General features: G+C 38.4%; 2 protein-coding genes across 2 annotated transcripts; one reads left to right on the forward strand and one right to left on the reverse strand.

Annotated features, from left to right (window-relative positions):
* Nucleotides 1–5,854: 5,854 nt before the first annotated feature.
* LOC143861101 (mitochondrial import inner membrane translocase subunit PAM16 like 2-like) lies at nucleotides 5,855–35,572 on the reverse strand. Its single transcript, XM_077371997.1, has 4 exons — nucleotides 35,442–35,572; nucleotides 28,855–28,942; nucleotides 6,379–6,512; nucleotides 5,855–6,126 (listed from the first exon to the last, which is right to left on the reverse strand). Exons 1-4 carry the CDS (start codon nucleotides 35,442–35,444, stop codon nucleotides 6,001–6,003), a joined length of 351 nt encoding a protein of 116 aa, XP_077228112.1. The 5' UTR covers nucleotides 35,445–35,572; the 3' UTR covers nucleotides 5,855–6,000.
* An 8,097-nt stretch (nucleotides 35,573–43,669) lies between these two features.
* HCF109 (high chlorophyll fluorescent 109) lies at nucleotides 43,670–69,310 on the forward strand. The gene is made up of 7 exons (XM_077371788.1): nucleotides 43,670–43,875; nucleotides 47,299–47,370; nucleotides 59,818–60,038; nucleotides 64,584–64,787; nucleotides 65,818–66,033; nucleotides 67,419–67,605; nucleotides 68,785–69,310. The coding sequence occupies exons 1-7, from the start codon at nucleotides 43,704–43,706 to the stop codon at nucleotides 69,081–69,083; spliced, it is 1,371 nt and encodes a 456-aa protein (XP_077227903.1). The 5' UTR covers nucleotides 43,670–43,703; the 3' UTR covers nucleotides 69,084–69,310.
* The last annotated feature ends 1,966 nt before the right edge of the window (nucleotides 69,311–71,276 follow it).

A 71,276-nucleotide genomic window follows, 5' to 3' on the forward strand; every position in this document is an offset into this window, starting at 1 on the left:
CCTAAGATGTCTCCTCTTACCATTAAAGAGTGAGTTCTTCACAATCGTAATTGTAGCTTGATTATCACAGAAGACACTTAAGGAATGAATTCTTAACCTAGTAAGTGGAATGTCCATAATCAGATTCTTTATCCACTCTGCTTCATCTGCAGCTGAAGCTAGAGCATAAAGTTCTGATTCCATAGACGACAAGGCAATGCAAGTCTGTCTCTTCGACTTCCACGCAACAGCAGCTCCACCTAGGGTAAACATATAACCACTGGTAGACTTACTGTCTCTTAATTCTGAGCCCCATGATGCATCAGAATATCCTTCCAAAACAGGAGGATGGCCACTATAATAAAGAGCATAATTTTGAGTACCCTTAAGGTATCTCATTAGCCTCATAAGGGCATCCCAATGCTCATGACTAGGATTACTAGTAAAACGACTCAGCATGCCAACTGTAAAGGCTATGTCTGGCCTAGTGCAACTCATAGCATACATGAGACTACCAATCAGTCTAGAATAATCTAACTGATTCACACTGTCTCCTTCATTAGAGATCAGCTTCTTGGTATAATCAAATGGTGTCTCAATCGGTTTGCACTCACTGCATCCCCATATAGAAAAAGTAGTTTTTCAATATAATGGGCTTGGCTAAGGTAAATTCCTTGCCTCTCAAAACTTACTTTCATACCAAGAATGGTGTCAACAACACCCAGGTCTTTCATGTCGAATTCTTTACCCAAGATTAGTTTCACGTCACTCACTACAGAGAGATCGGAACAAAGAATCAACATGTCATCTACATACAAGCAAATAATTGCGACCTTATTCGATACAAAACGATAATAAAAGCATTTATCGGAGTAACTTGACAAAAACCCAAAGCTCTTTACTCCTTTGTCAAATTTTTTATACCACAATTTAGGTGCTTGTTTAAGACCGTATAAAGATTTGTTTAATTTACAAACTTTATTCTCAAAACCTTTCATGACAAACCATTCAGGTTGATTCATGTAGATTTTCTCTGACAGTTCTCTATTGAGAAAAGTTGTCTTTACATCCATTTGATGCACAACAAAATGCTCAATAGATGTCAAAGCAAGAAGATTTCTTATCGTAGCCAAATGACAGACCGGTAAGTAGACATCAAAGTAGTCTATCCCACTCACTTAAGTATAGCCCTTAGCTACTAAACGTGCTTTATATCGAGCTATAGATCCGTCAGGATTAAGTTTCTTCTTCAATATTCATCTACAGCCCACAGTCTTGGCCCCTTTTGGCAAATCGACTAGTTGCCAAGTTAGATTTTGTAATAGAGAGCTCATTTCATCATCAATGGCTTCTGCCCACAACAAAGAGTCCCTAGATCGCATCGCTTCCTTATAGGATGATGGATCATTCTCTAAATGGTAGGTCACAAAGTCCTCACCAAAATTTTTGGGTACTCTATCTCTTGTAGAAACTCTTACAGGAACTGACTCAGATATCAATTTGGGACAAGTGTCAGAAGTAACTAGTTCAGACTCAACCGGCAATTCTGTAACCACCTCTATATCGCCTGGTATGGTCAAACCCTGATCTCTGAGAAATTTATTCTCAAAGAAAACTGCATCTCGAGATTCTATAACCATATTGGTTGATAGATCCAAAAACCGATCAGCAGCACTATCTTCTGCACCTCCTAGGTAAACACAAGTGTTTGTTTTAGGTCTCACTTTAGGTCTCCTAAGATCTGGTATCCTTACATAAGCAATACAACCCCAAGTCTTAAGAGTATCATATCTACAAGGATGTCCATGCCATAACTCATAAGGAGTGGAGGAACATTTTGAGTGTGGCAATCTATTCAGGATGTGATTTGCAGTCAAAGCTGCTTCTCCCCAATAGCAATTAGGCATGCCGACTGTCAATAACATGGAGTTTAACATTTCTGTTAACGTCCTGTTCTTACGCTCAGCTACACCATTAGATTGAGGCGAGTAAGGAGTAGTAGTTTCAAGTATTATGCCCTGAGAGGCACAGAATTTCTTGAACTCTATCAAAGTGTATTCTCCTCCTCTATCACTCCTAACTCTCTTAATTTTCAGGTTCAGTTGCAATTCAACTCGATTCTTGAAAACTTTAAACTTAGCAAAAGCTTCATCCTTTGATTTTAACAAATAAATATGACAATATCTGGACATATCGTCTATAAATGTGATCAAATACTTCCGACCACCTCTAGTAGTAAAACTTTTAAAGTCACAGAGGTCAGAATGTATTAATTCAAGAAGTTGTGTGCTCCTAAAAACCTGACGAAAAGGTTTTCTAGTGATCTTAGTTTGAGCACAAACCTCACACTTGTCAAAATCATTTGACATATCTAAAGGTATATCATAAGTTTTAGCAAGTTGGACCATTTTCTTATAGTTCACATGTCCCAGTCTGTTATGTAACAACTTAAGAGCAATCAAAGGTGAACTCACTCGACTAACAATCTCATTTGCTAAACTCAATCTATACATACCATCTATCAAGAAAGCACATCCAAAATAATAAGAGTTAACTGTTAAAGTTATTCTACCACCCAAGAAAGATGTACACATGCCAGCATTGTCAAGCAAACCAATGGAAATTAAATTCTTTTGAATAGTAGGAACTACTTTAACAGCTTTTAAAGTTAGTATTTTACCTGAAGAAAGGGCCAGGTTCGCAGTACCAGTGTGAGTGACCTCTACATCTGCTCCACTAGCCACTGTAACAGTCTCCTTTACTTGAGTAATATCAGTGAGAAGTTTCTTTGAGTTGCAAACATGACAAGTGGCACCTGTATCTAACCACCACTCAGAAGAAGTACTGGCCTTCCCTTTGTCCAACATGGCAACAAAACTTTTAGGCTCAGCCTTATCTACCATCATAGTAGCTTGCTTCTGTGGTGTGTCAGATTTAACCATTTTAGGTTGCCTACAATCTGCAGCAAAGTGACCCCACTTCCCACAGTTGTGGCACTTGCCCTTCTTCTTCTTAAAGATAGGCTTTTTGGCCTCCAACTTAGGAGTATCACTTTTGGTTGACTTGGATGACTAGGGAAATTTCTTGGGATATATCACAGTGTTAGCAGCTGACTGTTGCTGTCTAACAATTTCCAAGTTATTCCTAGCTTTATTCTCATCTTCGATTCGAATGAATCGTTTGAGATCATCCAGTTCCACTTGCACTTTCTTTCTATACATTTCTGTTTTTGAAAGAGTGCCATGCATATGGTAACTTGTATATAATTGCACCCACCAGAAAAGCATCAGGTAAAGGAATGTTCTCATTCGCCAATTTAGATCTCAAAATTTCTAAATCAGATACTTGAGGAGTAATTTTCAAGTTCTCTTGGAACTTGAAATCCATGAATTTGTCCACAAGGTGAGTCTTGGACAATTCCTCCTCTTTTTTTAATTGAGCATCTAAATGATCCCAGATTTCTTTAGCAATGCCAAATTTGCTGTAGGTTTCTGCAAGACGATCTGATAAACAATTCAATAAGAAGTCTTTGGAGAAATCCTCATCCTTTTTCCATTGAGATTCATCAACATCTTCTCCCGTATCAGCAAAGGTACTCAGAACAGTATAGAAAGCATTCACATATTTCAAACCGAACTAAGTCTTTTGCTTCCAGGAACTGAACTCAGATCCTCCAAAGGATTGAAGTTTGACCATCTCAAAGGGAATAGCAGTCTTTTCCATTTTATAATCACAAAAACATAAATTGGAAAGAGTGCACCTGAGCTGAAGAACCAAATCGAGAAAGCCGAATCGCGAAACGATTACCAAAATAATCACTCAACCCGAGAGCCAGCCACAATAAACAGCCACAACCCACGGCCAAATTTGGGAGAAGAGAAACCCACGTTCAAACAACACAATAATCAGCCACAAGAGGGTTCGGCCAACAAAGATGGACCAACAACGATGGCCACGATCAAGAGTCAACCACAAGCACTCAGGCAAAAGACAAAATCCTCCTCCAAAACCTTCAACCCAACAAACCCCTTTTTATTGCCGAGAGTCTCACACCTCTTTGTGTGTGAATGCAACACAAAGGAGTAAGAATTGGATGAGGGACCGTCCACAAGAACCGAATATCAATCTTGAAATTCGTACCCTTCTTCCTTTGTGGCTAGGGCAAGAAATTCCCGTAACTGGTTTTAGGGTTGCTCAAAACCACGAAAAATAAACTCACGTTACAGTTAGAGTCATCCCAATCGACCCTAGTTTCAATTCAAATGATGGGTTTCAGCCACAAAGAAAACAACGTAACTTACTGGTTCTTGTGAGAGTAAAAAAAAAAATGCTTCAAGAAATGTTGGAACGGTGGAGAAGATAACCTGGTTGTGCTTGAAGCATTGCTAACAAGCCATCTGGTGTGGAATAGAATGCCAGCTGCCCCCAGCCCCTATTTAATCAAGTTAAATATTAAAGGGTTTTAAAAGGCTAATGGACTCCAGCCCATATGGGCCCACTACACCTACTGCCCCCAGCCCCTATTTAATCAAGTTAAATATTAAAGGGTTTTAAAAGGCTAATGGGCTCTAGCCCATATGGGCCCACTACACCTAGTCCACTATCTATTGGGCTTTTACTTAGAACATATCCAACAGCAACATCCGGCCATGCCGGGCCCCGCTGCTGGCCCAAAAAGGAAAGCCGTCAAAACCAAAAGTACCTAACCAAATTAACCAATTTGAATAACTTAGAAGTCAATGTTACACGTGAATTTATTCTTTTTTTTAATACAATCGATTGGCTATGATGATTTGACAGTAGAACGGGGAGTAGTTAGAGGAGGACACAGCTCACTGACCTAACCGTTTTCGCTTGTCTGTTGGTGAATCAACTCCACCTCCCAGCCTCATTGACATGAACTGTCCCTCCAACTTTTACGTTACCGTTAGGCCCTGTTTGGATTGCAAGAAAAAACTTTCTTGCAGAATTTTTTATCCTGGGATCCTTTTTGTTTCCACAATTTAGAGTGAAATAATATGGTTATGGGTTATCTAGAGGGATATCATTATAAATTGAAGGTCTGAAACAGATAAAACTGGAACTTTGTTGGTTCAATTTACTCTTTTTTCATTTGTAATCAAACAATGCAAAAGCAACAAATGCTGAAAAGGTTTTTCTTTACCCCAAAAACCATTTCCACATAATGATCCCAACCCTTCTATCTATAGAGGTTCAATAATATGCAGTTCCTCTACAGATCAGAGGGTTGGGATGATCCTATGGAAATGATTTTGGGGGCACAACCTAAATGGACGGTTTGGATCATCCTATGGTGTAAGCCATACAATACTTCTTGAAAAATATTGGACCACATGGGCTTACACCACATCAAATCTCTTTTTCCTTTTTTTTTTTTTTTATAACGTAGGATGTCCCCACCCCCTTCGGGAGTAGGACTGGTCCCTACGGATACACGCAACGACCCACTCACCATGTGTATCAGGTAAGTTGGGGCAGGATTGTTGGGATGATCCTATTGAAATGATTTTGGGGGCACAACCTAAATGGACGGTTTGGATCATCCTGTGGTATAAGCCATACAATACTTTTTGAAAAATATTGGGCTACATGGGCTTACACCATATCAAATCTCTTTTTTTTTCTTTTTTTTTAATAACGTAGGATGTCCCCACCCCCTTCGGGAGTAGGACTAGTCCCTTCGGGAGTAAGACTAGTCCCTACGGATATACGCAACGACCCACTCACCACGTGTATCAGGTAAGTTGGGGCGGGATTCGAACACTCGTCAACAGGGAGCAAACCCGTGACTTTATGCCGAAGAGCCAACGCCTCGGTGGGTTACCATATCAAATCTCCTGATTCAACATACGTGGACAGTAAATCGATCATGTGACGCAAAATACTTTAAACATCAAGCATATTCATATGACAGTTTTTTTTTTCTTTTTATGTTCATTATTGGGATATAGCAGACATTATTCTGGCAAACAAATGTTATTTACTTTTACAATAAATATATCAACTTGTTGGTCCCTCACCTTTCCCTTGGTACACATCTTCTAAGCATTCCTTGGCCCTGTGAACCTTTGATTGAAGGTAGAAACTCCCTTGCTTGGCATTCCTCTCAAACAATGTGTCGTATTTCTGCACAGAAGGCAATTTGAAACATTTTAAATGAATCTAAAGAGGCTTAATATTTCATAATCTCTCGATCAAGGGCAAACCAAATCTGAATTGACTTGAAACGCGTTTGAGTACTCAAGTCATTCTGATTTACACTGTCGTAAATCCATTATAAGAGATTTTAAGTACTCTTGGAAGTAGTCTATGACCAAAGTAGTTACTAATGTTAAGCAAAAAGTGATGTAGAAAAACTAAATACCCAAAGAAACTGACCTGCAATATGTCCTGCCAAGATGCCCCCTCGGGGACCCCTAAAATCTGCCTTGCTTCAGTTTCAGTCATGGTTTTGCTTGCCCTGCGAACGGCATTATTTATCGTCTCTTGAGCAACACCATTTTTTGATGCATCTGCATTCAAAAAATTTGAATCAGATAATGCAGTGTCTACATGTTTAAATGGGCATACTTTTCGACAGACCATCAACACAAGGAGGGTTTAGTCCCAACAAAATAGCTGCAACAGAGCAAGGTATCTATCGGATTAGGTCTTTCCTCTAGCTCATCATGCATTGCTTAATACTTAACCTCAGAAGAAATTACCTTAATCTGATGAAAACTAGAGACCTCATACTACTTTTAACAATGTGCATAGGAAAAACAGTTGGGAATTAGAAATACATGTTTAGTTAGACGCAAGATATGTCCCACTCAAGGAATCAAGCAACCATAAGAAGGCAATTATCCCTCTATCTTTTAGGAGTAAAATGCTTAGGCCCTTCTTCCACGGAAAACTCCCCTTTCTTTTCCACTGTCACCAACCCAAGCCAAAAACCAAGACCTTGAGATTCTTGGATTCCTGGGATTAGTTAAAGCAGAAAAGATCCCAAGCACGTTTGTAGATGGGAGATCTTTAGTTGCACATTTTGGGGGGACTTGAAGTGGGCGATGGTGGGTTGCATGAAGGATTTCTCGGTTTTTAAATGTGGGGTTTAGGGAGGGTTTTATAGAGTGGATAAAGCATTCAAAATGTGGATTCCAATAGTAGAGAGAGAGAGAGAGAGATGGTGGTGACCAAAATTGAGGAAGAAGAGACGGATGCGAGGAAGTATAGAAAGTGTGACCTGTTTGGTTGCTTTTGAAGCTTTACCCCCAACAGGTGTTGCGTCAGTTATTGCAGGTTATATGTCATGGTTCAACTCTAGGCTCTGATAGGAAAACTCATATTATATATATATATATATATATATATATATATATATATATATATGAGAAAACGGTTCCTACACATATGTGTAGAAAGTTCTCTACACACTAGCTTAAAATACAGTGGGGGCCCAATATTGTTTGGGTGATCCAAGCCAATCCATTTTAAAGGCCTTAAAGACATCCATTTTACCTCCGCAAATCGTAGGGTTGGGATAATCCTATGGATCTGATTTTTTGTAGACACCCTATCTATGTGAGGGCCTTTAAAATGGATGGCTTAGATCACCCAAATAATGTGGCCCCCACTGTATTTTAAGCTAGTGTGTAGATAACTTATCTACACATATGTGTAGGAACCGTTCTCTCTCTCTCTCTCTCTCTCTCTCTCTCTCTCTCTCTCTCTCTATATATATATATATATATATATATAGCAGAAGAGAAACTGAGAGAATTATTTGAATTTCTCCCAAAATTCTAATAAAATTAAACATCACTTTTTTTTACTTTTTTTAACAAAGGCACCCATTCAACCCACATATTTTCAATTCTACCCCTCCTTTATGCTTTTTAACAAAGGCACCCATTACAGCCACATAATTTCAATCCTAACCCTCCTTTATGCTATTGTAATAAAAAAAGTGGACAGAGTCAGCATAGTGGCGTTTTTTCTTTGCAAAATTACGGATTGGGTACATATGCTACATAAAACTACGGATTTTTGTGTACATATTACATAATACTACGGATTCAGGACGCCTTTCAAAATATTGACGAATTCCGGGCACCTTAAGAGGTCCGTACAGTTCTTTGTCGGCCCATGCAAAGCACGGGGTTTTTTACTTGTGTGTGTGTGTGTGTATATATCTGTGTGGAAAATTTTCCAAATGGCGTCGGAAAATAGGGAAATATTCATTTGGGGCCACCCAATTCGCACATGTCGATTGGGGTCAAAGCCCAATTCCCGCCTCAAAATATGACTAAAATGCTCCTTGTCAAATCAAGATGCTTTTTACCTACTCCCTTGCATGTAAACCCGGTTTTCATCTTCTTCCTCGTTTCAAGGCATTTTTTGCCGCCATTTTTACAGGCAGCTGAAGGCTTCTTGAACCATCCTTTTTTCCTCTTTTTTCGTTTGCTTCGTTCTCGTCTTCGGGCGACCTAGGCGTTGTTTTCAGCCTGGTACGCGTTGGCTCACTTGTAGAAACTTATTTTAAACCTTATAACCCTTGTTTGTAATTAGTAATCCCTATTTTTATGTCACAATACTTCATGAAATTGTGTTAGTTTACATGTATAGTCTATATAATGGTATCTATACCAGAAAAAGTTGTTAGCTTACATGTTAGTATAAGATAACCCCAGTTTATACTTCATAATCCATCATTAAATGGCCAATTCTTGTTGAAATTATTATTGATTTACACTTGTAATCTTTATAATCCCTTATAGAACTGACAAAGTTTATATGTCATCGATTAATAGCACATAATCCTATCTCCAATCGATAACCCCTATTAATACCAAATAACCCCTCTTTAGATGTACAAATCCTTCATGAAATTGCGATGTTTATATATTTATGTTTCCATAATCCCTTACAGATCTGTCGTAATTGATACGTCAATAATAAATAGCACATAGAACTGGTAAGCAACAGTTAACCCGTTTTTATACCTAACAACCCCTGGTTAGAGCTGTCACTCCTTGAAATTGTGATTGTTGTATATGTCTAGTACTTATAATCTCTTATATACTTTAAAATTTTGATATGTCATTGATAAATAGAAGATAGCCTAGTATCCAATAGATAATCCCTATTTATACCTAATAACCCTTTTTTAATTGACGAAATCCTACTTGAAATTGAATTTCTTTTATTTATAGCTTTTATAATCCCCTATTGGCTTAACATAGGTGATATGACATTGATAAACGAATTAAAGACCTAGTATCCAATATATAACCCCTATTTATACCTAATAACCCTTGCTTAGATGTCCAAATATTACTTGAAATTGTAATGTTTTTACATGTGTTTCAAAACTCCCTTGTACATAATTTATAGTTGCTATCTTAATGATAAATAGCAGATAGACCTTGTATCCAACAGATAACCCCTTTGTGTATTTCATAACCCCTTGGTTAGAGCTGCCAATCTGCTTGCAATTGTGATATTTGTAATGTATAGTCTTTATAATTTCTTCTAGACTTGACATAAGGGATATGACTTTGATAAAATAGATAGGCCAGGTGTCCAATAGATAATCCATTTTTATATTTATTAACCCGGTTTAGATGTCCAGATCCTTCTTGAAATTGTTATTGTTTTACATGAATAGTCTCTAAAATCCCTTATAGACTTGACATAGTTGACAGGACTTTGAAAAATAGCAGCTAGGCCATGTATATAATAGATAAGCCTTATTTCTCCGTTATAACCCCTCTTTATAGCTGGCAATCCTTCTTGAATTTGTGATCTTTACACATGATTGAAATTGTGTTCATTTGGTCTCGTTGCAGGTATTCGTAAATGCCTGAATTTCTTTTACACTATGATGGATATTTGAAGGATGAAGTTTCTTGGGAATATGTGATTTCGGTGAGCCGTCGGATTAGCTTCCTAGATTTTGAAGATGATCTTATTCGCAAAACAATCGGGACTATAGGTAAGGAGGTGTTACTGTCGATTAAATATCGATACGATGTTGATCCGTACATAATCACTTCAGTTGATATTGGTAATGACGGTATCCTCCAGTCTCTGATGAAGATTTTCGATGCGATTAATTCTGTGATGCTGTACATAACCCAAAGCAGAAGCGCCGAGGGTATTAATTCAATGAATACGTCTATGCTTCCCCCGAATAATGTTTGTATGCCCCCGTCTATGCTTCCCCCTAACAATGTGTGTATTTCTTAACCCTCCCATGATCCAGCAATACCTTCTGTTTCGATTCCACCTCAAAGGAATAGAGAACGCCGAAATGCAAACACTCATACTTTGAAGTGGATTTGTAAAAAGACTTCGAAGATGATTTTATTAGTGCTACAGAAGGTGATTCAGCACAACCTAATGACAGTCGATGGTATTGTACTTCTTCAGGAATGTTTCCAGACCTCTTAAACAAAGGATTTACAGATGATCCATGCACGAACCATGTTGAGTTTGTTGTGGACCATGCGAGGGAGTATTTCGATGATAGACAAAATGAGGCAATTCCGAACCATGTGGAGTTTGCTACGATGCGGGGCATTATTTCGATGATAGACAAAATGACGCAGTTTCGGAAGCAGACATCAATGATGAGTTTCAAGATGATTTTTATGTGAAGGATGGTCTGGTCGGATATGATATTGAACAAGGCAAAGATGATGATGATGATGATCACGTCGACAACGACGATGATGATGATCACGTCGACAACGACGATGATTATGATCTTGAAGAAGACGACGATGATGATGCCGACGCCGTTGATGATAATCATCATGATGATGGTCGGAATGATGATGATGTTGTCCATTATAGAAACGTTGGTGTAAGTCCGAGCGCAGAACCTATAGCAGTGAGTTCTCCTCGCTCTAGTCGGCTAATGGAAGCGGACGACATGTATGTTGGGGCCCATGATGGAGATGTCGATAATGTTGAATTTAATCAGTTAAAGGTTAGGGCAATCTTTCCGAATATTAAGCAGTCCAAGAAGACAGTTCGAGAGTATGCAATCCGGCAAAGGTTTATATTCGTGAGTATATTCCACCCCCAGGAAGTATGCCGTTCGATGTAAAGTACGCAATTGCATATGGCGTATAACGGACAGTAATCATTTGAGTTATGTGGTGGTTAAGACTTTTGTACCAGACAATACGTGTACATCGACGATAAGTGGCAATGATCACCCTCATGGTATATCAGCTTGGGTCGCAGAGGAATGCCTACGTTTATTCGCTCGTCCGGAAGATACGGCGACAAGGGTCATAATAAAATATATCAAGATGCACTGGGGTGTGATTATAAGCTGTCGGAAAGCGTACCACGCGATGAACATCATCAATGAAATTAAGTGCGGGAGCGTAGAGGACTCTTAACGCATATTGCTTGCACTCTCGGTTGAGGTGGAGAGAACAAATCCCAGCAGCTTTGTTCGTGTATTTCGAGCGAGAGATTTGCGTCCAAAGGGAGACGATACGTTCGTTCGTATGTTTTGGACATTTGGCCCCTGTATACATTCTTTCAATCGAACTCTCAGACCTCTAGTTTTGGTTGATGGAACTCATCTGCGTGGAAAGTATTATGGAGTCTTACTGATTGCGTGTGGGGTTGATGGCAACAACGGATTATTTCCTTTGGCATTTGCAATTGTTGAGAACAAAAACGAAGATAGTTGGAGCTGGTTTCTGATTTTGTTCAGCCAGAAAGTAATGGCTTCGGAGTCATACGTAATCACCATATGCTCTGATCATCAGAAGGGGTTGATGCAGGCGGTACCTGCAGTCATACCACGAGCTCATCATAATTACAGCATGTGTCACCTCGCCGCCAATTTCTACTCCGAGTTCAAAGATGTCCGACTTAAGAGGTTATTCTAGAGAGCTGCCCGGACTCTAAGGGAGAGTGTTTGTATAGATAAGCGCAATTCCGAAGGAAAGCTGGACTAGTTTATATTTTAAGGGAGATAGATATGATGTCCTTACAACCAACAGATCGGAGTGTTTCAATGCATTATAGAAGAATGCGAGAAACTTGCCGATTGCAACATTGGTAGAGCACACTAGATGAAAGACTTCTGACTTCTTTCAGAAACGTTGGGTATATGGTGATGAGTGACGGACAGAGTTGATCAATTATGCAGAAAAACGCATGAGACTGGCAAAGGAAGAAAGCCTGCAGTACGTGACATATCAAGTTGGTTTACATGTTTTGAAGTACGGGCCATTGAAACTCAAGATTTTGTAAACTTGCAGCTTCGAACGTGTAGTTGTCGTGTGTTCCAAACGATCGGACTACCATGCAGACATGCCATGGCAGGGACTGCGATCACAAAACAAAAAAAATGTATTCCTACTGTAAGCCTTGGTTCCTAGTGGACCGATATCGGTAAACGTATGATGAGGTGTTGTACCCCACATTAGATCGTACCCAATGGCAGGTCCCTCCCGAACCTTTGATGTAAGTATTACTGCCACGTCCAAGACGACCACCTGGAAGGCCGCGAACGAGAAGAACGAATCGCGAATTGCAGAGTGGATTTCATTACAAGTGCACCAAATGTGGGGAGCTTGGTCACAACAAAAAAACTTGAAAAGAAACTCCTACTGTAGCGCAGCTTGCTAACCAGAGTGCTATTGGGGCTTCTGCACCTATTTTCAATAGGTCGGGTGTATCTTGTCAAGCTCCGTTCTTCTTGTAAGGGCTTGATGTAATCATTTCTTTTGTGGATGAATTGAATATTTGTATACTCATTTTTTGATGTAATCATGTGGATGAATTAAATATATGTGTAGTCACTTTTTGATGTAATCATGTGGATGAATTGTGTTCATTTTTTGTAGGGGCTTGATGTAATCATTTCTTTCGGTTTGAGAGATGCCATCGCTGTATGTTGGATGGCAGGACATGAAAATTTTATTTTGTTAATGTGTGGACACAACTCATTGCTATGTTTATGGACAAGAAAATCAATAGATCAGTTTCTGTATGTGCAAATTTTCATCTTTAATTTACAAATGATACAAAAAAAAGGATTCAAGATCTGTGCATCACCTGTTGCAAACCTGTTTATGTACAACAACTCAAGTGCATGGGAAATTTCTCAATCAATTAACAACAACCAACAATATAAGAAGGGTGAGAGAACGGGCAGGCAAAGCCCAGCTATTTAGAAGCTGCTAGAGTATGATAAAAGTACGTAAATCTGAGTTTCTAGTACATAGATTAATTTCTCACGGTAATGCGAGTGTATTATAATTTTAACGGCTCTATGATTATGCAGCTTGGAAGTCATTACCTGCGACAGTGGCAGTAGGGTAATGGCGGAGGACTTGTACGAACTCTGGAGCATGAGAGGGTACATTGCACTCATCTCTTCAAATTTGGTTCGCATTAGCACCAATAGTAGTTTTGAATTTAATTTGAATCCTTTTTTTTAACAGATAGTAGACATATGCGCGAAGGCCATTCACTCCAACTACAGTTGAACCGTTCAGAACCGAATTGCAGTTGTCAGTTCGTCACTCCAAGTAGGAGGGTTTCTCTACCTATGCATGTTACATAATACCTTTATTTATTACTGTTCACTTCTTTGCAAGTTAATATCTGCATACACAGTTGTTCAGGGGTTTCTAACGGTTGGCCGTGAACGGATGGATATAAAAAGAAAGCTCAAGGTTTGGGCGGACGGGAAGAAGGTGTTGGCCGATGTTCTTCGGGATGAAGATCTGATCTAGTTGGATATGATCTTATTCCCGTTATGTCAAAACATGCACTGGGTTCTTCTCGGGATTGACATGGTCAAAAAAGCCTTCGTCGAGTTCAATTCAATAAGGGCGAGAAATTTGAGAAACTTGCAGCACCGACCGTAAGTAAAATACCTTCTGTATAACACCGTTTGATTGACTCCCTAATTTATTTGTATAACACCGTATGTATGACACCTTAATTTCTTTTTCAGAGAGACTGCATAAAACAGTATTTCAAGGATCGTGGTATGAATATAGATCACTTTCCGTATGAACAGAGTGACTGCCCACAGCAAGACAATGGGTTAGTCAGAATAGAAAGTTTGTTGTAAAGTTGTTTAATTGTAAATTTAGTAAAAGTTTTCTCACTGCTTTTTCCATGATTTATTATGCAGGTTTGACTGTGGTTTGTTTGTTCTAAAATTCATCGATTATCTTTATCGCGGTGCCCCATTGGGATTTTGGCCCGGAAGACATCCCCCACATGCGTCAGGCACTCAGGCTCTTTGTGAAAGATTTCTACAGGGGGAGTTTGGAGAGTGTAAAGTTACCAAAGATGATCGTGTGAAGAAAGATGTTGTAGGTTGAATTGTGTTTTGAGTTGTTGTGAACATTTTTTTTTTTTTGTAAAGGATCGAGTCCTTGTAAACATTGATCTACGGATCTTGAATTGAGTTTTTGTCATCCTCAATTGATTGAGTTGTTGTAAATGCAGAAATCTTGAATCCTTTTCTTATATTGTCGGTTGTTACTAATTGATTGAGATTTTGCCCATGCACTTGAGTTGTTATACATATACAGGTTTGAAACAGGTTTGAACTGCAGGGATCTTGAATCATTTTCTTATATTGTCGGTTGTTGTTAATTGATTGAGAATTTTCCCATGCACTTGAGTTGTTGTACATAAACAAGTTTTAAACAGGTGATGCACAGATCTTGAATCCTTTTTTTTGTATCATTTGTAAATTAAAGATGAAAATTTGCACATACAGAAACTGATCTATTGATTTTCATGTCCATAAACATAGCAATGAGTTGTGTCCACACATTAACAAAATAAGATTTTCATGTCCTGCCATCCAACATACACCGATGGCATCTCTCAAACCGAAAGAAATGATTACATCAAGCGCCTACAAAAAATGAACACAATTCATCCGCATGATTACATCAAAAAGTGACCACATATATTCAATTCATCCACATGATTACATCAAAAAATGAGTATACAAATATTCAATTCATCCACAAAAGAAATGATTACATCAAGCCCCTATAAGAAGAACGGAGCTTGACAAGATATACCCGACCTATGTAAAATAGGTTCAGAAGCCCCAATAGCACTCTGGTCAGCAAGCTGCGCTACGGTAGGAGTTTCTTTGCAAGTTTTTTGTTGTGACCAAGCTGCCCACATTTGGTGCACTTGTAATGTAATCCACTCTGCAATTCGCGATCCATTCTTCTCGTTCGCGGCTTTCCAAGTGGTCGTCTTGGACGTGGCGGTAATACTTATATCAAAGGTTCGGGAAGGACCTGTCATTGGGTGCGATCTAATGTGGGGTACAACACCTCATCATACGTCTGCCGATATTAGTCCACTAGGGACCAAGGCTGACAGTAGGAATACACATTTTTTTGTTTTGTGATGGCAATCGCTGCCATGGCATGTCTGCACGGTAGTCCGATCGTTTGGAACACACGACAACTACACGTTCGAAGCTGCAAGTTTACAGAATCTTGAGTTTCAATGGACGGTACTTCAAAAAAATGTAAACCAGCTCGATATGCCACGTACTGCAGGCTTTCTTTCTTTGCCAGTCTCATACATTTTTCGGCATAATTGGTTAACTCTGTCCGTCACTCATCACCAAATACCCAACGTTTCTGAAAGAAATCAGAAGTCTTTCATCCAATGTGCTCTACAAATGATGCAATCGGTAATTTCCTCGCATTCTTCTGCATTGAAACACTCCGATCTGTTGGTTGTAAGGACATCATATCTATCTGCCTTAAAATATAAACTAGCCCAGCTTTCCTTCGGAATTGCGCTTATCCAGTTGTAAGCATTTTCATTCCTTGCCTTAATATTTTCAACGGTATCTATACAAACACTCTCCCTTAGAGTCCGGGCAGCTCTCCAGAATAACCTCTTAAGTAGGACATCTTTGAAGTCGGAGTAGAAATTAGCGGCGAGGTGACGCATGTAGTAACTATGATGAGCTTGTGGTATGACTGCAAGTACCGCCTGCATCAACCCCTTCTGGCGATCAGAGCATATGGTGATTACGTATGACTCCGAAGCCATTACTTTCTGGCTGAACAAAATCAGAAACCAGCTCCAACTATCTTTGTTTTCGTTCTCGACAATTGCAAATGCCAAGGGAAATAATCTGTTGTTGCCATTGACCCCACACGCAATCAGTAAGACTCTATGATACTTTCCATGCAAATGAGTTCCATCAACCAAAATTAGAGGTCTGAGAGTTCGATTGAAAAAACGTATACAAGGGCCAAATGTCCAAAACATGTGAACGAACGTATCGTCTCCCTTTGGACACAAATCTCTCGCTCGAAACACACGAACAAAGCTGCCGGGATTTGTTCTCTCCAGCTTAACCGAGAGCGCAGGCAATGTGCGGTAGAAGTCCTCCATGTTCCCACACTTAATTTCATTGATGATGTTCATCGCGTGGTACGCTTTCCGATAGCTTATAGTCACACCCCAGTGCATCTTGATATATTCTATTATGACCCTTGTCGCCGTGTCTTCCAGACGAGCGAATAAACGTAGGCATTCCCCTACGACCCAAGCAGTTGTAGCATGAGGGTGATCATCGGGTACAAAAGTCTTAACCACCACATAACTCAAATGATTAATGTCGTTATACGACATATGCAATCACGTACTTTACATCGAACAACATACTTCCTGGGGGTGGAATTTATTCTCACGAATATAAATCTATCGGATTGCATACTCTCGAACCGCATTTTTAAACTGCTTAATATTAGAAAGATTGCCCCAACCTTTAACTGGTCAAATTCAACATTATCGACATCTCCATCATGGGCCCCAACATACATGTCGTCCGCTCCCATTAGCCGACTAGAGCGAGGAGAACCCACTAAGATAGGTTCTGCGCTCGGACTTACACCAACGTTTCCACAATGGACATCATCATCATCATTCCGACCATCATCATGATGATTATCATCAATGCCGTAGGCATCATCATCGTCGTCTTCTTTAAGATCATAATCGTCGTCGTCGTCTTCATGATCATCATCATCTTTGCCTTGTTCAATATCACATCCGACCGGACCATCCGTTACATAAAAATCATCTTGAAACTCATCATTGATGTCTGCTTCCGGAACTGCCTCATTTTGTCTATCATCGAAATATTCCCCCGCATGGTCCACAACAAACTCTACATGGTTCGTACACGGATTATCGGTAAATCCTTTGTTTAAGAGGTCTGGAAACATTCCTGAAGAAGTACAATACCATCAACTGTCATTAGGTTGGGATGAATCACCTCCTGTAACACTAACAAATTCATTTTTGAAGTCTTTTTACAAATCTACTTCAAAGTATGGGCGTTTGACATTTCGGTGTTCTCTATCCCTTTGAGGTGGAATCGAAACAGCAGGTATTGCTGGATCATGGTAGGGTTCAGAAAAACGCACATTGTTCGGAGGAAGCATAGACGAGGGCAAACAATTGTTCGGGGGAAGCATAGACGTATTCATTGAATTAATACCCTCGGCGCTTCTGCTTTGGGTTATGTACGGCATCACAAAATTGATCGCATCTTTGTTAAAAATCTTCATCAGAGACTGGAGGATATCGTCATTACCAACATGAACTAAAGTGGTTATGTACAGATCAACAACGTATCGACATTTTATTGATAGTAACACCTCCCTACCTACTTATAGTCCTGATTGTTTTGCGAATAAGATCTTCAAAATCTAGGAAGCCAATCCGACGGCTCACCGAAATCAACGAATTCCTCCCTCCGACATATTCCAAAGAAACTTCATCCTTCAAATATCCATCATAGTGTAAAAGAAATTCAAGCATTTACGAATACCTGCAACGAGACCAAATGAACACAATTTCAATCATGTGTAAAGATCACAAATTCAAGAAGGATTGCAGCTATAAAGAGGGGGTTATAAAGGAGAGATAGGGCTTATCTATTGCATACATGGCCTAGCTGCTATTTGTCAAAGTCCTATCAACTATGTCAAGTCTATAAGGGATTTTAGAGACTATTCATGTAAAGCAATAACAATTTCAAGAAGGATCTGGACATCTAAACCGGGTTAATAAGCATAAAAAGGGGTTATCTATTTGACACCTGGCCTATCTATTATTTATCAAAGTCATGTCCCTTATGTCAAGTCTAGAAGAAATTATAAAGATTATACATTACAAATATCACAATTGCAAGTAGATTGGCAGCTTTAACCAAGGGGTTATGAAATACACAAAGGGGTTATCTATTGGATACAAGGTTTATCTGCTATTTATCATTGAGATAGTAATTATGAATTGAGTACAAGGGAGTTTTGAAACGCATATGTAAAAACATTACAATTTCAAGTAATATTTGGACATCTAAGCAAGGGTTATTAGGTATAAATAGGGGTTATATATTGGATATTAGGTCTTTAATTAATTTATCAAAGTCATATCAACTATGTTAAGCAAATAGGGGATTATAAAAGCTATAAATAAAAGAAATTCCAATTTCAAGTAGGATTTCGTCATCTAAGAAAGGGTTATTAGGTATAAATAGGGATTATTTATTGGAAACTACGCCTATCTTATATTTATCAATGACATAAAATTTTTAAAGTCTATAAGAGATTATAAGTACTAAACATATATAACAATCACAATTTCAAGGAGAGGCAGCTCTAACCAGGGGTTATTAGGTATAAATAGGTGTTATATATTGGATATTAGGTCTTTATGTAATTTAACAAAGTCATATCAACTATGTTAAGCCAATAGGGGATTATAAAAACTATAAATAAAAGAAATTCAAATTTCAAGTAGGATTTCGTCATCTAAGAAAGGGTTATTAGGCATGAATAGGGATTATCTATTGGATACTAGGCTTATCTTCTATTTATCAATGACATATCAAAATTTTAAAGTCTATAAGAGATTATAAGTACTAGACATATACAACAATCACAATTTCAAGAATGAGTGGCAGCTCTAACCGGTGGTTATTAGGTATAAAAACATGTTATTTGTTGCTTCCCAGTTCTATGTGCTATTTATTATTGACATATCAATTACGACAGGTCCATAAGGGATTATGGAAACATACATATATAAACATCGCAATTTCATGAAGGATTTGGACATCTAAAGAGGGGTTATTTGGTATTAATAGGGGTTATCGATTGGAGACAAGACTATGTGCTATTTATCGATGACATAAAAACTTTGTCAGTTCTATAAGGGATTATAAAGATTACAAGTGTAAATTAATAATAATTTCAACAAGGATTTGGCCATTTAATGATGGGTTATGAAGTATAAACTAGGGTTATCTTAAACTAACATGTAAGCTAACAACTTTTTCAGGTATAGATAGGACTATAAAGACTATACATGTAAACTAACACAATTTCAGGAAGTATTGTGACATATAAACAGGGATTATTAAATACAAACAAGGGTTATAAGGTTTAAAATGGGTTTCTACAAGTGAGCCGACGCTTACCCAAGCAGAAAATAACGCCTAGGTCGCCGGAAGACGAGAAAGAAGCAAACGAAAAAAGAGGAAAAAAAGATGGTTCAAGAAACCTTCAACTGTCTGTAAAAATGGCGGTAAAAAGTTCCTTGGAACGAGGAAGAAGATGAAAACCGGGTTTACATGCAAGGGAGTAGGTTAAAAGCATCTTGATTTGACAAGGGGCATTTAGTCATATTTTGAGGCGGGAATTGGGCTTCGACCCCAATTCGACATGTGGGTGGCCCCAAACGAATATTTCCCTATTTTCACGGCGACATTTGGATATTTTTCCAAAATAAAACGTGAGAAAAAAAATAAACAAACCCATTTTGAAACGCATAAGGGAATTTGTGTCTTTTTTCCGAGCGGGAATTAAATGTCGACCCCAATTCGACATGTGCGAATTGGGTGGCCCCAAACGAATATTTCCTTTTATATATATATATATATATATATATATATATATAGAGAGAGAGAGAGAGAGAGAGAGAGAGAGAGAAAGAGAGAGAGAGAGAGGAAAGTGTTCCTAAGCTATAGCTTAGGAACACATGTGGCCCCACATTTTTTGGGGGATCCAAAGCATTCATTTGGAAGGCCCTTCCATAGATAAGGTGTGTACCAAAAAATCAGCCCTATAGAATCATCCTAACCCCGCCATCTATTGAGGGAAAAAATGGGCAGAAACATGGACACACATTGTTTGTCCATTTTCCACTCCACCTTTGATTGGGTTAGGATGAACCTAGAGGGCTGATTTTTGGTACACACACTATCCATGGAAGGGCCTTCCAAATGAATGCTTTGGATCCCCCAAAAAATGTGGGGCCACATGTGTTTTTGAGCTATAGCTTAGGAACACTTTCCTCATATATATATATATATATATATATAGCAGAAGAGAAAAGGAGAGAATTATTTGAATTTCTCCTATGAGAATTACACATCACTTTTTTTTACTTTTTCAAACAAAGGCACCCATTCAACCCACATATTTTCAATCCTACCCCCTCCTTTACGTTTTTTAACAAAGGCAGCCATTAAAGCAACATAATTTCAATCCTACCCCCTCCTTTATGGCTTTTTAATTATGAAAACCTCTATAGATTGGAGGGCTAGGATCAGCCTATGGAAATGATTTTACGGGCACAACCTATTGATGTTGTGTTCCATCACATGGACGCTTTGGATCAACCTATGATGTGGTCCGTACAGTTCTTTGTCGGCCAGTGCATCGCACGGGGTTTTTTACTAGTGTGTGTGTGTGTGTGTGTGTGTGTGTGTGTGTGTGTGTGTGTGTATATATAAGGGAGCCCTTGCATAAAGAGCCAAAAAAGGGCTCTGGATTGGATCCACATCATCAAATGTAACTGATTTTACTTTTTCAACCAATTTTTAATTGTAACTGAAAATGACGTGGATCCAATCCAGAGCCTTTTTTCGGCTCTTTATGCAAGGGCTCCGTTGTATCTATCATTGCTTATATATATATATATATAAAGAGAGAGAGAGAGAGGGAGGAAAGGGTTCCTGCTAACGTTAGCATCTAGCTTAGCTACTAACGTTAGAGTAAAACAAGGGTGGGCCACACTGTTGGGCTGATCCTAAGCATTCATTTGAAAGGCCTCATCATGGATGGGGTGTGTACCAAAAATCAGCTTCATTGGATCATCATAGGATATCCATTTGTGGGGGTGAAAATGGACAGATACTGTTTGTCCACTAATCTGCCCATTTTTTCACGCCACAAATGGACACCCTAAGACGATCCAATGGATATGATTTTTTGTGGACACCCTATCCATGAAAGGGCCTTCCAAATGAATGCTTTGGATCCCCCCAACCATGTGGGCCCACTTTGTTTTACGCTAACGTTAGCAGGTAAGCTTACCTACTAACGTTAGCAGCAACCCTTTCCTCATATATATATATATATATATATATATATATATATATATATACTAGTAAAAAAACCCGTGCAATGCACGTGCCGACAAAGAACTACACGGATCACATCATAGGTTGATCCGAAACCGTCCATGTGATGGAACACAACATCAATAGGTTGTGCCCGTAAAATCATTTCCATAAGCTGATCCTAGCCCTCCAATCTATAGAGGTTTCCATAATTAAAAAAGCATAAAGGAAGGGGGTAGGATTGAAATTATGTGGCTTTAATGGGTGCCTTTGTTAAAAAGCATAAAGGAGGGGGTAGGATTGAAAATATGTGGGTTGAACGGGTGCTTTATTTAAAAAAAGTCAAAAAAAGTGATGTGTAATTCTCATAGAATTTTGGGAGAAATTCAAATAATTCTCTTATTTTCTCTTCTGCTATATAGTATGTAAAAAATCTCGTGCGATGCACGGGCTGACAAAGAACTGTACGGACCACATCATAGGTTGATCCAAACCGTCCATGTGATGGAACACAACATCAATACGTTGTACCCGTAAAATCATTTCCATAGGTTGATCCTAGCCCTCCAATCTATAGTTGTTTCCATAATATGATGTTCCTCTTAAGGTGCCCGGAATTCGTAAATATTTTTAAAGGTGTGCCGCATTCGTAATATCCTCAAAAAAAAAAAATTTTGAGACGGATAATATCCTCAAAAAATTTCTAAGGAAAAGTAGTTTTTTCGTACTTGTCATATTTCGATACCTCTTCTTTGTAGTTTTTTCTGTAATTGTCATATACAGGTACCCGTTGTCCGTAATTTCCCTCCAAAACTTTACTACTAATGATTATTATTTCTAGCTTCTTTGGGTACTTATTATTGCTAGCCACCTTTGCAGAAATAGGACAGTTTTTCACCACGTCTAATAAGACAAATCTCTGAACACATACAATTGCAAAGGATTGGCGAGACGTAGCCTTTGGAGAAGGTGGCTAGCAAATAACGATTTATTTTTTCAAATAATTCTAAAAATGGGTGGGATTGAAATTATGTGGCTTTAATGGGTGTCTTTGTTAAAAAGCGTAAAGGAGGGGGTAGGGTTGAAAATATGTGGGTTGAATGGGTGCATTTGTTAAAAAAAGTTAAAAAAAAGTCAAAAAAATGATGTGTAATTCTCATAGAATTTTGGAAGAAATTCAAATAATTCTCTCCTTCTCTCTTCTGCTATATGTGTGTGTGTGTGTGGGGGGGGGGGGGGGGGGGGGGGGGGGGAGGCTAACATATCCACATTCACAGGCACATTAGTAGGAAGCCCTAATGTTTTGACAAAATTACCCCTATTTATATGCTCTACATAAATTAAAATGCCTAGGTGCATGTCATTTCATTATTTTTCTCAGCTTCCTTTTCTCGTCCCTACAACCATTGCTTTCCTCATGTTCTCCTCCCCATACTCACCGTCTTCATCATTCTTTGTGTCCTCTACAACTACACCTCTCCAGAGGTTTACAACCAAGAGATAGTATTTTCATGCCATCCATTATCCTACTGTACCAAAGTTCCTATTTCTAAGCTCACCACCCACACACCCCCCCCCCCCCCCCACCCCCCCCCCAGTTCAAGATCACCGACAGTTTCTTTCTTCGCAAGTTCTTGCCACTAGTTCTCCGCTTAAGAAGAAAACATAGCCAGTGAAATGGAACATATGTATTATTTTATACTTCATGGAAACTCAATGAAGAACATGAGAGAACACGGAGAAACTACATTTGGGGGTGGATTTGAATTTCAGATTTAACTGACTAGGAACTGTCACTACGTTAGGGGTTTCCCCTTACACATCAGGTAGACAAGTAGACGATTACATGAAAACCTATAATTTCTCCTTTTTCACATAAACGACAACTAAACCAAACAAGAAGGTCAAAAAGACATCAAAAACTGCCACTACTACCCAAAACTCTAACAAAGATATTTCCAAAAGAAAAAAAAAGCATGAAAAAAAAGGGGGGTAATAATAAAGGGACCTGCTAAACAATGACGAGAAGGTAGCTTGAAAGGGCAAGCAAACAAACAAAAGTAAGAGATGGGATGTGATTTTATGAGTGCCCCGGAAATAATTTTTAAAGCAACAACAACTGGTAATTGGGCCTCTCCTTTGAGGAGGGGAGGCTTCTTTTCTTTTTTTTATCACTGTTCGTTTTTCCTTGCCCTTTTTCCTTTTTTTGATTTCTTGGGGAATTGAACTGGCAACAAAATCAACCATGTACGGGGTTTCAATAACGAGAGTTGGAGAACTACAGTGCTCAATTGGTAGAAGTCATGGAGCACACCCAAGTTTATGACAACGGCGGGCCCCAACACTGTAGAAGAGGCTCGATCTTCTTGTCTATGAAAATAGACATAAACAACCATGTAGGCCACCAACCTATACAAAGGAGCCAATGACATAGAACTTGAAGATGTCAATCATAGAGAGTGAGAGTGAGACGGTGTTAATAAAGATCGGGACTCCAGAAATTACAATGAGAGTTGATTTCCCAAACTCTAATGGCCAACTCCGCATCAAGGCTTTCGTTGACCAGCTTTCGAAGTTTGAGAGATTTTTAGATCACATGGAGATTTGGAAGGGGAAGTCAAGTTAGTAGCAAACAAGCTTAATTGTGAAGCTTTGGCCTGGTGGGAGTAGCTACAAATCTCTAGGATCCGCCAAGGCACCCATTTGAGCATGGCAAAGAATGAAGTAGTTGATGTGTGGGAATTTCTACCACCCGATTAGTTAAGAAAACCAGTATCGTAGACAAGGGAGTCGATCAATGAGAGAGTATGTCATCTACCAAAAATAACTCATGCCCTACCCATCCAAGCAACTGATACAGGCGTGGAGAACCTGGACATAAGCCTAACCAGTGCCCTATGAGGAAGATAAATCTAACAGAGACAGAAGATTCAAAGGGTGACAACGAAGGAGACTCTCTGGTATGGCAAAGGAGATGAGGAGCTGACTACGAAGATTAAGAAATTGCCCTCGTTCTAAGACGGTTGATGTACGCGCCAAAACAAGTTGACACATTGTGTCAAGACCAAATATACGGTCAATCAAAGTGTTTATGATTTTATCATAGACAGTGGCAGCAGAGCAAGTATCGTGTCCCAGACCATGCTGGGCCTGCTACATACTATTTGGGAGGTCGAGCAATATAATTTTGATATCACTCATAGAGGTAGTTCTCATGTATACTTTGTTAGAAACAGAAGAAACTTGACGCCAGTGAGGGGAGAACCAACCAATGCTTCTAAAGCAGAGGGGCAGTCCTTCCTAAAAACATGTAATTTTGTAAAAGAAACAAAGGAGACGGGAAGGAATTTGTCATAATGACTAAAGGTGAGTTAACATGGTATCAAAGCCAAAGGTCTCGAGTTCAAACCTCCAGGATAGCAAAATTCACATGCGATGGTCGGCCCAAAGTGGGACCACATGTGCCATGTGTTTGCCAAGTGGGCCACACGTGCGGGGGAGTGTTAAAATCCACGTGCAGGGGAGTGTTAAAGTATAAAAGATTAATAACGCATTTCTCCAATAGCTTAAGCTTTTGGAGAAGTTGGTAAGTTAACACCCACGTTTGAAAATTTTATTTGCAATGGAGTGTGGTGCTCCATATGTCGGCGTAAGAAGTGTGTTAGGCAACTCAGCCCGACATGGTCGAGTACTTGGTTGATGAGGCTGAGTACTCAGTTGACGGGTCATAATTCGGGAGAGTTAAAAGGAGTTTTTGTTGACTCTATAGGGCAAAACAAGGAACATGGCAGCAAAACGTGGAACGTGGCCAAGCTAAAAGGGAGTCAACTAGGGTGGAGTCCACGATGACGCAGAGGAGTTTTAAAACTATGCCTTTTATAGCGAGAGGTTGAGTGATGCCTGCAAGGAACGATCGACTTACAAGTGAGAGCTTTATGCAGTGTTTTGGGCCTTACAGCACTAGAAGCGCTATCTAATCCAAAGGAAATTTGTTCTATGCACAGACCATCAAGCTTTGAAATTCATTCAGATTCAGGCTAATGTGAATTGGATGCATGCTAGACGGATTTTTTCTCTATAGGAATTTACCTTTCTGTTGAAGCATAGTCCAGTCAAAGGCTTTGCCGACCCCAACTAGTTTGGGACAAAGGCTTTGTTGAGTTGAGTTGAGTTGAAGCATAGTCCAGTCAACAGAAAAAGTGGTTGATGCATTGAATAGATAGGCCACCTTATTAGTCACCTTGAAGTTGTGGGCTTCGAATATTGGAACAAACTATGTGCTGAAGACAAAGATTTCAAAGGCTCTTGGGCTAGGTGTCAGATGGAGCAACAAGCAAAATTGCACTTTCAAGATTGAGGTGGAACATCTTAGATCCCATATTCTAATTTTTAGTGTCCTTTGGGTGACTCTTAAGACTCTTAAGTTATAAGAGGTGTATCACAATCTTTTCCCACCAATATCACTTTATTTTTTGAAGTTGTAGGTGTTTAAAACGGGGACCACATGTCTATTAGGAAACTCTTAAGTTATAGGGGCATTTAAGTCATTTTATCAATCGCCTAAGTTATTAAGTGACCACAAGGGCTCACATTGCAACATAAGGGAGTCCTATTTGTGGGACTTGAAATATGTTACTTTCCACGATGAGTTAGGACTTGTATTGAGTTTTAAGAGTCCTAATTTACTTTTAGGCTATAGCAAAGAGAGTCAGTTAGTAGTTTAAAATATAATAGGGGTCAAAATAGACTACGAGTTATTTTCATTAAAGATTAGGAGTCCTTTTTTTATATGGCTTGCATAGCCTGTAAATATGAAAGGCCTATTGGCCCTAAAACAATTGATTATGAATGAAATTTTCTTATATTGATTGAGTGTGATGCCTTTTTTGAAGTGTAGTTTTTCTATCCCTAAACTCTTATTTTTCTTTCTTCCTTTCTCTCTTTTGTCCCCTCACATCCCTCACCTCTTCCTATCCTTCTCCCTTCTCACATTTTTTCATTTCTCTCGTCTCGTCATAGAAAAGTAATCTACGAACTCCGAATTCAGATCAAAGACGGTTCACTTCAAGGGGAATTGATTATGCATCCCAATGTGTCCATTGAGAGAGCTAATAAACGAGGAACTGAAAACACGCGGCTCAGGAAAGCACTTTAGACGCGATAAGAGCATTGCCCTTTTAGAGGTGGGATATTGTTCTGGTTGAAAAGAACATGGGAAGGTTTGTGCAGATGTTTCATGTCCATTTACTAAAGGTCGAGCCCAAAATACTAGTCTTTAGAGGTGTAAAGAGTCTTTACACCTCTACATGTCTTAGAAGTCATATGCGAAAATCTATCCATGGACTTTGTGTTGGGTCTTTCGAAAACTCTATGAGGTGTGGATTTTTTGTTTGTGGTGGGCAACATGTTTTCAAGATGGCCCATTTCATTCCATGCAAGAAGATGATGTGAGCCATGTGAGTAACCTATTCTTCTAAGAAGTTGATAGATTACATGGGATGTCGATGAGTATACTTTCATATTGTGACACCAAGTTCCTTATTCACTTCTGGAGGTTATTGTGGAGAAGATTTGACACATCTTAATAGTACAATAGTGCATATCATCCACAAACGAAATGACAAATTGAAGTTATCAATAAAACACTCAAGAGCCTCATGAGGGGCCTTGCTAGTGATAAGCCTAAGCAGTGAGAATTTTAGCTTGCTCAATCAGAGCTTACTTTCAACAAGAACATGAGCATGCCTGCATGGAAGTCTCATTTCGAGATCGTTTATGGTGACGTGCCGAGATATACACTAGACTTGGTGGAGTTGTCAAAGCTTCTAAGTATGAGCATCGCAAAAAAGAACATGGCTGATAGAATCAAAGTTGTACGTGCAGAGGTCAATAAACAACTTGAAGAATCTAGCATCAAATATATGGTACATATTACAAACTGAATAACCGAAAGTCTTGATCTTTTCAGATAATCAAGAAAATCAATAACAATGCCTATGTCGTTGAACTTCCTAAAGGCTGGTCATTTGTCCAACATTCAAGTTGTTGACTGTGTTCGAGTACCATCCACCAGAAGAACCAACTTATCAATAGGTTTACTAGAGGTCAAGTTTTTTTCAAATGGGGGAGACTGATGTAGAACAGGTAGCAGAACAATTCCTAAACGGTCAAGACCAAGAGAAGGCAATCAGAGGATCAAAGTGTCAAAAACCACAACTGTTCATCCGATCGTCGAATCGGGGCTTATGAATACTCATTGGAATAATCTCGGCAAGCACTATAGGAGCCGAACTGACAGTTAAGGTCCCAAAAGATCACGAAAAACGGATCGTTTTGAGAGTCAAATTTAAGTTGTTACATCCAACTCACTTTTTTTAGTAAAATTTTTAGGGATTTGCTAGCGTCCATCGCATAGTGTCCATCACAGATGGTCTGTTGCACGTCAGACCAGCCACACAGGCTCACTTTACAGCAGCTTTTGTCTTCATTCATGATGTGGCTGATCTGACATACAACAGACCATCTGCGATGGACGCTAGAAAATCCCAAATGTTTATCTAGTCAAATTTGAGGCTTTTGAGTCCAATTTTATTTAAGTCATGTTTAAGGAATTAAGAACAAAAAATAAGTTTGAAGTGTGTTAAGCTATTCTTTCTAGTTTTCGTAATTTGACTATTTCAGGCAAGTTAAGGTTTTGAGACTTTGGGACTCAAATGTATTGCATTGTAACAAGAATGGAGTCAGTTTTCCTAGATTTATAGTTCGATTATGCGCTAAAATTTCCCTTGTCGGTTCAAGGTTTTCCTTGAGATTCAAGACATGATCTACTTCGACAAGACTTAGACTGAAATTTTGAAATTTGACACTTGAGACAACCTTTTGTCGCGATCTTTCAAGATCTGAACCAACGGAGTTGGTTCCGCTCCTCGTAGTACTCATTTAGATAATTCCAACGAGTAGTCATAACTCATAAGCTCTGATCCGATAATCGGATCAAAGTTATGGCCGTTTGAAGTTTTAATGCTTTGACTTCTTTTGATTTGGCAATTTAGGAATTGCATCGCAACCTGCTCTCTTTCACCTACCCATACCGCACTCAATGCCAACATAATTTAGGCATCTACATGCCATTTTATCCAAGATGTAGAACCAATAACTTCTCTATAAATGATTTCAAATTGTACACAATAACTTCTCTTTAAAAGATTTAAATTGTATACAATAACTTATCTATAAAAAAATTAAATTGTACCATAGAAACTCGGTCATGAGTTTATATCGATGGCCTTCATACAGTCCATAAATTAAAAATCAAGATCAAAAGGAATAGTGATGATAAAGAATGATTTCGTAACCTTTTTCCCCATTGCACAGACAATCATTATATAAAGAACTAGGACTGTGAGGCTTACTTTGAATTGCTTGACGGTATGCTTGAACTAAAGCCCTAGCCATTATTCCAGAGCCCATTATAATCAAGTTGGCAAGAATCTTTGCAGCCTGAGCCAAAAAGAAACATAGATCATCTACGCAACCAAATATTCTTTGAAGAATAAATGTTGTCAAGGCAGAGTTCATGAAAATAAGAAAGAATAAACAAAGATGTGATGAAGGGAAAAACAAGAAACAAATATGTAATGAAGGGAAAAAGCAAACAAACACATTTCATAATAAATTATTTATTGAATAATTACTAACTCGTGTAGCCCAGGCCTAGTCTACAAATAGTGCATATAGGCGAGTTCAAACCCCCAATCAAATCATAAATGGAAATAACATAAGGTACATAATAGGAGTTTTATGCTTTAGCAAGCAACATTTTCATTTTTTTGTCTTAGATATTGGTTGCTTGTAAAAAAAAGATTTAAATATTGGTTCCTAGTTATTTGAAGATGACATTATGATAGTTGTATATTGATTGTAGGAATGATATATGTACACAAGGTTTGTACAAATATGGTATTATTGATATAATAACAAAGGACGAAAGTTGTAGAAGGATAACTAATAAGAACAAGTGATCATTGCCCCACTTGACTACTAGGATTGAATCCTGGCCGTAAACCACATTCCCACACTGGATGCATGACGTCAAAACCGTTGATCAGGAAGCACCCTAAACGATGCCTTACAAATCAAAGAGTTGGTATCATCTGATCAATGGTGGGACCAATAAAAAGATCTTGTCATTGTTCAACTAATCAACAAAACCATTTGGCAGTTGTAGGGCCACAGTGATCAATAGAAATATAATATATAATATACACATATAAGATTGCTAACAAGAGGAGATAGTGATCAGTGCCTTCTCGATTGCTGGACTATTCTTGCTTGTGTGCTTTCCCGATGGCGATCGGTAATAGTTGCGCTTGGTAAAACATATCTGCATGCTTACTACCTGGTTGCTATTTTTCCTATAATGCCTTCGGTTGCTGTCATGTTCTGATTCATACTATCCACTAGTAGAGTTATATACTTATATGTAATTTTTCCTATTCCTTGGAAGGGTGGAACAAACCTTTTGTTTTGTTCGATCTATTTCTTTATCTCCCCATGAATCGTATGCTTGTAACAATAAGGACAGAATTTCTTTCTAGTCGATTCTTTTAAGTAATATATCTGGAAATGCTAGGTGTATTGCGTCGATTCTTTTGAGAAATATATTTGGAAATGCCCCACGATTCTTAATTTTACCTCCTTGCTTTCTTACTATCCCCAATGTCCGCTTTTCCTCCAAGGTTTATCCAAGAAGAATCCCGAGCTGTTTTATATGAGCTAGACATTACATTTGAAGGCTGACTGGCAACAGAAAGAGAGGCTGCTTCCCTTTAATTAATAGTTGGAAGGCCTCGACACCCTCCTGCACTCATAAAGACGCAAGTAGAGACAGCGATCCCTCGTCTCCCAGCTACAACACGGATCTACTGATGAACAGTGTACTCACACACTTAAGTTCTTGGTAGCATATGCTTGTTCTCCATCTTGCATGTCCTAATTCCATCCACTTCATCTTGTCATGACGTCATCTTAATGTCAGGAATTGCCGTCGAATTCCAAAGCTATTTGCAACTGATAACCTCCTTTAGCTGCTGAATGGAGTTTATGATCTACTTCAGCAGGACCGATTCTCTTATCTGAGAGGCCAGCCTTGGTTTCTAACTAGATTGGAATGATTTATTAGTTCTTAATTTATCAATGATCGAAGAAAGCCATTCAAAAAAATCAATGATTGACGAAATGAATTGGAAACCTATTCCAAGTCTTCAATGAAATGAGTGGACTGGATTGAATCAACGGTATATAGATCCCAATACAATAGAGAGTATGGTAGAAAGAACTAGATACACCTTTCCACCATCTATTTATGAAGCTATGAGATTGATATCGATCAGTCTACAATATGTATCTAAATATGTTCATAGGTAAATTACATATATGTACATGTATACGACAAAGTGACTGTCTTTCACCTCTATGCCCCAAGTGAAAAGAGATGAATGAATGGAGGAGAATGTCCTCGACGGTGAATTGTATTCGTTTAGCTAAGGGTACAGCGCTTTAGTGGACTAGCTGGCATCTGTGATTTGCCAATTTGCATCACGAGTCCAAGCTGGAGTAACTGACTGACCGGAAGAGAGTAACTAGCTGAGCAGAGCAACTTGAGATCCTAATACAAAAAGCTACTAACTCCAGTTATAACCTCGAACTACAGCTTGAGCTCGCCCTAGGTGGCACCACGGATATCATAAGTAACCATGATTTGTCATGTCATATGGTAGTCATCATCAATCCCCCTTTTTATGATCTGTTTATTTAGGGAACCTTTTTGGGGGTGGGAGTGAGAGAAAGAAAGGACGAGGGGTGTTGTTCTTTGGAAAAGCCCGGTTCTCTGTCTTCAATCTTCCATTCCTCAATCCATTTATTTGTTCGTTCATATATCTCCCCACCAATAGATAGAGAAAAACGGGAATACCCAAACCACGACAGAGGAGCAGAAAGAGCCAGAGACCAAGTGGAGGGGGCAACATCAAGGCAAGCCTACCAAAGAATCGCCTTCAGCCATTCCGATGAAGAGTAGAATAGAAACAAGAAAAACCACAGGCATGCGAACTGTGGGAAACAAACCAGCAATGAAATTAGCACTATTTCCCTGGCTCCTCAAGGAGGATTTCATCTCAATCTCCATCGCCTGTATTGTGCAGCAATAGCATAAAGGACTTTCTATAGTTATGAGAACAAAAATGGGAGCAAGTAAGACGGGATGACATTAAGCAAGAGGAAATAATTGCGAGAATTTAAAAAATAAAGTGATATTTTCATTTACCGCGATAATATCATGATATTTTTCATTTAAGTGATTTTAAATTGGCGTGGATCCAATAGTGTCGCCCTTGCAACCAGTTTCTACAAGGGCGCCGGTCAGTTTAGAATCCCTCTTTTCATTTTATATTTTTTCAAATTTTATTTATTTTAAATAATTTTATTTTAATTGTTTTTTCTAGATATAAACTAGAAATATATATATATATATATATATATATATATATATATATAGAGAGAGAGAGAGAGAGGGGGGGGAAAAGGATTGTGCGCTCGAGCGCACCTACGCTTAGGTGCGCTTGAGTGCCAAATCACATGGGTCCCACATTTTTTGTGCTGATCCAAACCATTCATTTGCAAGGCTCCATCGTAGATAGGGTGTGTACCAAAAATCAGGTCCATTGAATCATCCTAACCCCTCCAAAAGTGGAGGGCAAAGATGGGCAGATTTGTGGACAGACAGAGTCTGTCCATTTTGACCTCCACAAATGGATGGTTTAGGATGATCCTATGGAGCTATTTTTTGGACATACCCCATCTATGTAAGGGCCTTTCAAATGAATGCTTTAGATCATCCTAACAAAATGGGCCCACATGAGTTTGGGGCACTCGAGAACACCTAGGTGCGCTCGAGCGCACAATCCTTTTCCTCATATATATATATACATCCTGGGATTAATTCCGAGAATGATATTTGTGACATAGATCTCTGTCAAATTTGTCCTAAAAATTAGATCTCTGAAGAAAATAACTAAGGCTTAAACAATATTAGTTGGGCTCATTGTGGTCATGTATTGAGAACGAGAGCTGAACTCTATGAGTTTTGAGTTTGCTTCCGGGGGCTTCGTCAAAATAATGACCTTCAAGCTAGGGTTTTCTCGAGATATATATATATATATATATATATATATATATATATATATATATATAGGTTGTTTTGGGGGGCAAGAGTTGAATGATTGTTTGAAGCCGCTAACAATGAGGTTTTAGTTTGGAAATTCTACACAAGCATTTTAAGTAGAGCTATTTAAAAAAGGGTTCCAAGTTTTGAGGTTTGACAACTTCAATATATGGTGGTCTCTTTCAATAACTGAATTTAAATATCTTAAATGGAAATTTTACCACAAGATGTACAAAAAGGGGTTTGGGGGCTAGGGTCCTGAATTGTCAATTTGTGTTAGGGTTAGAATTAGGGTTGGCTGGATATGAATCAAAAGCACTTAAATTCTCGATGTTTTGTACGAACAATTTACCACTGGTTTGGAAAAGCGTATTGAATTACATGTTATTTATAGATCCATAGATGTGCTTAAAATAAAATTATGTTGTTGAGTTATAACTCTATTTGTTTAGAGAGATGAGGTTGAATCTTACAATAATCCCTTTTTGTTTTCTCGATAGCATCAATTTTCGAGTGGTAGAGGATGCCCCACCTCACCTTATAATGGATGTAAGAGGCTATAGTCCCTATGTTAGCATGCTTCGATTTACCTCAACCAACTTATTATAGCCCCTTCACCCACCAAAAAAAGGAATTAAAAAGAAAAAAGAAAGGGCGCACACACACATTTATCAATTAGTACTATGTTTTAAGTCATATATTATCAAATGATGGGATCTATACTCTACAACAATGTATGTTGGCCAATTCATCCCATTGGCCATTAAAGCAACTAGGACTCAAAGTTGAAATTTGAAGCCCTCCCAGATTTGTGCCCTAGAATTGCTAATATTCAATGTTCTAGCCATTTATCCAATGAACTTTTTATATTATTAGATATTTGTGAAAATTTTGTGCATTAATTTTGGTCACTGCCCTATTTGCCGTTATTTTTGAATAGCTAGAAAAAGATTGGGCTGAGTGGTTTTCGGGGAGGGATCCATGGAGGAAGTTAGATTGGCACAGCAGGATATCTTCTGGGATTTCCCATCTTTGCTTCTTATAATCGATTATCCGCAATCTCAACCGCTCGTTGGTTTCAAAGATGCAAGCAAAAACAGACAGAAATGGTAATTATTTAACCGGACGATCGTGGAAACATCTTAATTGGGTGTATGGACATCTATGCACCGGGTTTTGGTGTATAGCTCTTAGTGTGCACCATGGTACTAAACAAGTTGACTCAACTCGCAAATAGAATGAGTTATAAACTTCCCAACAACTCGCCATTGCCGTATTCTAAAATTAATCTGCCTCCCCCCCGCCCTTTCTCTTTCATCTTTTGGTAGTTTTTAAACGGAACCATCTTTTTAAACTCTGGCGACGATGACTCTCCGCTTCGAAGCTCCAACCAAACTTCGATTTTTCCTCCTATCTCTCTATGTCCCCACAGTCTCTTACCCTTTCATAATTATCTATTTCCATGTTCTTCCTTTTCATCTCTTTTCTATTATTCCAAGATGGCAGAAAAATCTAGTCGACCATAGAGCTCCTCCGGCGCCAGCGACTGTACTGGAAACTGGAGGTACCTCGCATAGAGGTAGAGGAGGATCGTCCTCACAAAGAGGAAGCAGAGAACGTCATCCGAGTGAAATGTGCAGTGGAGGTACCTCGCATAGAGAAGGAGGATCGTCCTCACAAAAATGAGGTAGAGAACGTCATCCTAGTGAAATGCAGAATGATCCAACATCGGAAATTGAAGGTACCTCGGGAGGAGGCAGAGAACGGATTATTTACTTCAGGGAGTTAGGTCACTGCATTATATGCTATAGTGGTCGCCAAAGAGGTGTTCCTAAAGGAGTGCTTATATGATTCAACCTCACCTCTCTAAATAAATAGGGTCCTAACTTAACAACATAATTTTATTATGAGCATATCTATATATCTATGGATCTATAGATAACCTATAATTCAATATGCTTATCCAAACCGGTGGATAAAATGTCCGTACAAAACATCGAAAATTTAAGAGCTTTTGATTCATATCCAGCAAACACCAGTTCCAAGCCCAACACCAATTGAACAATTCAGGACCCTAGCCCCAAAACCCCTTTCTATATATCTTCAAATGAAATTAAATATAAGATATCTAAATACAGTAAGTGAAAGAGAGAGCCATATATTAAAATTGTCAAAACTCAAAACTTAGAAACCTTTTTTTAGAAATAACTACTTAAAATGGTCATCTGGAATTCCCCGAATTAAAACCTCATTATCACCAGCTTCAAACAAATATTCTACTCTTACCCACAAAACTACCTAGACATACGCAAACTCACTCATTAGGGGCTGTTTGAAAGCCATGGTAGTCCTCTGCACTCTTAGTTTCACTTCTCTTTAGAATCCTGCATTTAAAGTAAGAAATCTCTCTCCCATCCTGAGATTTCTAAAACCTGGAAACACGGAACGATGTCCTAAGGTGAGAAATCAGAAAACGACAGACGATCTCCTTCTTCTCTTGTCTCCCATATAGGATTTTGAAGAAATCCAAGATTCTAAAATCCGTGTATCCAAACGGCCATAGAGTTCAACTCTCGTTCTCAATCCTTGACCAAAATGAGCCCAAAGCTCTTCCTAGCCTAATCATAACGCCATACCTCTCACCAAACCAAAGAGCATACAGAAAATCTACATAAAATAAACTAAAATCGAAAGAGGATGACTTGAAAAATCAAAATATCAGATGTATCAAAGGTAAACCATTTTAGCAAAGAGAAGATCTGATTTGAAAGATCGTACCATTTTTTAAAGATCCTATACGAGTTCTAGTCTTCTGCAGATTAACCCTGAGCCCTCCCACCGGGCGATGAAAGCTTTTTCCCGTCCAAGAATTTATACTGGACCAACAAAAAGAGAAAGTGGGACCCACAGTATTTGCTTTATCCATCATGTAATTTCTCGAGATTTTATAGGGTGTGTGGCCGTATAGTCCAGTATTTTGCATAAAAGGACTTGTAGAACCCACTCCATGGGATGATCCCAACCATCTATTTGTTTTGCTAAACAGGTTATACGCCAGAAATCTTTACATGAGGATGATCCTAACCCTCCGATCTAAAGAGGAAGACTGCAGAGTATGAAAACATCAATGTTAGGGTTAGGATCATCATATGTGACTCCTTAGCCCAAACAAAAAAAAAGGTTTTATTTGGTTTTGTGTGATTTGGTAGGGGTCCACTAGTTGTGGACTCTGGCCATGTTCCTCAAACACTTTCATAACCCATCAATTTTAGGTTTCTTGGAAGAGGGGCCATAGTCTCCGGAACTGATTAGGGTTCCTGTCTTTCCACCTAAAAATGTAAAATTTGTTGAGGAAAAATAGAATGAAGGGCGCCCTTGCAAAAATCAACTTCAATTGGCCCCTATTGGTTGATTTCTGCACGCTCACCAGGGGTTCTACTTTTGAAGGCATCATCCACTTTCTTAGGCACCACCATAGATGGTCTAGGCAGAAAAATCAACCATTAGGGGCGCGCCCTTGAAGGTGGTTGTTTGCCCTTCATTCTTGCTTAGCATAAAACAAATTTTATGTTCATTTTTACGTCGAAAGAAACAGATCCTTAGGAGCAATATAAACTTCATTGACATAGTTTGGCAATGTCAGACTAGTCTGATTTGATACACGGTATCTAGTGACTACACCTGTAACTACAGGATGTGTCATTGCAAAAGAAATCTTCTACTTTGTTTTATTTGCGGAAAGAGTCTTTTAGTTTGATAATTTACAAAAGGAGTCATCAAGTTTGAGTGAATTTTGCAAATCAAGTCGTGCCATTAATTTGTGACCAGAATACCTGTAGTAGATTTTTTTTTTTTTTTTTGTGACTCGTTGGAAAATACGCAAATATCCTTATACTTGAAAAGGCAAAAATTTCCTTGTAAAAAACCAAAATACTCACGACAGTTATGATAAGTTTTGAATCAAGGGTTTGGGAATATCATTTCAGTATATACTAGCTTTCTTATGCATATGTGTAAAAAATGGGCCCACCCCATCAAAACATGACGTGTAAAATTGTGGGCCCAGCATACACCCTACGATACACATGGGCTCCAGTTGAGATCGTGGGATTTACCCCATCAAAAGATGAGACAACATGCTGGGCCTCACCCAATGCATGGGTTTGAATTGAGTTGGTGGGCCTTACCCCTTCATAATATATCAATTAGGCTCGAGGGCAGTTTTCATATTTTCACATATAAGGACATTTTGGTCTTTTACAGGTCAAAAAATCTACATGGGTAATCTAGTCTCGTATTGATGGCATGACCTGGTTTGCAAAATTCTCTCAAACATGTTGACTCTATTTACAAATTATCAGACTAGAAGACTATTTTTGCAAATAACCCAAAGTAGATGACTTCTCTGGCAAAAAAAAAGCTAAAAAACTGACTACTGATTCCAGATCTACATATTGGCTCTGACAATGACACCAAGTGTAATACTTGATGTTAAGAGGAAAAAAACATGCTGAACAAGGATATATTCTTAATATTACTATATAAAACTTTTCCCCAAACCTATTATCTAGTTATGTGTGCGTATATACAAGTCTATAATATAGTCTTATATATATGATATCAATAGACAAAATAAAGGGATCATATGTCACCTTATCAAGATAAAAAATATGATCACTCAGCTCGATATACTCCTTGAACTGATCCATATCTTTTGAAGATTGAACTCTCAAGATCTGGAGTTGTGGCTCCCTTGAATGCTGATGATAGAATGGATTGATGAAGCCCCTCTGCAAAACTCTTTTCGTTTAGAGCAGAGAGCGAGATGCCGATTGAGATGGGAAAAGGAGAGACAGAGAGAGGAGGAGACCGATTTCCAAAAGAGGGGATCCTCTCTTCTCTGCCCTATTTCGCTTTATATAGGAAAAAAAAAAAAGAAGAGTCAGTCTTGTCGACACAGGGGGGATGATCCCTCACCCCACATTAATTAGCCGGATTCCACATATCAAATCCCCCCCTATATTTTCAAGGCGAGTAAATGGAAAAATCTCTTTTTTATTTTTCCTTTTTAACCAAAGGAGGGGGGATTCCCCTATTAAATAGTGGCAACACTAAGTGGGTGGGTTCCCTCTCCTTTATGAAATTAGTGAGGAGTCCAAATGGAACTCCCTTTATCTATCTTCATTTTTGGTTTTATCATCCCACTTTAACGAGGAACTAAGGTGCCGTAGTCTCACTACACTTCCTCTTCAAGTTACATCCCAATTTTTTTTTTCAAATATTTTTTCAAAGGCTCTGTTCACTTGTTTTCCCGTGAAAAGGAAAAGAAAATGTTTCCTAGGAATCTGACGTGGCATTAGGAAAGGAAATCCAAGGAATCTGTGCAAGAAAAGGTTTCCCTGGACTGTTTCTGGACTGTTCACTTGCGCAGGAAAAGGTTTTTAGGGAAACTGCTTGCCCTTCTTTTTGCACTAGTTTCCCAGGGAAATGAAATCCGTGTGTTTTTGGTCGGAAATGAAATCCCTAAAGCTGCGGAAATGGGCTTTTCCATGTCATTTTTTGACTTATTATAGAAATTCCACATGTGTAATTCTATTTTCACTGGAAAGCAAGTGAACACCAGAATTCTGTCTTGTCAAGGTCTTGTCAAGGAAAAAAGAGGCTGTTTTCCAGGGATTTGCTTTCCAGGGAACGGAAGTGAACAGAGCCAAAGGGAAAGGAGGTTGTGCCACACACAACTAACAATCTTTATTACATCCAATAGATACCGTTAATTAAGATTTAATTAATGTTAGTACATATGTATAACACACTTATAAGCTGATATTGTTCATAGGTTATTCCAGGATAATATAATCTTGCTCAACGAGTAAGTCTTTTTCAATACATATTCTGCCAGCTTAAGGACTCTACCCAATGGCTGAGACAAAGTCACTCTATTGCGTGTGTAGGGGCAGACCACCCTGTTGACAATTGTGTAAGATAAGACATGTCTAGTCTCAACTCGAACTGTGATCTCTGCATAGAGGCTAGATCTCCTTCAGTACTATGCGAGTAACTATGCACGGTGAGAGTTGTGGGGATCAATGCCTTAAATAAAAGACCCATGATGGGCAGTAAAGGACCAAGTGATCATACATTACAAGGTTCAAGTCTGTCAGATAAGCATCTTGACATGATGTGGCTGACCTTCACTGATCATCCATATCTAATTAATTAGATGCACAAATTCTCTCTTATACCCGCATAATCACTTTCTTCTATGGGATTACATTGTAATTTTGTTGGATCGTATGGCCATCAACCCTCGATTGGGGATCCATGATGGCGTTGATCATTACGTGACGATTCTTAAACACGTATTGCACACACCAAGGAGTTAATATCGGTCCTTGATATAATAATGAATGGACTTAAAGGATAGGCCATGCTGGAGATGGAAAGGTCTTTCCAAAAAGAAGATGGAAAAGTCTCTCCAAGGATGTGATGTGTATAAGCAACGTTCCACCAAGAAAGTATACATCCTTGAAATTAAGAAAAGTTTTCCAGCCAGACAGTTTTCTTACCGTGAACATCGTCGATTGCATGTTTCTCTCTCTTCATTTGGTAGTTTGTCAGCAATTGACCTTTTTTCTGACAGCTAACAACACCATCGGTCGTCCCCTTTGGACTATCACCGACTGAATCCAGGTTGAAAGTTGGATTTTCATCCAGTAAGAAAATTAACACCTGTAGCCCATCTCTACCAGCCCTTTTATCACAGTCGACATTGCTAGCTGAATTCTAAGATGATACTGATGCTCAACCCTTCAACCACTTGACAACGATCCGAACCAATTAGATCATGAACATGGAACATCCCAACAACACCAACCACTTGTCTGAAGATGCGAGTCCACAATGGCCAAAGCTAAACTGGTCCCCGTACAGCTACTGTCAAAACTGACAGTTAGGCTCTGACCCTACCGGCCAAAGCCCAATCGTTCCATCACCAGTGAGTGTCCCATGAACAAGGTAGCACCGTCGGCACCCTCCTCTCCAACATTTACTCGTCGTTTTCACCAGGACGTGAATCTGTCCAAGCACAACTGAGATCTATTGTTTACAATCGACTATTCCAGAACCTCCTTGGTACTATTCTCCATCACAGGCGATTTGTTCCCAACTGAACCCAGCCAGATAGTGCTCTTCGTAGTCACCGCTGCCTCGCAATCAGTTCTTTGTGCCCTTTTTTCGGACAAACCAGGTGCATCAAACTCACCGTTTTTTGTTGAAATTGTCACCCCTAAGAGAAGATCACAACAACCCCATTTCCGGATCGTTTTCGAAACGATCGAAGGAAAGGTAGTGTGGAACCACCTTATCCATTTAAGACTGACTCCCAAGTCATGAGCAATTGGTGCTCCATTAGTTTCAAGCATTCACATGGTACAACAGTACCGAAAACAATGACCCATGAGTAGCTTTAAATGGTACTTGGCGTGGACAACTAATTCGCATGGCTGCATTCATGAGAGGAGCTTACATTTGGAGGGTTTATAGTCAGAATTTGGCTTCGTCTTAAAATGATGCAATCAGTCTGGTGATGACATCCATCCAGTACTAAGCAAACTACAATGAGCAGAAGGATAAATCTCATATCAATTTCAACCGTCGATCGTGATCGAATCATTAATTGACGCTTCTAGTTGGAATTGGACCCAGTCTCTCCAACATAAGAGTTGATGAAAATGCCTTGAAGGTCAAACCCAACCAGTAATCAACATTTAACTTTAACTAATTAGATTTATCGTGGATCAATCTCAGCCGTCAATTAAATCAGATATCTGAATGTGATTTGGATTATAATACGTCTTACCATTAAGATACACTATGAAAAGTCCTTAGATGACATACATGACGAAAGAACATGCAGTCGTAGGATACCAGATTAATTGAAAGTTTTCCTTGTCCTTTACACTCCCACTGTTATGGGAAACTATAGCTATAGCAATCAACTTTTTAGGGCGAGGGCGAGAAGTTATGTGAGACCTTCCTTTTGCTGCTTAGTGTTGAGGATGAGCAAAGATTGAGAAGGAACACCATCTCGTCTTTAAAAGAAAGCGTCAACTGAAAATAAATTATTTAATAAAGCGTTGGGGGTCCCGAGGCCTTGGCTACTGGAAGCCACTTTGACGCACAAGTCAGAAATCGATACCACAAGAAAAAACCAAGCAATTAGAATGATGATCGAGCAAGAGAGAAAGGCTTTTCTTTGGACTTTTTGAGCTTTTAGATGTGCTCTTTTGGGGGAGAAAAGATTCATCATGTATCCTTGAGCGTGGTGGCTTTTACAGGAGAAGGAGCTTTTACACCGTGGTTTGGTGTGAGCGCCACATGTCAGAATTCAATTAATGGCAAGGGTTGTGATTGTACAACATGCGCACAATTAATGCATAGAGGGGCTGGTTGATCCTCTAGGAGGTGGGGTACGCTCCCTGGTGTCACATGTGCGAAAGGAGGGCTTGCTTGCGTCGGATAGAAAACGGGGCAGAGATTGGTAAAGGTGCTTTTGTTAGTCTAGGCCACATGTCATGAGACGGTGTTTTCATTCCCAACAGTGAGGGGCCGTTTGGATACGCGGATTTTAGAATCCAAGTTTTTAGTTTGAAAACAGTGTAAAGGAGGGTTCATGATCAAGCTGCTGCCGCTGTCCTGGCAACGTTTCTTGGATTTTAAGTATGAAAATCAGGTTGTAGAAATCTCTCAGGCATCCTGAGATTTCTAAAACCTGAAAAAATAGGAGGATCTGCTACTCTCTTGCTGTCAGAAAGAAGGGCGAGAAGTAAAAAACGAGTCAAAAATGTACAACCTTAGCTACAATTTTGAAGAAATCCCGAATTCTAAAATCTGCGTAGAGTTTTCAACGTATCTCATAAATGTACCGTTGACAGTCTTATCATAAAGGTCATCACTAGTCTGACCATGTGTCCATACACGAGCAGCCAATAAACTATCTTTATTAACCGAAAAGAAGTTTATATTAAGGCGAGGCAATCCATTAGCCTTATGTCCCAAAGCAGAATATGGTCATTTTTTTTTCCGTTGGAAACCTTTTCCAAAAATAAAAGGACCTTAAATCCATGTTCAATGAGGTGAGACACCGAGAGTAGATTGTGCTTCACAGTCTGTGCATCCAACGCATCTATCAGTAGGAGATTCTTATCACGGGCCATTTCAACTCAGAGTATACCGGCTCCCACAGCATCGCAGTATGTGTTATGTCCCACATACACAAGACCACCTGACTTCATCTCCTTCATGTCCATGAGACTCTCACAGGATATGGCCACATGGTGGGTTGAGCCAGAATTAACCAGCTAAAAACGACCATCATTGTCTGCAATTAGAGACTTGAAACCCCACATAGACATCGTCCTTCGATCTCTTGATCTGATCATTTTTGTTATGTTCATTTTTCAGGACGTATACACTCAATAAGCCTCAATCTCCGGCGCTTGTAACAAATCTCTTTAAAGTTATTCTTGCTGGGTTTGAACTTTTTAAAACACTCAGGAGCCGTTTGATACGTGGATTTTATAGAATCCAGGTTTTTAGTTTGAAAACAGTGTTAAAGACAGCGTTTCTTGGATTTTAAGTAAGAAAATCAGGTTTTAAAAATCTCTCCTACATCCTATGATTTCTAAAATCTGAAAATATGGGAGGATATGCTACTCTCTTGCTGATGGAAAGAAGGGAGAGAAGTAAAAAATGAGTCAAAAACGACGGCTGGTCCTCTTCTTCTCTTGTCTCTAACCCTTTTCTACACTTTTTTCAAACTAAAAAGATTCTAAAATCCGCGTATCCAAACGGCCCCTAAGGCAAGATGTGGTATGCAGTACGCTCACTACAACTTTGGAGCTCTAACCTTTGAATGATATGAACTGTCAAAATGATAGCCCCCGATTTGGAACCCTTATAACTACAAGATCATGCCAATTATGCAATCCTAATGACAATAACAGGAGTGTTTTTTTTTTCTTTTGAAAGAAAAATTGTATATTATTGGTATCACGAACTAGAGGGCGAGCCTTGGCGTGACGATAAGGTTGCTCCATTGTAACTTGGTGGTCACGGATTCGAGTCACGAAAACAGCCTCTCTGCAAAGCAGTAGGAGATTTAAAGCCAGATCTATCAAATGGACGGTTCATATCTATCATTTGTTAAAGCTCTTGCCCATTGGTATTAGTTATTTGTAACATGAAAATTACCCTATAAAATTCAACTGAAAAGACTGAAGTTACAATCTACTAAGGGTGTCAATTTTGGCTTGGGCTCGGAAGCTCGCTCGAGCTCGGCTCGAATCCTTAACGAGTTGAGCCGAGCCAAGCGAGCCGGCTTGCCAGGCTCGTGAAGGATTTAATATATTTAAATATATATATTATATATTAATATATACACTAAAAGGGATGTCTATGGAGTGAAAGGGGGAGGCAAAATATGTCACTTCTTTTTTGGAACCCCATTTGTTACTTGGACCACCCTCGTGGTGTAAAAAAAGTACCAAATTACACTAGATAGGGCTGTCCAGGGAAGATGAGGGGTGTGAATATATCATTGCCCGTAATATAAGCCAAGCTCGGTAAGGCTCACGAGCCTAGCCGAGCTCGAGCCGAGCTTTTGAGCTTAACGAGTCGGGCCAAGCTCGGCTCGGCTCGTTTACACTCCTAGAATCTACCATTCAAAAAAAAAGAAAAAAAAGTCACAATCTACCATTGGTGCAATGATGGGACCCACCAAAACCTACAAATGTCACAGATTGCTCAATGGGTCCCACTATTTTGCACCTATAAAAGGGCCATGATATATTATTCCCCTTTTCTTCCCCGGGCCACCCCCTAGTAGTGTAAAAAGACAAGTCATAATTCATAAATACACTAGAGGGGGTGACCTGGGGAAGAAAAGGAGGAAATATTTGTCCCATGGAACTTCTATGGTCTTGAGGATTAGCCTGTACTTATCCTATGTGACGTTTTCTTTTCTCTGTCCCTGAGCTCGCAATGGAGTCTCTGCAAATATTCACAACGACCCTTAACCTGCGCCACTCCCCTTTAACCTTCACCCTTAGCACTAGAAACCAACGACTCTCAATCAACACCCTCAAATCAAGGGCATGGCCTTCCTTCTTTATCTCGAGAAATCCTTCAAACCCACGACCATTTTCTTGTTCTGGTGAGCAAAAATTGTCTTCTTATTTTATGCCAAATTCTCATTCTCTTTTTTTTTTTTTTTTTGGGTTTTATTGTTGTTGTAATCAGTATTGCTTTTTAATTTTGGAAGTGGCTTGTTTCTCACAAGTAATCTCTCTTCTGTCTCTGTATTGCTATGGTTTTCTTTTGTGACTTTAGTATTATCATGGGGTTTCTGTGATTTTTTCAGTTCTAATTTTTTTTAGTTTGTAGCATAGTTTCCGGAAGCTAGTGTAGAAAATGATCCATGTAGACCAACCCAACTAGTGTGAGGATTAGACTTATTGTTAAAGTATAAAAGATAAATAACGCCTTTCTCCAACAGCTTAAGCTTTTGGAGAAGTTGGTAAGTTAACCTGGTATCAGAGCCAAAGGTCTCGAGTTCAAGCCACCCGGATAGCAAAAAAAATCCACATGCGATGGTCGGCCCAAAGTGGGACCACATGTGCCACGTGTTTGCCAAGTGGACCACACGTGAGGGGGAGTGTTAAAGTATAAAAGATAAATAACGCCTTTCTCCAACAGCTTAAGCTTTTGGAGAAGTTGGTAAGTTAACACTTAGTCACTTTGAGCTGGGTAGATTCTCTCACCTTCTTCACGAAAATTTTCTAAAGGATTCATTAGCCGACCCCAACTAGTTTGGGACAAAGGCTTAGTTGAGTTGAGCATAGTTTCCGGAAACTTTCTAGTTGATGGGAAGCTTGTTTCCCCATAAACTGGCTTAGGAAGCTAAGTTGTTCTTGCTTCTCAAAATTAGGAAAAGCACATTTCCCATTCACTTCCTATGCGTTTCCTCTTAATTAAGAGTACGCTTCCCATGTGGGTGATTATTTTTTCCTAAAATAGTGTTCCGGGCCTTTAATAACACCAACAAAGCACATTTAAAATAATAGTACTTTTAAAACTTACAAACTCATATTAAGTTTCAAACAAAACACATGTGGATCTTTTTTCAAAAACCTAACATTTTTTGTTTGTTTGAATGATCGCCAATTTTATTAGAATAAGAGGGGATTGAGATGGTCAAAGTACAACCAAAGAGAGATACTAGAAGCCTAGAAAAAAAAGAGAAAAAAAAAGAGCTTATGGGTGAAGAGAATAAAAAATATCCAACCCTTCTTTCGAAACTCCCTGTCTCGCCAAACTATCGGCCAACTCGTTAGCCGACCGACGAACATGCTTGAAGGATAGAGTCATAGGTCTTATCTAATCTGAGATCTCGTAAAAAAAACTATCAAACCTCCAAGGGTATTGTTGGGATCCTTTAAGCCACTTAATGACATTTAAGGAATCCCCCTCAACCACTGCATTCTCCAAACGGTTTGATGATAAGAGTTTGATGCCTTGATGGGCAGCCCGGACCTCTGCTTCCGATGCATCAGTAACCCCAATAGGACCTACAAAATCCCAAACAATCCCTCATGATCATTTCTGAACACCCCCTATTCCGGCCAGGCCCAGATGTCCAAAGCTAGATCTATCAAAGTTTAGCTTGAAGAAACCTACAGGCTATGAAGCACGGGTACGGGTACGGGGTGTGGGTACGACACGACACGGGTACGTGGGTACGTGATTTGCCAAAAAAACCGGGTGCGGGTACGTTCGGGTACGCTGAATATAATAATATATTTTAATATTTTATTATATATTTATAAAAATTAAAAAATAATAATTGTAGAGCAATTAAATAACAATAACATCACCAAAATGGAAAATTCTAATATTACTCTTCTTTCCATAAGTGATTAAGTTCCATATTTCATAACATGAGGCATCAATACATTATTCATTAGAAAAAAAAGTCGTCACCAGTGTGTTAACCAGTGCCTGGCAAGATGAATAATTTTTAAAGACCAAATTATGAGATTTTTTTACCGGAGTTTTGGGATTTAATAATGTTTGGACACGATAGATTTTATGAATTTTTAAAATTTGAAAAATATTCCACCGTTTGGAAGTTAAGAAAGTTAAAATTTTGACCCGACCCTTTTTCTTTGAATTTTGTACTAGAACTGGAGAGTTGACTTTTTTTCCTTTTAGATTTGGGTGTTGAAACTATTTTTAATAAATCCAAAAGGGGGGTATTCCGTTATTTACATGTAAATCTTAAGTAAATGGACAAACTTAAATGGTTTACATGTAAATACAGAGTACAGGAAAGTAGAGAAAAAGTACAGGAGAGGAAAGAGAAGCAGGACGTGTCGGGTACGCATGGTGCACACCTGACACGCACCCAACCACCAAAACTAGTTTTTTTTTTTATAAAAAAAATGGGGTATGCACCCCGGACGTACCCGCACCCCATACGTGTCGGGTGCCGGTGCGGGTGCGGGAGCCCCGGGAGAGTACCCGTGCTTCCTAGCCTACAGGTGGAGGTTCCCATTTTTAATCCACCACTTGCTTCTTCTCCTTAATCATACACACTTCCTTCCATCCTTCCCACAGGTCATATGCTAATACAAATGCAAAAGCTGGGAGAGATTTCACGCACGATATAGTAAGGGCTATCACTTTGATGAATAAAGGTCGAGATTTCTTGCATAACCCTTGAAAAGTCTCGCATTTTTTTCCTTCTATAGGACCCACATTGTAGCTAAGAGGGTGATATTCCACAACATCTTCCCTTTTTTCTTCCAAGGTACCGAAGACCAACCTTGTAGAGGCTCCTTAATTGATTCAGGGAAGACCCAATGGATGCCAAACCAGTGAAGTAACTTGCCCCACACCACCCACGCCACTTTACAATGAAGCAGAAGATGGCTAGCTGTTTCTCTTGCCTCAATACATAAAGCACAATGATCTGCAATTATCATCTTCCTTTTCCTCAAGAAGTCGTCTGTCTGGAGGTAAGCCGCCCATTCAAAAACCTAACATTAAAACTACATGAATAAAACATGTGAAACTATAAATCCCTAAAACTTGTAATTTTAATCACTTGCGAAGTATTCTTTACTACTTGTAATCCTTGCCTTCATTAACTCTTCCTCCCTAACCTATCGCAACCTTACTCTTTCTATACACTTCTTGATTGCTTTCATGAGTCTTATTACGTGTTTCATGTTAACTTTCAACAGCACTTCCCACAATTTTTTTCTTTACTGGCTCTATAGCTCTTCGTTTCCCACATTTTCTCTTTTCCAAACTCCTCGCTTCCCGCATCGCTTATTGCACATGCTTCCCACTCTGGCAACTCTGGTGTGTAGTCAGAACTACCTTTGTTATGGGCTTTCAAGGGTTCCTCTCTCTCTCTCTCTCTCTCTCTCTCTCACACACACACACACACACACACACACACACACGCACACACACACGCACACACACACTATTATATATATATTGTAACTTCCCATTTCTTCAAGGTTTGCATTGTTTTTTCACTTAACTATTGTGTTTTTTTTTGGCCCAGCTCACCCTGCAAATTCCAAGAGCCAACCGAGTATAGTAACAGGCACTGAAACAACTGAATGGGCAATGCAAGGTATGCTTTACAGTGCTGGAGTGTTTTTATTCGTCTCTGCTGAGTGTTGTAGATATTTTTTACAGGGAAACAAAAATGTTGTAGATATTTTATACAAGGCAACAAATGCATATATTTTGATAATTTATTAATTTGATTTTAATTATTAATATCATAGGAGTTCTCTGCAAAGGAAAAGGGGCATAACAAAGTCATTTCTTTTTAGGATGTATGAGTTTGAAATATTTTTGCAAAATGCGGGTTTACGTGCTTTCTAAAATGGTGTTTTAGAATATTAGCCAGGATGCTCTCTTTGATTGATGTGAGCTCATCGTCTATTTTGATAAAACATTTAGGATCTTGATGGAGGTACCAAAATGATACATGGAGCTCTTCTTATTGTGAAGCTTCTTTTCCTACTTGCCCAAGATCGTACCCTTGAAAATGTCACCGATCCCGGGGCATCCGCCCCATCTTTTGATATCACTGTGATGTGCACGGGCTCAATACATGAAATCTTCTGATTGGCGGATGAGGGTTAGGCATGGTCGGGCATGCAAACTCTCAGATGCAGCATTGTTTGTTGCAATACTGTTTTAGGATATGCAAATGTGTTTGCCTTTCTATTAGAACTTTCTAAGTTTAGGTAGTTGTGTTCAATGATAGCATCTATCTAAAACACAATGTCTTATTGATACAAAAACGACATGCCGAGATAGCATAATGTGGGGTATATTAGCCCCACACCTGCGATTAGTAGAGAGAGTAGGGGAGTTCAAATTCCTTAACCCCAATGAGATAAGGGGTCAAGGAGGCGTCAAGCCCTACTTGCATAAGAGAGGGAGAGGGAGGCTAAACTCTTGTACCGACTATAGGAGGGGCATGAGCATTCATTATGAAGAGTGAGGATTGAAGTTGTTCAACTCCACACCCCTAATAATTGTGGAGAGTGAGATTGGGGATGCCAAGCCTCCACTTGCATACTTGCCGAGAGGAAATATTATGGAGGGGCTTCCCTTTCTCCAGCAATAATGGGATGACCATCCATGCTCCAAAAATGGTCTCTCCAAGGGGATGTGCACTCTAATAGGATGTTTCCACCTCCTAGCACAAGGTAGAGAAGGTGTATGTCCCTATTGCTCAAGACAGTTGGACAACACCTCATAACAGTGGGTTGTGGAGACTTCTTGAAGGGTTGCAAGATAGCTCTTTCAAGCCATTACTCTTAAGACAGGGCTTTCAACTTGTTAATGTATTGGAATATGTTTTAAGTGTGATGAAGGTCATTATTCAACGTTCTTTTATTAATGATTTAGAAGAGAGGTTCAATAGAGGCTAACACAACTTCTCTTTTCCCTTCCCTAATGACGCCCACTCATTCTCCATCTTCTCCTTCTCCTTCTCCTTCTCCTTCTTTCCTCCTTTCGCTCTCTTCTTCAACTATTGTGACACGGTATCAAAGCATCATTGATTCCTAGGGATCCTCCTGGATATTTTTCTATTTTTCTTATTTTCTTTAAAACTAAGAGGAAACAAGTAGTCTCACATGCTGATCGAAAGTTCGAAACTACATAGATTCCTTATTTTTTGCGATGATGTGGTGATAGAAGCCTCGTTTCTAACCTATTAAATGAGGATGATCTAAGTGTTCTTGGTGGTGACATTTATATGTGATGTGGTGATCTCAAGCATTGATAGTGGTGTCGAGTTGGTTCATATTGTAATTTCAAGAGGGGCACACCAATTTTTTCCTCAAGCTTGATCATGGTGGTATAATATTTTTCTTAGCCATGTCCGCTGAAAATTTCAGATCTAGGTGTGCTTTGGTTAGGTTTGCGTAGTGTAGTTGAAATTCCGGCGTGGTTTGGTTAATTCCGATCATGATTTTAGATCTAGCCAACGGTTTGGTTAGTTCCGATCATGATTTTAGATCTAGACACGGTTTGGCTTGATCTGCTCGTGCTTGTAGATTGTAGTTTGGTTAGATCTGGAAGTGCCAACAGATTTTTTGGTGGATCATGATCTTGATGTTCCCCTAATATTCTTCAAACTTAGATGACTTCTATTAACCTTTATGCTCTTTGGGCCAAATTAGTGGATGTTTTCCTTACTGCTAAAGGAAAACTCAAATATCTAACCGTTGATAAGCCTTCTAGCGACGTCGGTAATTATGATATTTTGATCCAAGAAAATGCCAAAATTATGTCACGAATATTATTCAGCTTGCCAAGACATTAGGAATGAATTAAATCTTTTTTAGCCACTTACCATAGATCTAGTTCTACAACAAACACAACATGATGAGTTTGATGTTGTCAGATTTGAACCAGTCCGTTCTCAGATTTTGGGAAGTACAAAACTATGCTGGAGCATCACCTTGGTACACATCATCTCCTACATGACCCTCAGTCTATGTGTCTTTGCTTGTTCATGTGATGTCTTGTTTAGTCATTTTACTTGTTATAATTGCCCTTAATGATCGTTTTTTCTTTCATTAGGAGTATTTTAGAATAAGAGCAGGCTGGTTGAAGTGGAAGCTTGCCTCAGGAGTTTTATGCGACCGTAAAATCCCTACCAAGTTGAAGGGAAAGTTTTATAAGACAGCTGTGAGGCCAGCCATGCTGTACGGCTCAGAATGTTGGGCCACCAAGAAGTAGCATGTGCATAAGATGAGTGTATCGGAGATTCGAATGCTTAGATGGATGTGCGGCCACACAAGGTTAGATAGAATTAAAAATGAAGACATTGATAATAAGGTGGGCTTGGCACCAATTGAGGAGAAGATGAGACAACACCGCTTAAGATGGTTTGGACATATCCAACGTAGGCCTTTGGATGCTCCGGTGAGAAGAGGTGAGTCGTGCCAAATTGATGGAATAAAAAGTGGTAGGGGCAGACCGAAAATAGCTTGGGTAGAAACAGTGAGGAATGACTTGATAGCTAGGAACGTAACAGAGAACATGACCTTGGATAGGATGGAATGGAAGAAAATGATCCACGTAGAAGAACCCAACTTGAACTAGGATTAGAGCCGGGTAGATTCCTTTCACCTTCTTCATGAATTTTTTCTAAAAGATTCATTTAGCCGACCCCAACTAGTTAGGGACAAAGGCTTTGTTGAGTTGAGTTGAGTTGAGTATTAGGGGTATTTTAGACCATTTATGTTGTATTAGGGGCTGCATATACAAAGCCTCTTTCCTCTCATTTGTAGAAGTTTTGGAATTGAAATTTTTGAAGAGATTCTCATTAGAGAGAAATTTGAGATAGAATTTTGGCTCTTCTCCTTATCCTTCATCTTTTATCTTATGATTATGGAATTTGAAGATTAGAGTGCTAATCTTTCTTCCATGTCTCTCATCTCTTATCATTACTTGTTGGATGCAAGAATCATCCGTCGATTCCGCGTTTGATTGAGCTCGTGTGTCCCCTCGCTCGTGGCGTAGATCAAATCATCTGTCGATTTCATGCTTGATCGAGCTCGTGCGTCCCCTCGCTCGTAGTGTGGCCAAGATATACCCATTTTCTACAAAAAATAAAAATAAAATAAGGGCAAGAATTTCCAGATCTGTCCGATCTTCAAGATTGCCGAAGAATGCTTCCGGATATCGAATGCAGGTTTGGTGCAGGAAATTATTGCGACATCAGTGCACGGACAGAGGGGAAATCATCATTACTTCTTGAATTTGAACAAAAACATCACCTATCTCTGAGACTCGGCTTCTCTAGTTCATATTCATGAAAACTCAATTTCTTCCATCATCAAATAAACAAGGAATTCCACGACAGGACCTTCCAAGAAGATGATCTTCCCTAGGAGAATAGCATTCAACAAAAGAATGAGCAGACATTTACACGTTGTTCGAGAGCTGTTAGATCCACATGTAATCAATTTTCTTCATTTTTTTTTCAAAAAATTGCCGCAGGCCTCCAATTCGCCTTAATTTCTGAACTCAAAACTGGAGATCGTGTATTTAATTCAACCAACAACCAAAGACAGTATTCAAGACTTGCTTGGATTCGGTGATTTCGATTTAACTCAACACAAATAATGAAATTCACTCTAATCAATAGAGCTTTTATGATTGTACGTCCAGATCTTAAAGTGCAGCACTGGAAATTCAGATCGGCTTCAATTAATAAAACGTGAGCATATATCTGCTACAATTTTCCACCATTCGACTAGCTTTTACTTGGATTTTCTGATCAAAATGAAATTGAAACATGCAGAGATGAAGAGCACTTACAGATCTGGAGTTTCTATAGAAAATTCAACCATAAATCACCTTGGAATTCTTATCTCTGCTGCAGAAAACAAACAGGGCAGATCTATGGCTCTTGCAGTTCATAGGTTTTATTAACCGAGGATAGTAATTCACTTGAATCTTCAACAACTCTCCCAATCACGAACAGATCTGATTAAGTCAGCTCCTTCCTAAATTTTTTTGTTTTCTCCTCCAAGATCCGCTGAAATTATGAAATTCTAGCGCCATAGGCTCTGATATCAATTGACGCAGTTGGATCTGGAAGCGTTCTTTGGCAATCTTGAAGATCGGACAGATCTGGAAATTCTTGCTCTTATTTTTTGTAGAAAATTGATAGATCTTAATCACACTATGAACGAGGGGACGCACGAGCTTAATCAAGCATGAAATCAACGGATGATTTGATCTACACCACGAGCAAGGGGACGCACGAGCTCAATCAAACGCGGAATCAACGAATGATTCTTGCATTCAACAAGTAATGACAAGAGATGAAAGACATGGAAGAAAGATTATCACTCTAATCTTCAAATTCCACAATCCTAAGATAAAAGATGAAGGATAAAGAGAAGAGCCAAAACTCTATATCAAATTTTTCTCAAAAGAAAATCTCTCCAAAAATTTCAATTTCAAAACTTCTACAAATGAGAGGGAAGAGGCTTTATATAGGCAACCCCTAATACAACACAAATGGTCTAAAATATCCCTAATAAAAGAAAAAAAAGATCATTAAGGACAATTATAACAAGTAAAATGACTAAACAAGACATCACATGAACAAGCAAAGACACAGAGACTAAGGGTCATGTAGGAGATGATGTGTCCCAAGGTGATGCTCCTGCATCAACTTCCTACTATGGATGAGGTCATTGCTCGTCTTCAACGTGCCTCTTTATTTGATTCTTAGCCTACGACTACTCTAGATCATTTTGCTTTGGCAGCCTTGGGTCATGGCGGTAATGGCTATGGAGGCCATGGATGTGGTGGTTGTGTGAGTCATGGTGGTGGTGGTAGAGTTGGTGATTTTAGACTTTTTAGTGGTCATGGTAGAGCTAGAGAATCTATTGCAGGATGCGGGCCTTGCTGGGGTCCTCATAAGTGTACCCATTATGGTCTTAGAGTGACACATAGTAAACTTTTGTTGGGAAAAATATGGTTTTGGTTCCAGCCATGCCTTTTTCTGAGACAATGACAATTTCACATGAAGGGTATGCCAAATTTCTTCAAGCTTGTCGCCAGTGCGTCCTCTGCCAACACTGCCACTATGGCGCAAATAGGTTTTTCTTGCCTTGTATCTTAATCCGTCCTACTCTTCTCCTCGGTTCATTGATAATGGTGCCTCATCACATGACCAAGAATTCAGGTGTGTTCTCAGACCTCCATTCACCTATATCTAGTTTTGTTACTCTCATTGATGGAACTACATCCCTACTTTCCGGATTTGAGAATGTTTGCCCTACTTCATCTGTATAGTTATCTTATGTTGTATATGTTCCTAAGTTTCATGTAAATCTCATGTCTGTTACTAAGTTAACTAAGACCCATTGCTCAATTACATTTTACCCTTCCTTTTGTATTTTCTAGGATCTCAAAACACGGAGGATGATTGGTGGTGGCATGAATCTAGAGGAATATATTATTTAAATAGTGGTGGCAAGTCTACAACACTACATTTTGCTCTCAATCAGCACCAGTGGAATTGTTCGACTTGGTCATCCCTCCTTGTGGTCGTTGAAATTATTAGTTCCGCCTTTGAGTTCTCTTTTTCTTTACATGTGAGTCATTGGAGTTGAGTAAACATCATAGGGTGTCCTTCCCGTCTCGGATTGATAGTCAAGTCATGAGACCTTTTTCTCTAATTCATTCTGATGCATGGGAACCTCCTAGGGTTCCCTCACGGACTGGTTTAAGTATTTTATTACATTTTTGTGATGATTACTCAAGATTGACTTGGTTTTGTTTAATAAAAGATCCAACTGAAGTATTTTCTGCCTTTCAGTTATTCTATACTGAAATTCAGAACAAGTTTGGTGCTTCTATTAATGTGTTTCGATCTGATAATACTAAAGAATATATCTGTGCTTCATTTCAAATTTTTTTAGGTGCTCATGGTATACTTCATCAGCCATCATGTCCTCAACACACCTCAACAAAACAGTGTGACTGAACGTAAAAATAGACATTTACTTGAAGTTGCACATGTCATCTTGTTTCAGATGAATGCTCCCAAACTTTATTGGAGTGATGCTGTTGTCATTGGGTGTTATCTTATTAATAGAATACCAATATCAATTCTTAATAATCAGTCTCCCTTCTCACTTATTTCCAAACTCACATTTGTTTTCTATTCCTCCCCACGCTTTTGGTTGTGTGCTTTGTTTAGAGTTCAGGTCCAGGGTCATAAACTAGATCCCCGTGTTTCTTAATATGCTCAAAAGGGATACAAATGCTACAGCATCTTGTGGCATCTGGTGTTACCTTCTTTTAGACCATTCCCGTTTTATGATAAATGTTCTCCTTTTGAGTGTGATGAAGACTCTTTCTCACATGTTCTTCTTCCAGTGGACGATTAGTCTGTTGTCTCTCCGCCACCCCTACAGGTATATGTTCGCTGCCGTCAACATGCTTCTCACCCCACAGAGGTTCAACCTCGATAGTTGGCTCGCCTGCCATCACCTCTGTTGCCTCAGGATCCTTCTCCATTGTTACCTACAGCATTCTTGTTTTGCTCATCTTATTTTTGGTTCTGTTTCTCTTACACATTTATCCTCTTCGCATCGTAGTTTTGTTTCCTCCCTTGCATCTGTTTTCGTTTCCAAGTTAGTACAGGAAACCTTATCTCATCCTGGTTAGCAGACGACTGCGGAGGAAAAAAAATGAAAGCTCCACTCCAATGTTACGTGGGAGCTGACTCCACTACCACTCAATAAACAGGCTGCGATCTGTCGTTGGATTTTCACCTTGAAGTTTTTAGCCGATGGCTCTCTTGAGTAGCTGAATGCTTGTCTTGTTGCAACTTGCAAGGGGATTTACACAGACTTATGGCATTGATTATTCTGAGTCATATTCCCCTATTACTAAGCTTATGTCCGATCGCGTGGTGCGCTCATGGCTTGCCCCTTTTTCAGCTTGATGTGAAGAATGCCTTCCTGCATGGCACTCTTCATGCGAAGGTGTATATGGAGCAACTTCCTGGGTTTGTTGGTCAGGGGGAGTATTGTGATAAGAGGTTCTGGATCAATCTCGCAAGACAGACTTACTTGGGCCTGTAATGACAACAGAGGAATAGAAGACATGTAAAAGGTTTTATGGTGACACTTTCAGACTGAAGGTAACCTGAAATACTTCCTAGGAATTGAGGTTGCAAGGTCAAAGTTTGGAATTAGTCTTTCAAAGAGAAAGTTTGTCAGGGTCTACTTGGTGAGACAGACAGACTTAGGATCTAAACCAGTTGACACACCTATGGACCCCGATGTCAAACCTACAATTGATCAGGGAGAAGTGGAGAACAGTTTGATGATCCAGGCGGGTAGAGACGTCTAGTGGGAAAATTGAATTGTCTCACTATTACTTGGCCAAATATCTCTTTCGTAGTCAGTGTGGAGAGTGATGAGGTATTTAAAGTAGTGTTTAAAAACTCGTTGACTCGACTCGGAACTCTCCCGAGTCGACTCCCTTTTACTTTGTCTGCATTCCGTGTTGCACCGCATCTGCATTTTGCCCTACAAAGTCAATAAAAACTTCTTTGACTCTCCCGAGTTATGATCACTTCAACCGAGTATTCAGCCATGTCAACCGCGTTCTTGGCCGCGTCTGCGCCAAGTCGACAAGGATATTTCTTGCCCGCGTTCCGCGTCACATCCGTGTTTTTAAACACTGATTTAAAGGGTTCTCTATATTGTGGTTTGGTTGTATAAGCCAATATCCTTAGAGTTGGGGGGTTATATAGATGCTGACTGGCCTTGTTCACCATTTGACAGATGGTCAACCACATGTTATCGTATAATACTACGAGAGGATCTTGTAGCATGGTAGAGTAAGAAGCAAAGTGTAGCCGCGAGATCCAGCGCTGAAGCTTAGTACATAGTAATGGTCCTCACGTTCTGAGTTAACTTGGTTAAATTTCTACTTAAAAGAGTTGGGTTATTGGTTGATCTTCCAGTGCAGATGTTTTGTGACAATCAAACTGTTGTTTATATTGCTTCAAACATTCTTTCATCAAAGAACAAAATACATTGAGGTTGATGACATTTTACTCGAGAAAAGGTCTTAACTGGTTAGATTGCTATTCCATTTGTGAAGATAAAAGACCAGTTAGAAGATCTTTTCACCATGGTACTTATTAGAAAATAGAGTATATTTGTTCCAACTTCCAAGATGGAGTTGTTTCATATATATGCTCTAGCTTAAGGGGGAGTGTCAATGTATTAGAATATGTTTAACTGTAATGAGGGGCATTATTGTTCTTAACTGTAACGATCCGGATTTGGGGCAAATTTTTAGACAATTTTTTCTTTCAAAATCCCAAAATCCGAATCGCTACCCCAAGAAGGGAAACAAAAACTAAACAATTCTATTCCATTAACTGAATGTCTATTATATGATTTATCTAAACTGCTAATATCAAACTATGAACTGAAATAAAATAATAACTGAATCCATGATTAAACCTCAATATCTAAAATGAATAAAAACAACTAAACTTCCATTGGGCAGGACAACAAGTCATGCCCTAGAAGAAATCCTATGAGTGCTCTCTCCCATCCTAAGTGCCACCTAGACCTGTTCATCGGTGAAGACTCCTAAATTTTCTCACCTACAAAGTCTGGAAAATAATCTAAGTCAAACAACATGCTCATGTGTCTGGCTTGAATAATAAAAGTGACAAGAATGAAAATCTGCATTATAAAGATGTTTCTCTTGACATTCACATGTGATAAGGAAAATCAATAAGAATTATAAGATTTGTTGCCAAGGATAAAGAATTTCAATAAGCATGTGAGAATGTCAAAGAAATATACTAAAGATGGCAAATCATGGAAGCATATAAGAGAGCGTCTCATACAGAGTACATATAGAGATAGGTAAACTACGAGAATTATCATGTCATCTCGATGAGGTATATGGGTCATATCTATCTCCTCATAAGTATATACACGATGAAAATCATCATAAAACCGTCGGTAGGTGGCTACACGTAGTTCCATGACCTTTTCGTATTTTAGTACAAGGCCAATACAAAAACATCGTGTATATAGATTATGGCCTAAAAAATAAAAAGTACCACAGAAAATTCTACAGGGATAATCAGTTAATTCAATGACATAGGTGCAAAAAGAATGCGAATAATCATAAACAGAAATATAATCACAGAAATCATAATTGTAACTAATATTATAAAAGTTAGTCATCACTTGTCTTCGGTTTCTCGAGTGAAAGGAGTCCAAATACCATGCTCTAGGTGTCACTCGGAAGAAAGCCTGTAATCATGACATGTCGCATGGGTGTCAATCCAAATATATTTGATGTTTCAAATACTTCTTTCTTTTCTTTGCTCCCCATTAACCTATTTGTTTCCCCTAGTATTTTCACTTACCTAATTTATTCCTATGTCATTCTTTTCATCCAAAAAATTCCTTCTTCTTTTTTCCAATTCTTATGTAACATTTATGATTTAAATTTGGTAAGATGTTAGTACTTTAACCCACTAACCATGGCATACACTAGTCATTCCCAAAAGCCTTAATTTAAGCCATATGATTTCTACTTAAAGGATTATTTTTACTGAGTAGTTACCCCAACACATCCATTTAAGTTTAAAAAACACTTTTTCCCATCGCCTAAATCCAATAATTATTATTTAACTCATATAGGGGCTGTTCTTACCAAAAAAGTCCCCAAAACATGATTAAAACACATACTCGATTGTCGTTTTATCTTTAACTAATTCATATTTGTTGTTATTCCATACTTGTACATCAAACACATCCAAAAACAACATTTTTAATAAATTTTCAGTTACTTTTAGGTGCTAATTTTGATCGAAAACCCCTCTTAAATACCTATATATTGTATATACATATCACCAATTTCATATAGAATCTTATACATACATTATATGCTATTTCTACAAAAAGGTAACAGCCCCTATTTACTACCGTTTTGTGCTGATTTTGTTGAAAAAAAACTCGTGAAATATTGCAAAACCTATTATCATGATGTATTCACCATTAAAACCCATTTATTATCACTCTAGGTTGAAAATCCTAACCTATTTTCTTGAAAAAAGTCCCTTTAAGTGATATTTTTTTAATTAAAATCGTTGAATCTCTTAAAGATTATATGAATAGCCTTAAATCTCGAAAACAAGTCCCTAACACAATCGATTAGGGTTCCGACAACAAAACCCTAAAGAAAATCCATGAAACCCTCTCTTATTGATTAGAAAAATTTCTTTTTCATCTTAGATTATATAAAACCCTAATAATTAAAACAAAATTTCAAGTTTAGGCACTTACTTGATTGGAGAAAAAGAAACAATTCGAGGAAACCCCTATTTTTCTTTCTTTCTTCTATTTTCTTCTTTTTTTCTTCTCTTTTCTTTCTTTTCCTCTCTCTCTTTCTCTCTATCGGTTTCAGGATGGCGTGCGCAAGGGGAGGAAACCCATGTTTTGATTCCTATATATATCCTTTTTATAAAATGTTTCTTATTCTAAGTCTAAAAGGAATGGTAAGTGTTTAATTTTATTAGGTCTCTCTAATCTTATCTTATTAAATAAATTAACTACAAAATATATATTAAGTGGTCCCACTTACTATTTATAGTAAAAACAGACGTACTATTTATAGTAAAAAACAGACTTACTATTTATTGAGACTGTTAAAGCAATAGAGGCTACTCCTTACCCACCCTCTACTTCTTTCTTCCTTGTCCTTCTTTCCTCCTTTCACTTTCTTCTTCAAATATTGAGACTGTTAAAGTATAAAAGATTAAATGACGCCATCTCCATCAGCTTAAGCTTTTGGAGTAACTGGTCGTTTCACAGAGACACAAATCGTGTCTAATTACACACTATCTATATCTACTGAATGATTTTCTTCTTTCTGATTGGTGGAATATGTATGGGCCTCTAATAAATACATAATGCGAAGAACGCCTAAAACTTATAGAGTAAATGGAGAAATGCACGGAGAAAAGCTTACTATTCCAACTGATATTGTTAAACCCTAATCATGTCAGTTGATTTGTCAATTTCAACTGATTACTTCTTAAACGTAGTCGTGCCTTATTCTGAGCCTACATGAGCATGGGGGTAAGGCTTTTCTTTTTCATTTCTTCTTCTTCTTACTTGTTGGAGTTCCCTGTGTACTCTTTGCTGTGCCTGGTGACAGTTCAGCTAAAGTGGTTGCCAATGAGACAGCTAAGCAAGTTTTTCACGATAGGCAGTCCTCAACTTAATGCTGTTCTACTTTTCTTATTATCAGGTAGATCTATCTTCTATTTTCTCATTGATTGAGAAAGGACACAGTATCCAACATTCTCATAGTAGTTATGTATCATACCACCTAGCAAGGTAGCAAGGCTCATAATTTCATGCATCTCCTCGTGCATGCAGCAATTGGTGCCCCCCTCCCCCCACCACCACCGCCACACACATACCCACCCACCCACGCCGGGCAGTTTCAAGAGAAGGATATGGTTAATGTGCAGTTCTTTCTAGTCAGTGAGCCACGATGTCACTCAGGATTGAGTACATCTTCAAAAATTATTTTTCCTTGAAGGAAAAGCTGAACAACCTATGCCAATCTCTATCCACTTGCATCATTTCATCATATCTACTAATCTTTTTGACACTTTAAAATGGGTGCCTTCCCCATGACCAACTACTTGTGAATGATGTAGCCACTCCTTTCTGGGGTAACATGGTATTCTGCCCTTCAAGTCTAAGAATCTCTTATCAATTCCTGAAAATTCCAAATAGTTTCTTGCCTCAGTCTTAAAAATCCGTACGAATTCTTAAAAATCCTTATATATTCCCATTGAGTTCCATAAGATCTACTGACATCTGGAATTTTTTTATTATTTTTCAGTAAAAATACTATAACATTTCTTGTGTGTGTCAGTTTGGTAGCTTAAAAGGGTACCAAAAATCTAGCACGGTTATGTCAGTTAAAATGTTTCTAATTTTTCTGTGGTTGCTGACAGATTTTTATACCCTGAGGAAAGATGTGGAAACTACTGTGGACCGTGTTGAAGAACTTCGGGCCTCTGCGGGTCTGGAACAGTTGGAAACTGATCTTGCAGCTTTGGAGAAGGCCGCCGCAAATAGTTCTTTATGGGATGATCCTTCTAAAGCACAGGAAACCCTTCTTGCCTTGACTGACGTTAAAGATAAAATTAAACTGCTCACAGGATTCAAGTCCCAGGTTTGAATTTGATGCCCTGTTTTTTATTTCATTAAAACCTTTTTGCTAGTAACAAATTTAAGATCATAGTAATGGCAGAGCTGCTCAATTTCCTATAAAATGTAATGGAAGCGATCTACTTGAAGTCGGAACTAATTTGAAATCGATTGCTTTGTTTATGAACTACGGTTTTCAGTGTTTAATTATTGTGACTACAAGCCCATATTGTAGGTCTCGTTGGTGCTTCCATCCTCTTCAATAAATTTTTGCAATGGATGTGAATTCAATATATCCCTGGTTTGAGTTCCTCACTGAGAAAAGCTGCAAGCAAACTTGGGGAGTTGGTTTATGAAATGGTCTTGGTAAAATTTGTACACTTCCACCTATGTGTTGTGGATTTCCCCTACCAAAATTTGTTTTCATGGAGAAGTGTGCCTCCTTTAGGAAAGTGATTTTCCCAGCTATTATATAGACTTATTCAACCTGTGCATTGATACATCTATAGCTGTCAAACTCATATATTGGGTGCTAGCACAGTGACTGTTTTCAAGATGCTCAAAGTTTCGAGGCATCCTATGAACATACAAACATACAAAGAAATATAGTACAAGTTTCTGAAAAATATGGAAGAACTGAACACAATTTAAAAGCGGGTGTTCACTATCAATGTTATTTCGTACTAATCGTTGCATCAGAATAATCAAAAGAAGTTCTGTTTATTCACCATATTTGGATTCCGCCAATTGGATACAATCAAGTGTAATCTGATGAAAAAAAAGGATTAGTTCGTTCCTGATAGTCGTTTCTTTTATAAGTGGATAGGAGCATACTCTGGATCGGAATCATTTTGAAGTACTGCTTTCTCATTTCTACCAACTTAAAGCCCTTATTATTCTTCCTTTTATGCAAAAAACTCCCTTTGGATACTTTACATTATCTCCATGACAAATTTTTTGTGTACCTTGTCCTAACCATCCACTCAGTTTCTACATACTATTCAATAGTAGAAACCCATTAATAAAAAAGCAACCCTATTTTCCAAATAATAACATAAAAATGCCAACCCCCTTCCCCAAACAAACAAAAAAAATCCTCTTCTCATCTATGTACATCATGTCATCTTTGGTGTGAATTGTTTCGAGATTTTAGGATTCTATCTTCCATGCAAGTCCGTGGCATTGCTGTTGAATGTGTCAGTGAAGCACTTTGAAGCTGCCACCCGAAAATTAAATATTGAAGTAGATCACAAAGAGATTACAAACAATTCCCTCTAAAACCCTGACTCACCCTATGAAGAGGTAAAACTCCACATTTTGATGAATCTTTAACGTAGAAATTGCTATTAGGAACTTCGATTTAGAACTAAGAGTAAGAAAAAGAAAAATACAGCTCTGTTTCCTCCTGTAAGGAAATTTTTTTTTTTCCTCTCTCTCTCTCTCTCAAAAACGTCAAATTCACCAAATCAATAGCTCAACATATCATTCATAAAACTCCTATCCAAAACTTTGATTAGATTGGAGACCATATTTTATTTTATCTGTTTTAGTTTCGATTTCGGTCACCACGGAAACAGAAATGTTTCGGTTTCAGTTGGAAATGCCAGCAGAAATCCTATAAAATCACAGAAACTTATGAAAACATTTGCAAATGATAGAATTTTAAGATGAAACTGTAAGAAAATAATAAAATCATAAATAAACATATTCCAATGATAGAATTTAAGGTGAAACTTCTGGAAATGCTAGAATAAGCACAAATATACAATTAGAAACCATCACATAAGCAAGACAACCATCCATAATGATTTAACAACATCAAACACCTAGTGACGTGCGCGGTGACGCATGTTTGATAATGCAATATATACCATATTTCACATGTAATTTATATAAATATTTATCCATAATGCATACACCATATTTTACATGTAATTCATATAAATATAATTATGTGTCACATAGTAATACGGTATACCGCTAATACACTCACGGTTTTGGTTTCAATATGCGTTTTGGTTCCAGTATCGTTTCAGTGGGTATGGAAAAAGAAATTTCGGTCATTTCCTTTCGGTTTCGTTGAAAATTTAAAACCATGATTGGAGACCAAGCAATCTCGTCGATCAAACTTGTTTATTTCGTGGGAGAGAGAAAAAGACCAATGTTGAGTTCTCGATGATCATCATTTTGGAAAATAAGCCCTTTGGATGTTTGGTGGGGTATTTGGAAGGAAATGAACAGGTATACATTTCAGGTGAAATTCAGCTCATTCAATGCAGTAATTTTAAAGATAAAGATAAATCTAATGAGTTGGGCCCAAGAGTTTAGAGGTTATTTTGATGCAGTATTTTCCCCGATGCATTGGCTCATCATTGAACTGTATTAGCGTAGGGGTTCTAATTTTATTTTTGTCTTTTGTGAGTCCTTTGTAATTTTTGTTAAGTGATGTCTTTTCTTGTTTTTTTACACAGGGGTAGTTATGTTGGTTGTGTGGTAGTTGTAAGGACTAGCCTGTATAAAGTCCATACCCGTCATTTGTATTAGTTAGTTTTGATGTGAGATTTGTAAAGATTCTATTTTGAGAGAGATTTGAGAGAGAGCTTCGCTCTTCTCATTTATCCATCACTTTTTCCCTTGAGATAATGGAGATTGAAGATTAGTGTTCTAATCTTTTCCCCATTTCTTCCATTTCTTGTTGAGTGCAAGAATTCCTATTCAGCGATTCCGTGCTTGAATCGTTCTCTTGCGTTCTCTCTCCTGCGGAAGAACAATCTTTGTATTTTGTTTTGAAACAATCAAGAAAAAGAAATCAGATATGTATCTCTGCAGATCTTTACTTCAAGTCCATTTTTTTAAATTTCTGCTGGAATTTTATAGTTTCTTGGTGAAAAAGAGAGAAGAGATGGCACAAATCTGATCCAATTCTGCCAAAACCAGTCAAATCTGGTTTGATCTCTGGCTCTCTGCGCATTTGATATCAGGATTCGAAGATTCAAGAATGTTTCTGCAGCCACCTGCTTCATATTTCCACGAGATTTAAATTCTGCTAGGGAGAGGTCCGGAGATGAAGATTAAACCTCATTGGCATCCACCCCACAAAATTTCATTAAGCTGAATTTCAGCAGTTGCTCCCTTGGTTACTGGCGAAGTTTTTATGAATACAAATGAAGAGTTTATTCTATCTAACTCGAGTCCAATAGGCCGAAGAGATTCAACGGAGATTGAGGTGAGGGAGCTTCTAGCAGGAATGGGACTGTTTAAATCAGAATTAGGGGGAAACTTCTTGTGGAAAGAGATTCATCCAACATTGTCTTGTTGACAAAAGGAGAGAAGATGGATCCATGGAGATTTGGGCAGTGTATTAATGAGATAAAAGAGTTGTCAAGAGAGAAGTGATGATGGAGTGTAGGAATATACCTAGAAGTGCAAATTAGTTGGTTGATAAATTAGTAAAATCAATGGCTTATCGGGAATCTTGTACTATGCAAAGCAGCTGCCCTTTGATGTAAATTTGTAGTTTTGTTTTTCTGTTTTCTTGATAAAGATTTCCTTTTAAAAAGGTATGCTGTTGGGAAACGAACTGCTGATGTCTGTGGCAGATTATCACAAGACAACTGTTTTGTCAGCATAATTGAAAGAATAGGCATTTTTCAGTATCTCATAATTGTATCTTGGACTGTCCTATACTATCAATCAAATTTTATATATAATCGAAAACTATGAGTAAATATATCTAAATGCAGATACATGTGACATGGACTCTTGTAGCCATTTCTGTTGTTATTTATCTTTTTTTTTTTTTGAAAAGCGACAGGTTTATATATATTAATATATGGAAGCAAAATTACATAAGGTAGGGACCAGCAGTCCCTTGCCTATTTACAGTTGGCAAAGATACCAACAACCAAAAACAAAACCATCTTAATATCAACAGGGGCCAGACAGGAATCTCCCAGGCAAAAACTTCCTCATCTAAGCTCAAGGTCGAACGCTCCACATCAGATGATTCTTTCTCTCCTATTGCTTTCTTCCTAATAATCATAGTCCCTAATTTTTTGACACCTACCTCCTTATCTTCCTCCCACCGAAGATGTCTAGTGGTCTTTTCATCCTCCAGCATCTTGATGAAGAAGGGATGCTTGTGCATAGGGGAGTGAGATTCTTTCACATTAGTAAACCAGTCAGATAAAAAACACTCCCGGCCTCCTACTAGCAGCCTCTTTAAATAGCTTCCATTGCCTTTTTAAGAAGTCCCTGATAACTTCTCTATAAGTAGGCGAATTCTTGGAAGGTAGCTCCTCTATATAAACCATCTCTTTCATTTTGGACCAACCAAAATTTGAAAATGTGACTTGCCTGTCTGTGTTGTCTCAAAGTTTGGTACCTAGACCCAAGCAATGTACGGCTATTATTTTACGAGATCTTATAGGTCAACTTTTGAAGTTTAGAATGTTAAATATCATTTTTATGCTTCTTACCTCTATATTTGTGCTTAGGCCTGTGACTTTTTTTTTTAGAATGGTGTGACTTCTGTGGGCATTTTTGTTGATGTCACCGTTACACTGTGCAGGTTGAAGATGCAGAAACAATAGTAAGTCTAACTGAAGAGATGGAATCTGTAGATACTGGGCTTCTTGAAGAGGCCTCTAAGATCATTAAAGAATTGAACAAGTCAATGGATCGATTTGAGTTGACACAGCTGCTTTCTGGGCCCTATGACAAAGAAGGCGCTGCTATTACTATCACTGCTGGTGCTGGGGGTACTGATGCTCAGGTATTCGTCTTTTCATCCATCTATCAAGTTGGTTTTTTTTGTTTTTGTTTTTATGGCCTTAATTTGGCAGGGATCCGTGTCCGTGTCTTCTATTCTGCTGATTCCACAAATTTCATTTTCTCATTCAAGCGAGACATTGCTTAGATTCATTATCTGTGTTGGAATGGTCAATTCTTTTCATCCAAAAGCCGAAAGGGATCTATCAGTAGATTGACTTCTTGAGTGTTAGGCTGTCATGTCTAGAGCAGATTATTTAGGAACTTGGATTCTATGCCTCGGGAATTTCTCGGCAAGGTGAAAATCTCGGGATATATTATTTTTTAATATTTTTCGGGTTTATATCCGGAAAAATGATAAAAATAAAATTATATAAATATATGATTTTAAGAAAAAATATAAAATAAAAATATTGTAAAAATATATGGATAATATCGTGATATTATCGCGACATGTTATGATAAAAATGAAAATATCGCTATATTTCTAAAATCGCGGGATTATTTCGGGATTTTATCGTTTTATCAAAATGTCACGATAAAAACAGGATATTTTGAAAATATCGGAGATATTTGTGACATAGCTTGGATTTCTTATTCAATTGTAATTGGGTATTAGTAATTTTCAAAAAAACAAAAAAATTGTTATTGGGTATTAGTTGGACATTCATCTGCAGTTTGATATAACACACTTTTTTCCTGATTTCTCCTGCATTTTTCTTCACCATTAAAGAACTTCCATAAAATCGTGAACTCATCAGATTCTTTAGCTGGTTCAACTCAATCAATGCATTTAGGTCTGTACGCAATTTGGACTTCATGGTGAATTTAAAAGGTTGAGTCAATCAGCGGATTGTTTTGGTAAAATGTACAGTTGTTTGCTGTCTGTTGACAATGATACTTTGAAACACAGAACCTATTTTTTATCTGTCTTAAGATGCAATATTGATGGTTCTGCCTTTTAATATGCCGTCAAAGGTTTACCTATCTGATCTGATTTTCTTGTAAGACTCTTTGCATTATCTCCAGTGCAGGATTGGGCTGATATGCTTCTCAGAATGTATGTAAGATGGGGTGAGCAACAGCGATACAAAACAAAAGTGGTTGAGAAATCTATGGGAGAGGAAGCTGGAATCAAGTCAGCTACTATCGAACTTGAAGGCCGTTTTGCTTATGGCTATCTTTCAGGAGAGAAAGGAACACATCGTATTGTTCGGCAATCTCCCTTCAATGCAAAAGGTCTTCGCCAGGTATCCTCATTCTAAACTATGGGTGATTAAAAGCTCGCATTGGAGAAATATTAGCCCAAGGTGAAATCGAGTCAACTCGGGGATGTGAGTAATTGGCGTGGGGAGTTTTTAATTACCTTAGATAGTTCAAGACAAAGGAATTTTCAATTAACTCGCTAAGGCCAAAACTGAGTCGACGTGGGCTAGTCAGTGACTGACTGTATTTTGAACCCTGATGCTATGTGACTTAGTCAGGGACTTGCGTATCAACGTCATACATGGGCATTAGCTATTAGACAGCAGCCTGGAAAGCCTGACATGTTTGCCTATCAGTAAGAGTTTGGTAATACAAAATTACATCCGACAAAAATTTAATCAACAAATAGGTAATACTAAATTACATCTGACAAAAATTTAGTTTCTGAATTAGTCATATGAGTAAATACATGAGGAGAAAGTCGTGACGTTGGATTCCTCACAACTTTAAATCCCCAGGGCATACCCTGAGCCACAAGGGCTAAATAAAACATATCGAATGCATTGCTTATAGTCCTTACCAAAAGAAACTTACTCCGACCATACAAAGGCATGCACCCTATCTTACAGTCTTTTCACCCTTCATCCAGCATCTTCCTCCACCAACAACCATCAAAATTTTGGGACTTCATCCAAGACTCAAGGCCACCCCAACCCCACCTAGTTCGAGAATTTCCCAAGCTCGTCCACAAGGCTTTGTAGGTGGGGAGTAGGCAAACCCATGACAACCGCTTCCGGGTTTCTTTCCAAAAAACCAGGGCTTGAACGAGTCTCAATTTCTTCCTCCACAAAAGAAATAGCCACCTCCCTCGAAAAGCCCCAGTCTCCTCCGGCGGCTTTTATCTTCTGGTGAATCTCTAGAGATCTCACGAAATGGGGGGACGCTAGAGGAGGCTATCCTTTCATTATAAGTCATTCTTCTCAACTTGAGAAGGATTTTTTCTAGCACCATAATCTCCATGATCAACCTCCTGAAAGTATTTCTCCATTTCTTCTCACCCCCAAATCACTTCCTTTGCTTCTTATTTTATTTTAACAACAACAAACTCTGATTTCTAATATTTCTACCACCTCATAAATCCATGATTTCAATGCAGCAATCAGCTCTATCATTCTCTGTTCTCATAATGTTTCTATACTTAGCTTTTGTCTATTATCTTGGCATTATATGCATGTTAGTTAAAAACTTGACAATGACTCCATCATGGTTTTAAATTTCGGCAGAATTGGCCGGGACTGAAACCAAAATTTATACCGAAATTTTTAAAAATTAAGATTTACACCGAAATTTTAAACCTTGGACTCCATTTCTACCGTTTTTCTGCAGAGTTTCATGTGTTTTTAAGTTTCTTTAAAAACATTTTGTGCAGACAAGCTTTGCCGGTGTTGAAGTGATGCCCCTTCTTCCTGAAGAGTCATTGAATGTTGAGATACCCGAAGAAGACCTAGAAATAAGCTACTCAAGAGCAGGTGGAAAAGGAGGGCAGAATGTTAACAAGGTTGAATCAGCTGTTCGAATTGTTCATATCCCTACTGGAATTGCAGTTCGATGCACAGGTTCGCTCAAAACAGTAGATACCTACTTAAGCATGCATAATCATTCGGCTCTGTAAGGGCATTTTCTTTTTCCTTTTTATTTGAATTGTGGAATTCGTTGCAATATAACCAGATCTTATGATTTATGATTCAAAGTTTCAAACCATATGATTGGATTAAAATCCCATGGAAAGCAATTCATGCATCAATTAGCCCATTTGATAAAAATAGTATAGCAACTATAACTCTTCACTAAAATTTCAATGCTTTGGGTGTCATGGTTGTTGATGATTGTAAAGTTTCTTTTATCTTACGGATTCAAGGCTCTGATGAAGTTGAATTGTAGGTAACATTTAAGATCAAATTTTGTCAAATATCTAAAAATATTAATTTTCTGGAATTTGTATCAGGTTTGGCTTAATTGATGAATTTTGTTCCAATTTTTTAAATTTATATTAAAAGTTAATACAGACTGAAATGTACTAAAAAATTGGTAAAATAACTTATCCAAGTTAACCATTAACTGCCATGAATATCATTCTAATTGTTAGTGAAACTTGTATTTGTTGTATGATTTTTCCCAAGTTGAATAAAAAATCATTTCCCATGGGATTTGAATGAAATTGTAGGCTGTTCCTTTTTAGAACACCCTCTGGACTGGACTATATCTATTTCATTACAACAAAGAAGTCCCATTTAATGTCATAAGTTGACTTAGATTTGACGTCGAATGTTAGAAAATAGTTTTAAGTTATTTTCTCTATCTTTTTTCCATATTTTGAACATCTTTATAGTTTTGTTAATCTAATTAAAAAGTTTTGAACAGTCTTATCATTGACATTTCAAATGTCCTTACAATCTTTGTGTGTTGTGCAGTTGTACCTATTTTTTGTTCTTTAAAAAGGGCATTCAAATTTTTTTTCCTGATAACTACAGTTTCAGACACATTCTTGGCAAACATTATGCTACTTTTAGATTCAATTCTCAATATAATCTGACTTTTGTACTTTTCATATACTCAGTTGAGTTATTTGAGTTCTTGGGTTGATTTTCTACAGTTAGTTGGTCGAATTTTTTCGGCTTACTCAAGCCCCACTCTCAGTAGAAACAAAGAATTGAACAATAGTTGCAGTTCTTGTTCCCCTTTTCATTTTTTGATGTAATTACTGATATCTGTTCATTTTTTCTTCAAAATTACAGAAGAAAGATCTCAACTAGCAAACAGAATCAAAGCTCTTAGCCGTCTAAAAGCGAAACTACTTGTCATTGCTGTGGAGCAACGAGCGTCTGAAATTAAACAAATACGAGGAGACGCAGTGAAAGCGGAATGGGGTCAGCAGATACGTAATTACGTCTTTCATCCTTATAAGCTTGTGAAAGATGTGCGGACCGGGCTTGAAACATCAGATATCGCCTCTGTTATGGACGGAGAATTGGAATCATTTATCAAAGCTTATCTCAAATACAAATACAGTAGAACTGTGACTGCAGGTATCTAAATTTGAAATTGACAGTTCTTTCAATGCTTGTATTGTTTTTATTCTCTAATTATTTATGAGTGTATATTTTGTAATTGATATTTCTCTTAATATCTACCACCATGATGTAACAAATTTCTGAAAATTAGATTGGATCCTGAAAAAGGGCTAGATCATATCAAATTGTAAAATCAGATTGGGGGTTCCATGGGAATTCCATGTAGTAATATTAAACATCGTTTGGTTGCAAGTCATTTCCCAACGACGTTTGGTTGCCATGCATTCATTCTTCGTTCTATTTTCCATGTCTGCAAGAAAATTTCCAAATAATAGCCTTTTTAGTTTTGTTCCAAATCAAGAGAAAAGGGAAAGCAAGGTTTAAATTTCGGTTTCGGGGGTAATTTCGGTACTCACCAAAACCGAAATTTTTAGACGAAATCCTGAAATGTCTGCCGAAATTCGGTAAAGGCGCTCCAAATGTCGTTTTTTGGGCCAAAATTTAGGAAATTTCGGCTGAAATTCTGTAAAAGAATAAAACATCAGTATTTTATCAAAATTTTCGCAGAAATTTCGACTGGAATTTGGTAAATTTTGGCAATTTCAGTTTGGGAACGTTTCGATTTCAGCCGAAATTTAAAACCTTGAGGGAAAGTAGACAGGTTTATTACTTTTACGTTTTTATGTTTGGCTACTATGTATTATTCATTCTACTTTTCTTGTTTGCGTGGACTTTTCAAATAACAGCCTTCTGAGTTTAAATAAGAGGAAAGAAAAAGTAGACATGGTTTTTATTTCGAATCTGTTCGTACTTGGAAAATGACTTCATTTTATTTTCTTTCTACTCAACGGGTCTGAAATTGGATCTAACATATGAAGTAAAAATCCAAGAAACTTTGCCAAAACCAACTGTTACTTTTTGTTTCTCCAGGTAGGTCGCCCATTAGATGATGGCTCTAAATGTGGTTATTCTAGTTATTTTCACAAGTCATCCCTGTTATTTGCTCCAGGTAGCTCTTATCGTCACCAGTGTGTAAGTTGTTATAGAGTGGGCCACCAATGGTAGATGGCGGCCTGTAATCTTGGTAGAATGTTACGATCCTAAGTGGTTTAAGAGCTTAGCCTAATGTTTAGATCAGTGTTTTTGCTTTTGACATATTGGTTTAAGCTATAAGAAGTCTTCTTTAATCTACAAGTCTACTAAGCGAAAACTAAGCTATATGGCCTTTTTTAATCTACGAATGTCTAATGTTTACCCCAAAATTACAACTGAAAAAATGCACAGATTGTAGGATCTTAATTATTCAATCAAACGATGTTCTCTTCTGGTTTTTTACACTCCACCCACTGTTTTATATTTGTTTAATAAACTCCCACGTAAACTCCCTAATTTAGATTCAACTCAAATAGCTCCAACAGTTACAATGGGATTTCTGTTCTGCTTTTGTAAGGCCCAGAAAAGTAGGAACCGCTCTCTTGATAAGATTTATTTCACATGTCAAAGTTAGAAAATGTGGGGAGTGGAGAAAGGAAAAGGAGGAAGACGATGAGATGACAGAGAAGAGAAGACAAAACAAGAAACTGAGAGGGGTTTAGATCACACAAATTTGTAGGCCCGAATGTTTTTTTTTTTTTTTTTTTGGAAGTGATATATTCACTCCTTCTTCTTCTCCCTGCCACCCCTCTAGTGTATTTATGACTGTAGTTTTTACACTACAAGGGGGTGGCACGGGGAAGAAAAGAGGACAAATATGTCATCTCTTTGCTATATTCACATGTGACATGTCCACGACTTCACCATATAAAAACTAGAGGAATGCTAAACTGAAGGGTGCCCTTGCAAAAAGCCAGCCACGAGGACACTCCACTTGATCCACGTCGCCCAACTGCATTTATAGCAGCAATGAAAAATGTAAAAAATCAAGGACTGATAAATGCAGTTGAGGGATGTGGATCCAATGGGGCAGGCATCCTCTGTAAAAATCAAGGACTAATAAATGCAGTTGAGGGATCTGGATCCAATGGGGCGTGCAAGGGTGCCCTTCAGTTTAGCATTCCTTGACTAATATACTAGAATGAAAGGTCAGATTTTGTCCTAACTCCATGACTTGTGTTATTTTCTTTTACATCTATTGGTTATTTTGTGGGGCTTCTCTCTTTCTCTCTATCCCCTACTAAAACCTCCCAACCCTCTTATAAGTCATTTCTTTAAATCTT

Source organism: Tasmannia lanceolata, unplaced genomic scaffold (assembly GCF_043159265.1).
Source record: "Tasmannia lanceolata isolate RefF3 unplaced genomic scaffold, GAP_Taslan_0.1 ptg000037l, whole genome shotgun sequence".
NCBI classification, from domain to species: Eukaryota; Viridiplantae; Streptophyta; class Magnoliopsida; order Canellales; family Winteraceae; genus Tasmannia; species Tasmannia lanceolata.

Excerpts from the sequence above, each read along its gene's own strand:
- LOC143861101 (XM_077371997.1), bottom strand. Across the intron at positions 6,513-28,854 it reads ATACCGTCAAGCAATTCAAA|ATGCATCAAAAAATGGTGTT; the intron begins GTAAGCCTCACA and ends TTTTGAATGCAG. Across the intron at positions 6,127-6,378 it reads CTTGGCAGGACATATTGCAG|AAATACGACACATTGTTTGA; the intron begins GTCAGTTTCTTT and ends CCTTCTGTGCAG.
- HCF109 (XM_077371788.1), top strand. The coding sequence starts at position 43,704 with ATGGAGTCTCTGCAAATATTCACAACGACCCTTAACCTGCGCCACTCC. Across the intron at positions 43,876-47,298 it reads ACGACCATTTTCTTGTTCTG|CTCACCCTGCAAATTCCAAG; the intron begins GTGAGCAAAAAT and ends TTTTTGGCCCAG. Across the intron at positions 64,788-65,817 it reads CTGGGGGTACTGATGCTCAG|GATTGGGCTGATATGCTTCT; the intron begins GTATTCGTCTTT and ends TCTCCAGTGCAG.